Source organism: Streptopelia decaocto (genome assembly GCF_964273445.1).
Source record: "Streptopelia decaocto genome assembly, chromosome: 1".
Taxonomy (NCBI): Eukaryota; Metazoa; Chordata; class Aves; order Columbiformes; family Columbidae; genus Streptopelia; species Streptopelia decaocto.
In genome coordinates this window covers 110399076-110466767 of record NC_138663.1, presented here as the reverse complement: position 1 = coordinate 110466767, position 67692 = coordinate 110399076, and the positions used below count along the sequence as shown (strand labels likewise).

Sequence of the window (67692 nt, the reverse complement as noted above, 5' to 3'; positions counted from 1 at the left end):
TGGATCAACTGCTTTTTCTGTTGCTGCTTCCAAAATTTCTTGATCGTCTCCATTGTAAACCAGTGCCTGAATGCAGGCACAATTTTCAATTGAATGCTACTGGCAGAGAATTTGAGACAGCTGAAAATGTTGGTTGCTGGAAAGATGAAAGAATGAGAAGTGAGGGATGTGGAAATCACAGTCAAAGACCGAGCCAGTACTTGAGAAAAAGATACAAGAAATTCAGCCAGTTACCACTGGATGGCTCTGCCTAGAAATTACAGACATGTGCCAATACACCAAATGTAACCAGGTCTCTGTAATACCTCTTAGGTTTCTTCAATTTTTGTGGTATTTTGATACACTATCAAAAAAAATCCCTTCTTAGTAGCTTGATTGCCTTCACTTTTATTATGTTACACTGAAGTAGAGTAAAAAAATATAAAAGAAGAAACCCCTCATCTATTGCTCAATCCTGTTTTCCAATTAAAAGCTCTTTGCCTCATCTTAAAACCTTACCACTAGTGACTAGCTGTCACTGAACCAAGAAGTACATTAGCAGTGTGACGCATGATTTATTTTTAACAAAGGCTCAATGCAAGCATTGGAATTAGAGTATGTATCATATGGCAGGATTCAGGTAGGCAGTGTTCCAGGCAATCTGTATTGCCTTTGAAAATAACATTTGAAACTTTTATATTATAAATTAACTAGTTCCTCCTTTGGAATTACACAGAAAATCCTGGTTTATCCCAGAGAGTCTTGTCTAGCCACAGTGGGAATCTGACACAAAGCCAGGAAGAAAACTGCCGATATTGTACTGAGCTAGTCCTGCAGCAATGAATAGTCTTTCTTGTCCTCAAGGTGCAGACAGGTGAAAGAAGCTCCTCCTCTTATCAGCTGGGATTTGCTGAGGCTTAGAGCTTATCGAATCTGGAGACCTGCTAAGAAGGGAATTCAGAGCTCACCCAGAGGCAAAAAAGCAGAAAAAGGTTCTTGGGGGAAGAAGGAAAAAGGGGAGGAGGGAAAGGTAGGCTACACCCTGCTCTGCCAGCATCGGTAAAACAACTTCAGGCTCTGCTACCCTCTCCCTAGGATGGTGTTGTGGGCTGCTGGAGTCTCTGTTCTAGGCACTGCGTCTGTACAAAGACTCCTTCAATAAAAGGTGGAACTATGTTCCAAGCAGCATAAATAGTTCCTCCCAGACCTACTGGTTAGTCTTATTACTAATCCAATGATGTGTCTTTCTATCTGATACATAGGATGTAATTAGCTGCTACCTAATTAAGTGAGCATATGTGGTTAATCATTCCAGACTTGTGAAGCAAAGAATGCATTATAACATCCCTCTGGTATTCCTGCAGTAGGAAGTGATCTGTCATAGTTAGGGGCTCAAGCACCTTTTTATTCTGCAGGACGTGCTTTGAAATGCAGGGATCTGGGATGGCTGATCTATTTGTTTGCTACCTGAAATACTAATCTTGATCATTCCTATTTGCTAAGCACACTCAGGTTTACGAATAAGATAATAATTTAGACATTTTTTCATTGTTTGCGGAAATTATTTATATGAATTTCAAGCACCTAAAGTTTTCAATGTATGAAAAGCATCAAATAAAACTAAAACCAGGAGAAACCACCAACTCTTCAGATTATATATACATATCTTGGAAGTTTAGACACCCACAAATAAATGATGTGTGTTGGGGAAAAATCCAGGAAAAAAAGGTTACTGCTGATTTTCCTCTTTGAAAACAGACTTTTAAAGAAATGAATGAGGCCTCCCACAACACAAATTCTATGAAAGGTGCAGAACTGATGTCTTTGCATCCTGGAAAGCTTAAAAAATGAAGACTGCCTAAAAAGATCTGGAAGGTGCAAACATAAGCAGGGTTATAGCTGCTGATAAACCCTTTAGCTGAGCTGGCTGGTGAGCTGGGGAAGAATACACTTAATTGCTTAAAGAGTGGTTGAGGTTTGCGCTCTACCCACTGTGCTGCTGGTTCAAGCTGCTCTCTGCTGCTGGATGAAATGCATCATACCCTGAGGTATTTCAGTCAGCAGCAGAGAGCAAGCTCTACACACTGCTCATTGTGTACATCAGTTTTCAGTAAATATTTATCTACAGAACTATACATGGTGGACCATCTTTTATTCTCATTATTATTTGAGGCTAGAGGGGTGTTAAAAAGTAGGTGGCATTTATATTTTTGTTACCATCTATTTCTAAGTTATCATGCTACTAGTTGGGCAGGGAAAAAAAAGGAAAAGAGAGGGAAAAAAATGAAAAAAAAAAAAACTCTTTGGTTTTCAGCCAGACATTAACAATGGAAAGAGGGCAGCCTGCCCAGCACACTGCCTTCTGATGCTTTACAGGCCACTTGTCATTCATGCACTGCAGACTAAATAACAGTGCTTATATGCTTATGTGCCCATATGTGGTTATGCATGGACAGCACAATATACTCTGCCATCAATGGGATCCCTTGTACAGTAAGGGACTTTATTCTGAATACATCGGCACAGCATTATTTATGACCTTCCTTAAAAAAATATGAGCAGAACAGTTTGATGGCTAAAGGTAAAGAAAAGATTATGGATCCAGAGAGGTTAAGATCGGAAGGAAAGATTTCTAAACTGTGACAAGACCAGTCTCCTAGTTCACGTAAATTAGTGAGAGGAGCAAAGAACACAAACTGAAAAGACTTCATTAACTGGCTGTTCATTACTAGAAAACACTAATACTGCGAACGTAATGTAGAGCAGCTTCAATATGCTATGTACAATACTGCCGTCTTTTCTCATAGAAAACTCTCTCTGGCCTTGGGGATTTTATTGAATCTTGCTTATAATTTTCTCATATCAAAGGCCTTACTTTTTTTTCTTGATTTTCACATAGATTGAACCTGTAGAAATGACTGGATATAACTAAAATATGTATGTGAGCCACAAAAGAGAAATGAAATTTAACATGAGAATAAATTGTATATTTTATCGACTAGGGGGAGCTTATAAGGCAGCAAATATTCCTTATTACATTGTCACTTGAAGCACAAAAAACATATTATAATGCAACAAGAAATCAGGAAATTCATGGCCCTTGCCTCCTTAGATAACTAAAAGATTTAATGGTCACTTGTATGACAAAATGACAATTTAATTTTAAAGCATCAAACTCTGTGTGTAAAACCTGATTGATTTAGCCACGTGGAAGGTGCTGTGCTCTCTGACTTGGGCTCCTGGAGCTGAGGCTCTGGGCCCCAAGCACAGACAGACTTCTTGGTGCTGCGTGGGCAGTCACTGCCAGTGGGCAGCTGGAAGCAGTAAATGCAGGTGCGCTCCAAATTTCCCCCACCTTTTCCAGAACAGCAAGGCTCTCTGTGCATCCATTCCTTTTTTTCCTTCTTGGAAGCAACTGGCCAAGAGGAGAATGATGCCATAACCACCTTTCTTCTACATAACAGGTGGATGGCTGGAGTAAATGATCCAGGAGACTCTCTTCAGCCTGAGATTTCTCAAAACCAGACTTGCCTGGCACTCATTTGGAAGATGGGAATCTTCACATTTAACCTAGAAAATTATATTGATCCATTTTCTGCTACCAGCAATGAAGAAGGAGAAAACAGAGTACAATGGTGGCTTCTTCCCTGTTTAAAAACTGATTTTTTACTCAAATAATTGATTATACTGGTGTAATTAATGCATTGGAAACTGAGTTTCAGGCTTTAATCAAGTTTGGCACACTGGGAAGCTTGAAATATAACTGATTTTGCTGCTGTAAGGAACACAAATCATTCATGATTGTTCTTTATGATGGAGTGCTACATAATGTGCTTGTCTCTTTCCCATAACCTCTTCACTTGGAAAGACCAAAAGGATTTAAATTATCCCCTTTGTCATATTGAACAAAGAAATTATAAATTAGGTGATAATCTTAAGATGTTATCTTTAAACTTTTGAATTTTAATGGTATAGACGTAGCTAATGCAGAGAGAGCTTACTGTGTACATACCTGCTTGAGTATATGTACAGGAACATGGATTTATTTCTGCTCTTATTCCTACTATTAATTTTAACAAAAACTATGGAATATTGGTCCTCTTAAAGGCTCCCAATTTATAATTTCTAGAATACAAACATTTCACCTACAAGTGACAGGCAGCTGCCTTAGCAATGTTTGACAAAACAGGCCCAGGCTAAGCAGAGATTTATTTATCCTAAACCTCTGTGGAGGAGCCTGTGGCTATAAAGAAGGAACTTCAGCCTTATTATGTGTTTCTGGCAGTACAGCATTATCAGTTACAACATACTGAGACACACCCGTGGAATGACATTGGTGGGCAATGTTACCCTGTGAAGAAATAATAAACTGTCTGGTACTGGCATATAGATGGGTCCTTTGAAAGCGTTTTTCTGACCTGCTTGCATCAGCCAATAGTGCATCACATTCAGAGCAGATGTGGACAGCAAAACAGTGGGTGCTGAAACCCTCCCTCCATGATGTGCGTGCTCAGGGGAGGTTGGTTTGGACTGGCTTCACCCTGGTCCCGTGAAACCCCAGGAGGAAACTTGCCCATGGCAAATTTCAAGTATGGTCCTGGGGTGTCCTTTGTATGGTCCTTTGTCCAAAAGGAATCTGCTTCCCACGCTTCAAGACGTAAACCAAAGCACAATGAAAGGATACAACTGGCAGATGTGTTTTGAAAAGAAACTCTTGAACTGAAATAAAAAGTTAAGACAGGGTCAAAATTAAAGCAGATTCCTAGAGGAAACTCCCTGGAAATAGGAGAAACTTACTTGAAATGTGCTTTGTTTGCAGGAGGGGATGGGAGGAGATGGGGATAACAGATTCTTGATGCATGAGACTTATAGCAAAGTGCACTAAGAAGAACAAGTTGTTGTGGCCTCGGACAATCTGAGCTACATGTACAGATGAAGAGACTGACTGAGCAAATGACCCCCTGAGCTGCTGAAGCTTTCCCTCTCCTCTCACACCTATTCCACTGGGTGCTGGAGGCACAGCACATGCGGGGATCTTTGCAAAAGGGGGCCGGTGCTGCTACATCAAGCAGTGTCCCGACTCCTTCAACTCTGAATCTAGCCCACAGAGTGCTACACTCAGCAGTTGATAGGCTACAACATAAAAATTCATATATGACAATGCTTCTTAGATGCGGATAACCCTCCCAAAGTCATGAGTGAACAGGGAGAAGGTCACTTGAATAAATGAGTGTCCCCAAAGCCTAGATTGCCATGATGTTAATGTGCAATTTATATGATAAAAAATGAAAGTTTTACATCTCCCTTCCACAGGCACAGATAGCTACTGTGCAGAAATATGGACAGTGTTTTATTTCCTCTAGAGCGCTAAAAACATCATATGCGCATAACTGGGGGAAAAAAAAGGCCACTTATTTTTGCCAAATGTAGGTGCCTGAAGGTAAGTCTGAAATCCATATTTAGGTATCCATATGAAAGTAGATCAATTTTTCAGTGTTTTTGGGTAGCTGTGCTTTTATGGCTGTGGAAGCACTTTTTACTTTCAAAAATCTGTCAAATTTTATATTTCTGTTTTTACATGGATTTAGGTGATTTGAAATATATTTTGAAAAGTCGCTGACAACCTTTATAGAACTGATTTTTTTATACTACCAAAGTTATTTCCCAGCAGTCTAACAAGAAATATTGAGCTCCTAGGTACATATTGCTCTGTGGATCTACAGAAGAGGTAAAACTTGCTAGTGATGTATTTCCTGCTCCCCTCAATACTATTTCAACCAGATAATGGAAACACCAAAAAAGTGTTGGACCAGCATAAATTTGAAAAGGCTTGAGGTTGGTCCATAGGACTGGTGAAGGATTGGAGAAAAAAATACAATAATATTAATGTTAATGTTAAGCATGGAGGAGTTGTTGGTTACTACAGTAGTTTCGTTTCTACAGGGAACGCTTTTTGCAGTAAAGATATCTATTCAGATTTGCATTAAACTGCCAATTTTGTCCAGTTCTTGTGCTTTTTAGATGTTAATCCTAGCATAGCATTTGATCAGGTATAATATTATATGATTAAATTGTTCTATGAATTAGCTAGGGATGTCTAGGTAGGGCCAGACTGACATATGTATTTTTTCCATGCCTGTGGCTAAGACTTTGGATACTAGTCCTGGTTGTGTATCATATCACAGAAATATTTAGCAGAATTATGTTAATAGAAGCATTATACTACAACATATTTTCTGTCTGACAGAGTTGGAGGCTTCTGAGAAAAAAAAAAAAAATTAAAAAATAGGTCCTCAATAAGGAAGTTAAAATACAGTGAGAGTGAATATAATTTTTTCTTTTTCTTGCAATGTATGGATGCCTGGTAATACCTTTTTAAGCAAATTCTGTACATCCTGTTGGGATCAATTCAAACCTTTCAGCTATGTGCTTCAGACAGTACATGTCCTCTGTCCTTTAAGGAATGCCGCAACACTGAACTCAAAGCCATATGTACTGTCAATACACCTCAGGCTTGGAGGCTGAACTCACACTTGCCCAAGGTGTTATATTTTCATGTCCTGTCCCTGCTAAGAGAAGCTGCCTATCCGGGTACGTCAGGGGCTGAGGTACCAAATGCATCTCCATCTTAATTAATGTTCTTTGTGACAAGTTTTATGGATACCAAGCAAAACCTGATAAACCAGCCGAGCTGTGCTGTTGGGGGCAATCTGAGGGGTACAAGGGTCTGCAGCCAACAAAGCAGGCATGCTGTGACATGCATTTCTGCTTTGGCATCTCGCTTTTCCTACCTGTTTGGCACGACAGTCTCGACATATCCAGGTGTCTTGCTGTGTCAGTTAAAAGGAGAGTGATAGATAATGGTTGAAATGGGGTACGCTGTAAGTTGTCAACAACTGAACAGTTTCACTAAGATTGTTCTAGCTGTCCAGTTCACCAAGTTATTTTTTTGTATAACAGTTAATAGGGAGAGGTCCATCTGCCTGGACTGAGTGTGTTGCAATCAGCTATTTTAACAGTACGCAGTTTCACAATGAAGTTTCATTTAAACATAAAAGAGGAAGCAAGTTCAGTCAGTTATAAAACCCCCTCATCTCCTAAGGGACTTCCTTTCTATACTTCTGTGCTATAGAGGACTAGAAATAAAGCACATGTCATCTTAGAAGTGTATTTAAAAAAGAAATAAAAACAGAACGTTGCATTTTGGGGTAGGACAGAGTCACAGGAAGCTTTAAACTGGTTAGAAGACAACTGATTTTCTGTACCTGGTCAGCTGCTGGATCTTTGGAGGTAAGAACTAGTTATAGCCTATGCATTATATAAATGTATGAAAAGGTTGCTCTTGCTTATCAAAGTGGCTCAGTTCTGTTCGTGTGGGACCACAGTTGGTAGCTGATAAAAAGAAGAATGTACTTTTCTTATTTGGAAAGCATGTGCGTGTTTGCAGAGTCTCAACTCCGCATGCAGTTTCTGCTGCCCCAAGAAGTGATGAGAACACTTCAAAAGTGCCATCTTTACAGCTGTGGCTGCCTGTGATTGTTCTGCAATGCAACTTCAAAATATATATATATAAAAAATGATCCTCTGATATTTCTAAAGTCTATCGTAAAATAATACTAAAAATGTTTTACATAATAGTTTTAAAGGGAACCTTGTCAGGTGTGTTGCTTTTAGCATAATTATGGTATTTTTACTAATCTTTCTGCAAATGTTAGTGTACTGTCCAAGTGATGTCTTGTCAGCGGAGAACTCTATTTGTAGATTAGAAGTAAAAATGGGCACCATAATAGATAAACATGAGCATCATATTAAAAAAAATGTTCATAGAATAAAAGCTGAGACTTTTTTGAAAACAAGATGATTCTAAAAAGTATAGAGGAATAAACTTTATCATTGTATTTTCCTGATTCACAGCGAATTTCCTGGTTCACTGCAAATTCACAGCTTCACATGGGTATACACACAGAATATGCACCCTCCCCCCTCTTTTTTATACTCTACAGCAGATGTGACTAATGTTTCAATGCTCATTAGTGCACCATTTCCCTTGCTTCTCCTGGGAAACCCCTTCAGCCTTTTCTGTCTCTCTTGCTTTACTATTTATTCTCTTCACTTCTAGAAAGTATTTTCTCTTCTGTGAGTGCACATGAATTTATTTCCTTTTTACTTCAGCTGCTTAGATACCAAATATTTCAGTCCAAGTAGTTCAGTCATGACAGCAACGAACAACTCATTAAAATAAACACAGAAATTCAGAAACATGAAATTATTTCCACCCCAGAAAGACATGAAATAAATGTAGAAATATAATGTAGTCAAGTAATTCTTCTGAATGTGGAGCTCGATGCTTTCCTGACACATATTTCATGTTGCTGCTTACAGCCGTGGGGTATGAGATGTAAAACGCTATCAAACCAGATTGACCATGTCCTAAACCAACTTTGTATGGGTATAGGTGATTAAGAAAACTGTGGAAAATGATAAACCAGTCTTGCTCTGTAAGAAGTTTCAGGGAAGTTGAACTGATAAAACAGACTTGGATGGGAAATTGTTTGAGAGCTCAAGAAGCTATATTTACCCACATACGGTTTTCATTGTGTTTTTATGGAAGCCTGTCCCCTCAGGCTCCACTTAAAGATACAACAGCACTCAAACATACAGTAAGAATTTATGTTTTCCCAGATGAAAGAAATCAGCTGCTCCTGAAGCTTACTGCCATCCATTTAGCATGATTGAAAATGGCTTGACACTTGTATAACAAGAACAACTGTACACCAGACATAATGTGTTCTTGGGGAAGATGTCTCCTCATTTGCTTCCTTCAACCTGTCCTTCAAGGAGATTCCCTCATACTCTTGAAATACAGGATTAATATCCTCTCAAACCTACTCATTTCCCCCAAGACAGCCCATATTCCCCCATGGGAGGGGTGGTCCCAGCTTTCCTGCATCTCTTGAACTGTTGACGTGTGAATAAAGAAGGTGATGTTTTCTTCTGCAGAAAGACCAAAAGATCAGAGTGAAGGGAGCTGTGGGGAGGGGCTCGTGATGAAAGAGCTGGAAAGAAACACTGCTGAAAGAGCCTCAGGGCACAGTCTCATAGGTCCCAGATCTTCCAGAGCAGCAGCAGCAGCAGCAGCACAGAGAGTAAGTTACACAGGGTGCAGGTAGTGTGCAGGTGCACATGCAAAAGCACCTGTTAGCTCTTCTGCCATGGGTAAAGTGGGCCATCTCCTACCTGAAATACCAGCCAATGTTGTAGAATCCTAGAGCCACAGAACAGCCCGGGTTGGAAGTGACCTTGAAAGATCATCTGGTCCAATCTTTAGTGAGAAAGGAAGCCTAGATGAGATTATCTAGTACCCTGTGCAACTGTATCTTGAAAACCTCCAGCAATGGGGACTCCACCACGTCCCTGGGGAGGTTGTTCCAGTCACTGATTGTTCTCACTGTAAAAAATTTATTTTTTACATTGAGATGAAACCTCTCCCAATGCAACTTGTACCCACTGCCCCTTGTCTTCTTCATGTGGCTCATTGTGAAGGGAAAGCCTCTGTCCTCTTTGTAGCTGCCCTATAGGTACTGGAATACTGTGATGAGATACTTCCTCACCCGGCCTTCTTTTTTTCCAGAGAGGAGAGTCCTAACTCCTTCAATCTTTCCTCATAGGGCGGGTCCTCCAGCCCTTTGATTGTCTTTGTGTCCCTCCATTGGACCCTCTCCAGTCTGTCCACATATTTCTTGAATTGTGAGGGCCAGAATCGGACACTCCAGGTGTGGCCTGACATATGCTGAGTAGAGTGAGATGTTCACATCTCTATCTCTACTAGTGGTGTCCCTGCAGATCCAGCCCAGTGATCAATTTACCTTCATTGCTGCAGTGGTGCACTGTTGAGCCATGTTCAACTTGTTGTCCACCAGAACCCCCAGGTCCTTTTCAGCAAGGCTGCTCCCCAGCCACATCAGATCCCAGCTTGTACTGGGCTTGTTTGGCCCAGGTACAGGGCCTTGCACTTGTCTTTGTTAAACTTCCTACTGTTATTGCTGGCCCACTCTTCCAGCCTGTCCAGGTCTCCCTGGAAGATGAATTTCCCTTCTGACATGTTCACCTCATCATGCAGTTTAGTGTCATCAGCACTACCTTTACCCAAGCCAGCCCTGGGCACTGGAGAAAACCCTTGTCAACTGAGGTTCAGATACAAAAGATCTGTGGCTTTCAGGCATTAAGGAAAGGCTAAACTCATCCCTAACCACAGCTCACTGTACTGCCTTCTTCACTCTCCTGATTTCCCTGTGCTGGCAGCACTGAAGCTTCCTGGGCCCTGTTTCACACTAGCCCCACACTGGAAGGTGAGGTAAGGGTCCTACAACATATGCAGGCTTGCTCTCCAGCCTATCCCACTTGCCAGGTGAACTCTTGCATGCATGTCCTGCAGCCTGAGGTAGATCCCAAACCTCACTGAAGGGATCTGTCTGTATCTCCACAGCCTGGAAAAGTGTCTCTTAAAATGGTGAAAAAATGCTACAGATGGATCTGCAGTGTTTGAGTTCCCTCAAGACAGGGAGACTGTCATCTGCGGTCCCATCTAGTAAGTCAGCTAGAACTTAAGGTATACCCTGTGATAAAACTTGAACTCCAGCTACCAGCTGCACAACTTTAGTTCCACCGAGGGCCTTACTTGGGGATCTGAAAGCCAGACATACTCAAAACAAGCTTGTCTCTTCAATGAGTTTCCATCCCATCCTTTTGCAATGCAAAAGAATGTCCCTGTCCCCACTGAGCTGTGATCCCAGTTGGCACCACGTTCTTTCCATTGCCCCTAACAACTTTTCATCTTGCTCAGGTTTTTATGTAGGACACGATTTATCATATCTCTTTGTGTTTTGTTTATCCTGAGCCAAAAACTCCCATTCCATTTGCCTGCTCCCAGACTATAATGTGAGGTCTTTATGCAAACATTGGCACCATCTCCAAGCTTTATAACCCAGCACATTTGCTGCCACTCAGAAAATACTGGCAATACCACTGGATTCTCCACATGGCTTTAAACATTCATCCTGCCTTTAGGCTTTTCTTCTGCTGAAGAACTGAATAAAAACCCCAGGCAGGGCATGTGAGTTTTTAAGATAATCTGACAGTGATAAAGACTATATCAGACAGAAACGACATTGAAACCAGACAGTCTTCTCTCTTTGTCTCCACTAGGCTTAGGTAGAATGGAGTCAGTTCCCATTCCCAGGAGAGTAGCCACACAAGGAAAAATCTCTTTGTCCGCCTTGTGTGCAAAATGCACCAGATCAGAATTGTAAAAAGGACGTTTTTTTCCTTGTGCAACAAAGTCATGCATTTATTTTCAGGAAGAGAGAACTGAAATTTGAATTTAAGGAGCATGAGACCCAAAAAAAGACATTAGATATAATCTCTGTGCACTTGGAATCCTGGTGTGTATGTGCCTCTGTGGCATGGAAGGGGGATTAAGAGAAGAGACATGAGGAAGTAGAATTAATGAAAACTGTCATCTTTATCAGATGTAATATGCAAGAATTACAGGTGACCTGATTGTGTGACCAGCCATTGGTAGTGATGTAATAACAACTTGTCAGCGGTATATAATACATAATAGTACTAGGACCAGAAATATATGCATGTGTCTTTTGCATTCAGGCTCTCGACACTGCCTATCAAAACTTCAATCATATTTCCTTGCAGAGCTGGGAATAGTCAGATTAGTGCAACAGCCCTTGCCCAGTTTGGAGGGTAAGCCTGGAACTCATTCCACAAACTCCCAAGCATGACGGGAGCCTGGTCTTTTTGGATTTGTCAGTTCTTTTCTTTTCTTTCCACTCCTGCCTTGGACAGTGTGCTCTAAAACTCCTAAAATAAGTATTGCAGAATGCAGTGCAAAGAAATGAAACCAGTGGTTTCATTTCCCTAATGTATCACCTTATGACAGAAACAACATAACATCTGGGTAGTAGGAAAGACAGAAGTGTCACATGCTACCTGAAGACAACTGGCTTTGCGTACATTGGTCAAGCAGTGAAAGGACCATACGTTATATTTACACTCATTTCTCAGAATCCACACTAAAAACAAGCATAGGAATAAGTGTGTAACAATCCCAGATTCAAGCTAGCCAAAGTTAGTGGTGGCTTTGCAATAAAGCCACCAGGGCCATGGATGACTGGGGGAAGGGAACAGCCTTTGCACTGCAAAAGGGGTGGAACAGAAACAAGAGAAAGGAGCATGAGTTGATAACCCGAGTCACTCTAGCATTTGGCTAAGATTTCTGTGGTGGCACCTTAATCACAGCTAAAACCTGAAGCAAAACAACAAGAGCATACTGCAAGGAAAGCCAAGCCCCAAACATGTTTGTTTGTAGTTTGTTTGTTGTGTGTTTTTGTGTTGTTGTTGTTTGTTTTGTTTGGTCTGCTTTTTTTTCCCTTTTGTGTCAATGTTTTCATTAAATATTACCTGCCTGTGGGAAATCTCACACAACTAGCAGCAGCAGAGAGGATCCAGGGCAACCAACGCACGTGTATAGACACACTGAATTTCCATGAATATTTCCTTCTGAAGGAAGTTTATTTTCTCACCAGTGTGAAAATTTTATCACTAGTGTGAAAATTATTTTATTCTGCCCCACCAAGGAAAGTCTTTTATCATGCTGTCTACTTCTTAACATCTGCGTAAAGTCTATATCAATGCTTAGACAAGATTTAGCCAACATTTATTATTAGTGCAGCATTTTTCACTAGCAACTGTGACACCTGAAATACTTTACTAAGAAATAAGAGTTCTTTCACTCTTGGAAAAGATAAATCGAGCAGGGAACAGCAGCATGGGGTTGTGCAGTGTGTGCCAGAGAGATGCCACCTCCCCATTCACAGTTTATGGGAAGATGTTCCCATTCTGCTGCTCTGTCACAGTGGGTGTTTGGAAATAGACAGGCAAACTGTCAAGTGACTGAGACATATGTTCTTATCTGCAGAGACAGTATCTGTTAAGGATTAAAATTATATAATTGGATTAAATAGTAAATGAAGAAACGTGTGCTATTAAAACAAAGACAAGTTGTTTGTTCCTCTGTCACACAAGATGTTTTGTATTATAGAGAGATAAAAACAAAATTTATTTTAATTCAGTTTTACTTAAGGTTTACTTTCTCTTTGCTGGACCACACAATTTCTTTCAGACATCTTTCCCATTGATTATCTCCTTGACATCTGTTAAATATAAAGACACAGGAGTGGATTTAAGAACAATTATGTGGTAGCAGAGCTGTAAAACATTGGACAGATGCATGTGTGTCCTTGCTAACAAGTCCTGTCTTTCATTGCTAACGTGTCTACGCAGATTTGAGACTGAGGTGCCTGCTCAGAGAGCGGAGAGAGTGACTGCTGGAACCTGATTGTGCCTTTGTAGAAATGCAATGGAAACTGATGTCAGAGCTGGTAGTACTCATGACTAATCCAACAGTGAAGGAGCTGGAGTACTTCTGAAATGTGCACTTTCCTATGTGTTGCACTGGAATATGTCTCTTAAAAAGTACACTGCAGATTTCTACATCTAGGGTAGTCAGTTTAAGATCCTTTTATAGTAACTGAACAGTGATAAGCGGTTCTAGGGCACAATTCATCTTGTTTCAATTTAGGCGTGTAAAACAAGCCAGATGAATCATGCCTCCAGAAAGCCTTGCTGGTGTCACTGACATTTTCATGTCTAAAATTTAGAGACAATTAATTCTATCCTGTTCAGCACGCAGAAGTGCAAAATGCTATTTTATGATCTGAGTTTTTTTAATAAAAAAGGAACAAGACCTACAGTCATTCATTAGTCTGGAACAGAAGGAGTGATACTCTCAATATGAATCTCAAATCAACATAGTTCTGAAGCAGCTGACAAACCACACACAAAAAAAGTTGCTTCAAAACCTACGAGAAAAAGGGGGAAACCCCTCAGGTTCTTACTGAAGTCAAGGGCCAAACCATACATATCTAAGTGTAAGCTATTACAGCAACTATTACCGCAAGAAACCACTTCTTGTTCCTCTCTTCCCAATTCACTTGCTGGATGTATTGGACATGCCACACATTACTGTATTATGCAGGATATTTTTTGATGTGATTGAGTTCGCAGCACAACAGAGAAACTAGCTGATCGCTTTGCTCATTGACTCAAGTCCTTTAGAAAGACAGAGACACTCCTGTTCATGTCCACATTGGAAACATCTCTCTGCAGCTAGCAACAAGCCTTGTGAGCTTAATCAGCACTCAGTGAGTTTGCAATGAAGTAACAGTTTGTTCTTGTCGTTTTTTCTGTCTGCCAGTGGTTCCTTTCCTTCAGTGAAGGATGCTGTCAGAAGGTTACCTTTATGGAATCGCCTACCTTTGTGAAGACCTGAACCCTGAGCTCTACAGCAAGAGTTCAACTGAGGAAGTAGTGTATGAAATGAGGTCCATTAGTTTTTCTTCCGTGGACGACGCACAAGGAAAAAGCCTCCTTCAGAGGTGCAGATCTGCGGGCAAGTGCCTCTCCTCAGTCTGCTCTAGAGGCAGCAAGCACAGCAGAAAGCAGAAGGATAATCCCTTGCAGCCCACACAGCACCCTGTGCCTGCGGACCAGCCATCTCCAGCTCTGAATGCCTGCGAAGGAATGACAAGAAAAGACACATACCTGGTTCCATCTTCCTGCAAAAGCATTTGCAAGAACTACAATGATTTGCACATAGCCGGAGACTGCGTGGTGCCAATTAGCTCAGTCACGACAGGCTTTACCTGCGACAGCGGCATAGGCCCCTTCTTGGAGTCCTCAGAGATTCCTCCCCCCATGGAGTCCGTGAGGGTCCCCCCCTCCAGCGACACCATCCGCAAGCCCGCCCAGGGCTACTCCTCATGCTGGCGGCTGGCAAGCTTGGTGCCCCACCAGCAGCCCCTCTCTGACTCAGCCCTGAATGACTACCTTGAACAGAAGCTGGTGGAACTGTATAAGCAGTACATCATGGATAGCGTCGCCAACAGGGCATCCCCCACTCAGATCCTGGCCTCGGAGCTCATCATGACTAACGTAGATCAAATCAGCATGAAGATATCACGGGAGAGGAATATGGAGACCACCAAGGCCAAAGACATTGTCATCAGCCGCTTCTTACAAATAGCCAGTGGAAAAATATCTTCAGAAATGAGCACGCCTAGTCTGCATATTTCCCAGTATAGCCACACTAATGCATAATATTTGAATGCCTGGTTTTATGTTCTGCAAAGTCAACTTCTAGTTTCTTAAGACATTTTTCTGCTTCATAAAAACGCATTTACTATCTACCACTTAAATCTTCCAGTACATATTAAATAAGTAAAAATATCTGTTCTGTGCAGCCCTCATTGTGAAACAGATGATCTATTTTTTTATTTAAAAAAAAAAAAAGTTTTTCCCTAAAGGTTTATTTTAGCCAGCCTCAGACATTTAAAAAGTTTAGTAGAAAAATTGCCAAGAGCATATGACAGTGTTCGAGGTGCTCTGGTGTTCACTTTGTTCCTCATATGCTTGACATATCATTTCAACTTTCCTCTGTCTGGAGTCAGGGTGAAGAAGACTTGTGCCCATGAAAGCACAAGCACAGTGATCACAGAGCCACAGAAATCCAGAATTTAGGATGTCATCTAGTTCATCTCCCTGCCCCACACAGCTTTACTTACGATATCCCTCACAGAAGTTTTTCACAATTTGTTCTTAAAGATACCAAGTGATAGACATTTATGGTTTCTTCTGTGCTAACCCTAATTATTTAGTTGGTGTCTTCCTGTTCAAAAGTTACCATCCCTTTTTGTGAAGCAAAAGCTATTTCCAAACAGAATTCATCAGTAGAAGAGTGCATGTATACAGTGTGTTTTGCACTGAACCAGACTATTATGGTGGATGCTGGTGGCCTGTGATCGCAGACACCACCTTTGCCAGCTACTAGCAGACCTGCAGCCGTGGAGTGGTTGTGTAGGGACAGCAATGAAAATAAAGGGGGAGAAGGATGAAGAATTCACCTTTGTTAAGAGAATTGCACATTGAGAAGTACAGGCTAATCTGAAATCCATTGGATTAATGTCAACAGTTCCCTTGAATGCAGAAGAAAAGCTGACCCGAACTGCTCAGCAGTATGGCTAACCCCTTCTTTTGATAGAATCATTGCTCTGTATCACAGGTCAAGGTCATTTGAACCTGAAGTATTTCTAGTAGAAGGTCCTCTTTTGTAAAGTTTCACTAAGTCTTAAAAAAAAATTTGGAAAAAAGGTAGAAAAAAATAGCTGCCTTGTAGGCAAGGATGGTTACCGAGTCTGTATAATGTATAACACATTGTCAATGCCAACCCATCATTGGTTGAGTTTCTAAGTATCAATATAATATAAATACTAATTTATAATAAATATTTATAAAATGTTTGCATGTTTTTTTATTCCACAGTGTTGTTTTGGTCTTTGTTCTCCTCTCCTCTCCTCTCCTCTCCTCTCCTCTCCTCTCCTCTCCTCTCCTCTCCTCTCCTCTCCTCTCCTCTCCTCTCCTCTCCTCTCCTCTCCCTCTCTCCTCTTTATGTATATTTCAAAAACAAATGTAAAGCAGTAAACATGTCAGTTTATTCTACCGCTGCTGTCTTTCCAGACATTACTGGGATAGCTCAGTCTATTTTCCTGCTTGTGCAATGAAGGGATATCCAAAAAACAGTTGTCACAAGAACCTTTGATGTGTGAATCCAGAGACTGTACATCTGTTGCCATAGCAGCTGACCCAAATACTATTATTCAGCACTTCAGGGTAGATAATTTCTGGTTTATAATATTTCTAGACTGTGGTCAAATGCAATTTACAAATAGGAAAAAAAATGGTATTTTTCAGAGACAATAACATTCATGGTAATACATAGGCACAAACTTGTGTTCTGCGTGCAAAATCCATTACCAGTACATGTCTCAAATCAACTCTGCCAGAATAAAGGGAATGTATGAAAATGGCTTACAGAGGACAGCAAAACTGAGCAAATATAGTAATTTTTGTGTCCTACATATACAGATTCAGGCTTTTCAAAACACAGGTTGTTTCGTGTTTGTTTTGTTTTGTTTTGTTTTCCATGCCTACTGACATTCACATCACTGGATTTTAGTAGCAAAAGCTGTAGCAGAAAGCAACTTCAGAGTTGAATGCATAAATCAATACCCTCCCTGAAGGATCTGGCACCTTCATCAGAGAACATGACCGATTCTTACACTCAACTCTGCCCACTCCACAGACCGCGTACTGCGTGAACAAAACAGCATTTGATCTCCCGTTACTCAGAAATTGAGACTGTGATTTTCCTGCCAGCTGGTGGGGCTGTGACTGTGGCCCGTGGGCAGCACCTGCTTGCCATGGCCTCCCTTCTCAGAAGACACGCGGGAAATGGCACAGGCAGCTGGAGAACAGGGGCTGAGAGGTCTACCCAGACCCACCTGAAAACCTCTCCTTTCCTGGGCTCACCTGTGGGTGCTGTGTCAGGGGCTGCAATGAGAACCAGGGGTTGGATACCCAGAGGATGGTGATCTTATAGCAATGCACCATGGGGCAGTGGAGGAAAAAGACACATCTTAAATATACAAAAGCACGGCTGGTGCATTTAGAGGGCATGTTTGATACATTTGATTAATTGTAGAATCATAGAACCGTTTAGGTTGGAAAAGACCTTTAAGATCATTGAGTCCAACTGTAAACATAACACTGCCAAATCCTACTCTAAACCATGTCCCTAAGCACCACATCTAGATGTCTTTTAAACACCTCAATCAACTACAAATTATTCCATTTCCATGCAGCTTTCTTCTAAGCAAATTACTTAATATAATCATACCTACTTTCAAGTAGAGTTCTTATAATACGTTGTATTGTCAGACTGGCTTTTCGAATTTGAACCACAGAAGGGTCATAATCTTTGCAGAAGCTGATTTATTCTGGAAAGAAAGCATCAACCACTTCCTCCCCACATGTGGTTATTTGCTTTTCCCTGCCCAAGTATAAATCCCCATTTCATTCTGAGCCCTGTAGTGTACCTGCTTCTCATGCAACTTACATACCAGCCACATTCCATTATCTGAAGCAGTACCGTGTAACTTTTGGATTTAAAGGCAGTTTCTACATAAACAAACAGCTATTTCTTACTTTCCACTGGGCTCAGCTGAAGGTTAATTTATATCTCTGTCCTTCCTCCATTTTAAACTAATCTTCCTCTGCACAGGTACCTCTCTAGGTGTGGCTATTTCATGCTAAATGCACTTGGATAGCAATTAGGCTGCTATTAGCATGAGTCAGGTTATTATCTAAAGCGATTATCATCTTCTCTCTCCTTCTCCCTCCCCTCCTCTTCTGCCTCAGGGTCAAACGTTTAAAGAGAGAGATACTGATTTTTTTTAGTAGCACTGTTAAATAACTAATTTTTAGCCAGGGGCGTATTGTTTCTTGACAGGAGCTTTTCAAAACGCTGATGGAATTCCGCTGGCTGGGTAATGTGTGCTGGAAATTCTGCCCTTACAATACTTCCTATTAACATGGCTATTTTAATATGACTAAGAACACGTAAGAAGGCAAAGATAATTGTAATGAAGATTTCAGAGCTGTTTGCCTGACGTTTTGACCAACTGTCAAGAAACTAATCTCAGAAGGATAGTTTATAACCACCTTCAGCATGCTGTAGCAGATTCCTTGGGCATTTTTTTTACAGAACATATTACTGCTTACTGATAACATGACTATAGCACCTAGGAGTTTTGTTGTTTATACGTAGTGTAACTGTGCCCCCGAGAGTCCGAGCCTATCACCGTGGCAGATGAACACTGCCTGCGTGCCTCCAGAAAGGCTGTGTGTGTGGTGTGATGAGAACAACCCTTGTCAGAACTGGGGGGAAAATAGAGGGAAAAAGAAGTTGTCAGATTTGTTTCAAACTGTAGCTCCTGCATTTGGGTTTAACCCCTTTGCTGGTTCTGATTTCTTGTCTGTACCAAGAAGCGGTGAGGGGAAAAAAAAGGGGATATAAAGTGCAGGCTGGGCTTTGTGCTGAATGTTAAAGTGAGCATTTCATGCTCTGTTTGCTGTGTTCAGATGAAGGCAAAAAGCTAAGCACCTAAAGCTGAAATAAGTTCTGCAGCGCTGACTTGAGCTGGTCATATTGCTGGGGTTTCACCTGGGGAGAGCTGCTGCAGGGCAGGAGCAGGCTGGGACCTCTCAGCACCAGTGGGTTTGATGGAACAACCTGAGGTTCAGCTCATTCCCCTTCTACTGTCCTTTCAAGAGCTGAAGGAGTGAGGAGCTATTTAGGACTATCCCTTCACTGAGCTTCTTTCTACCACGGCTTTCTCTCAGAGATAGGACCTGCTGAGGAAGTAACCAGCTGTAGGTATAAGTGGCTTGAGCAGGAGGGGAATAAAGGGACTACAGATTTTATTACCATGTTTATCAGTCAGAATTGTTGTAAAATACCTTTGTTACTAGTGTGGATGGGCAGATATCACTTGTTCTCACAGATTCAGGAGGGATGATAACTGATTTAGGGACATCACCGTGTTACGGCAATGACTTTAAACCAATATCAAGATATGAAAGGCCTGCTGCACTTTTGCTAATTGATGAAATTAGTAACTTGCCACAAATCTAGTAGAATGCAGCCTATTGGACTCAGAAAGGCTCCTGTGTGTCTACGACAGCTGGTGGGTGTTCACTTGGTGCCTCTATGATGTTCGCAGAAGCAAACCGTCTCTGACAGACTGATATGAGGACTACAGACAGTGTAGTCCTCATATCAGTCTGTCAGAGACGGTTTGCTTCTGCGAACATCATAGAAGGGGTGGGATTTTCTTGAGCTGCATTAATTACACAGAACATGGACACATCAGGTGGCTTAAATCAGTGTATTGACATCTGCTGGTGTAAATGGGCAGGACTCTCCTCTGGTCATTGGAGCCATGGCAACTAACATGGAATGAGACCCAGTTTCCAAGACATAGTGTGCCAGGTAAAATCATCACTGTCTTAGAAAACCATTTAAAGTTTAGGTATGTATAGCAAAAAATGACTAATGTGTAAAGGAACAGAATTTTAGGTGAAAACAGAATTATTCTGTGCATTGCAGCATTACTTCTGCTTTTACTGTACTGGGAAGATTTGGCTTGCTTTCTCCACAGCATTAATGCCGACAGGATTAGGGTGACTTTTCAGAATACTAAGCAGGCTTTCTACGCGCTGAAGGGAACAAAGTTCCCGAGGCTCATTCCCAGACCGTCTTGTATCTCTTTTGAAGCAAAAGTTGGATGAACTACCTTGCCTGAAGTGAAAATTCCCTCAAGGAATATTAGCAGTACCTCATTTCAAATTAACATCTGATTATTACTGAACTCTATGCTGCCAGTGTTTCCCCCAGTGTTATCCTCCCACTTTATCTTTCCACAAGGCTGGTCCTGCCATGCCAAAACCTCCAGGACTCCCCTGAGGTTTCCCTCCCTCCTCCTGCCATACTACCCCCGCTTGGTGGTTTTACTTGCCACACTTGGCCTGCTCCTGTGTTCTCTAACCTCCTCTTGCCCCCCTCACAGAAGGTGATCCTGGCTCCCCTGAGAACCAGGAGAAGGATCAGTGAGATGGCACAGCTGGATACTGAGCATCTGGAGACAAGCACTGGCAAAAGATGAGGATGGTGGAGAGAGATCAGAAGGGCTGGAGGTGGCCGCAGAGTCCCTGTGGCAGAGGTGAGGGACCCCGGCAGAGGCAGAGGAGCCCTCACAGAGTGGGGTTTGTGAAATGTTCTTGGGGATGGCGGGGAGCTGAGGAAAGAGTTTTCACAATTTTCCTCATGAAGACAAGTCTGAGGGACGGCTGTGTTTACAGCCACTCCCTGGCTGGAAGGAGCACCTCTGTATTTAAAAATCAACGATCTTGCCAGCTCCACCTGTGGCATTTTTCAGCCTTAACGAGTGGTAGCATCCAATACGGTGTTTCATTCACTTCCTCTGCAGCCATGGCTGAGCAGGAGAGATCACAGAATACCAGGTTGAAAGGGACCTCAAGGATCATCTGGCCCAATCTTTCTTGGCAAGAGCACAGTTTAGATAAGATGGCCCAGCACCCTGTCCAGCTGAATCTTAAAAGTGTAAGTGTCCAATGTTGAGGAATCCACCACTTCCCTGGGGACATTATTCCAATGGCTGATCTCATAGTGAAAATTTTCCCTCTTTTGTCCAATTGGAATCTCCCCAGGAGTAACTTGGTGAGGGACCTGTGGCCAGGCTGGTGCCTTAGCATCTGCACCAGACAGCCGTACACCAGCACGGACCCTGGTGCCATCTGGCTCATCTCTGACTGACAAACAATTTTGTCCTTTGATAACCTTTTCTTGCTATACATGAAGTGGAATAGGAGAGCTCTCTTAAGAGCAGACAATGGGAAGGGAAAAGGTGTGAGGCACAGAGCCAGGCTGTGCAGTGGCTTTTTTCCAGATTCATTTTGTGTAACCACAGCTAGACCTATGAGAATAAAATAGTAGATGGCAGAGCTGACTCTGGTATTTTCATTGATACAGTTCTCCAGTTTTCATCTTTGCACACAAACTGCCTTGCCTAAAAGTGGATCCTGCATGGAGTGTAGTGGTAGGACAGAAAAAAAGCCAGTAATGATTTGAACAGCACCATTCTAACACAGTTGACAAATTCCAATACTTTCCTAAATGAAAACTTTTTGTCAAAACAAATATATATGTTAAACATGTTAGAGATAGACTCAGCAGCAGTAAGATCACCAGTTTTAAGAAAGAGAGGTTAGAGATTTTCAGTTCTGGCACTTTAAACCAAGTAATCTCAAGGTGTTATTGACCTATTTAGCTGGCTGAAGTGTCACTTTGGAAGCACAATGCTTGACTAAAGAGATACAGCTGAGAAGTTAAAAAAAATCTACTGAGCAGTCAGTTTTTCCATTAATAAGGTCATATTAAAAATGCACAGCCATGTTCTTTGAAGCCAGGATAATTCAAGCAGAAATTTGATTATTTGATTATGTGCACCTACAGTTTCTTATTTTAAAAGAGCATAATCTAACAGGTAGGGAAATGTTAGTCTATCAAAAGACATTTTCCAAAAATCAGCCCAGAAAGGACCAACAACTGATCCTAAGAGGGCCTAGGCAATCACAAATCAGTGTGAATTAAGTGGTGAGAATCAGAAAGTATGCAACATAATTTCAAAAGTGCCTCCTGCTTGTGCATCCATCGTTGTGAGAGAAAAATGAATCAGGAGCCGGTGGAGGGGATAACAGCTCTTACTGTGCCTTAAAGATTATTTTTTGCTGCTTCACAGATGAGAAACATCTAAATTGTACATCTAGAAGCATTCATCCCTAACTTCTCATTACTTTAAGAAATGAATCAAAGATTCCTTATTTTGGCAGCATGTGGCAGCTGACATCCCTTTGGTGTTCACAGACCACAGCCAGTTTTTCGTACCGAGCCCCTGTGCTGCTGTCTCTCTCAAGCACATAGAGCAGACAGTCCCTCAGGGTGCTGTGTCCTCCCTTGTCTGTGTGCATCACTGGAAGTCCTCATGGAGAACCCCCCTGCTTCATGCATGCTCGTCTTGTGCACTCTCCTTTGCCCTGGCTGCCCTGCCCCTTTCTCACAGCCCCTTTCCCTCAAAGTGCTTTGCCACCTCAGCAGTCCCAGTTGTTGGGTGACACTGACGGATGTGGTTTTTAGTCCCAGCAATCCTGAACCTTTTTAAAAAAAACCTCTGTCACCATAAGATTCATGGTATATTCCCAAGAAGCTCCATCATGCTTATTGTCTCTGGCCCTCAAGCTGAGAGATGGGTGTAATGGCAAATAGGGAAGGAACAGGCAGGAACAGATGAGAGGCAGGATGAGCTGGCAAATGCAAACAGCTGGTGAGGACACCAGCATTACTTCTGCATTTTCTCAAGCCCATACTGACTCTTTTACTGTCCTGCTTTTTGGGTAGACATTCACTTTCTTCAAATACTCTTCTTTATAACTAGGTACGTGAAATTCCAGGGTCCTGCTTCCAGTGCCTCTTTCCAGATGACACTTACCCGTCTTTTAGGCATCTTCTGAAATCAAGGACAAATTTCCATACTCAACATATCTGTTGCTTAGAACAACTTCTGTCTAATATGCATTGCTCACATTTACCAGACACCGCACGTCACTGCTTCCTCCTCTTACCCTTGCTACTCTATGCATGTATCAGAAATGCTTCATCTTCCTTCTGCAGAGAATTTAGACCTGGCCAGCTTCAGCCTCACAGTAGCCAAATTTCTTCTAAGACTATTCCAGCCCATATCATAAAAGCTGTACACTCAAGGCCGTATGAAAATTATTTGGAAGCATGCAACTCAGATTGCTATAAAGACATTCAATTTCGTATGAAGCTGCACAGTTCAAAAGAGACAGCTATGAGACTAAGAGTGAGTGGAATGGTAGAGAGCTATTTATTAGAAAAGAGAACCGGGGGAGGTTGTTCTTTAATTCACACAACTACTTTTGTTTTGCTTCAAACTAGGTTCCAAAACCCACAGTGACAAGTTTATAGTTTAAAATCCAATGAAGCCATCAGCTCTTAGTAAACAGTTGCTTCATCAACTTCTCTTAGCAGCCTTGACCTGTGAGCACTTATTTAATTTTATTTCCTCTGGCCTTACCATTTTCTTCTTTTACTTTGTACTTTGGATACATCCCTTTGGCCTTGGCAACTTTTAATATGTGCTCTTCTTTGAGATAAGGCTATTGCAAGTACATTAGACAATTGAACCAATGGTGATATACTGAGCAGGCCTAAGGTAGTTTTTTTTTAAAAAAAAAATTCTTCCTTCCTTCTTTCAATTCAGGCCTTGACCAGCTAAACTCAGAAAATAAGCTAGACATGTAGTCATGGGAAAACCAATTAAAGCAAATAGATTAGAACAACATGCAGTTCTGAGACTACACGGGGTAGAGTTTATTTCTGTTAGCTCATGGTCTATTGCAAAAAAGAAAATTCCAGGCTGGATACATAGTCCAGAGGACCCCTATAGACAGCAGAAAGTCTGGTTATAAATATACATCTGAAGAGTGGAGCAAAGGAGAATGGTACCTGCTAGAAGCATGTTTAGTAAATCCACTTGAAATGATTAAAATAATTGATTAATTATTTTGTAAAATATTACATTACTATTCAGTCAGGAACATGATTATTTCCTAAAGATTTAATCATATATATCTGAGGTACTTGTGTAAAAGTCGATTAATTTTATGTCAGCTGTCATTACATATGCTATAAGGGTTATTGAACAAATTATGTATACAAAATACTCTATTGTGTTTAAAGATCAAAGGCATTTGTAAAATGATAAACCACTTTTAGATTACATTCAGTTTTCAGGTCAATTCTTGTATACTGTGCAATTAAGTTCATTAGTGACCTATTTCTTTATTCTTCTCACAACATGATCAGCAGCATATTGGAAAAATCCATGAGACATATTCTTGTATCTAATGAAGTCATACAGTCCCTGTTCCTTGTCTACCAGATGTGACCCTCACATTTTAAGCTGCAGTAAAGCAAAAGAATGTGTCATCTTTCAAATACAAATTAAGAAAATATTTTAAAGACAAGTTTTATTATAGGCAAGTTGTACCCTCTTTACTCCCATTAAATAGCACTTTTCTTTGCAATTCATTAGCTCAATGGGCTGAGTCATGAAACAAAGTAGTATTCAGTTTAAGTAAGGGCATCAGATGCAAGCCTTTAATAAACAAAGAAAGAAAATTTCTGCAAAATGTAAGAACATTAATTCATTTGACGTGATCATAACTTGGAGGGAAGTTCAAGTGCTCCTACTTAGATTGAAGTTCCCAACATGAGACATCCAAATCTGATTAGTTTGGAGGTAGTCCAATTCTATGCATATGTTGTTGTTATTATCTATCTATCTATCTATCTATCTATCTATCTATCTATCTATCTATCTATCTATCTATCCATCTAATCTAGCTAGCTCGATAGACGGGGAAGGGTTAGGTTATGAGGAAATGTAACCCTATTTTTTTTGTTGTTGTTTTCTTTTAATGTTTGATGACATGGAGATGGGATAGCAAATGAGGAATGAAGATAGAAGAATGATGTCATCAAAATGAGGAATTAGTAAAATAATCTTCGTAGAAGGGTGAGGAAGGCAGGAGTGAAATTGTCAAGGATGTTGTAGTGCTTGAGAATGCAGAATCTGAGAACTTGGACAGGAGCCATCTGTATCTGCTGATGGCCAGCAATTGCAAATGACATGCAGAATAAACTTATGATAAAAGGAGAAGCGAAAGATGAAGTTGTTAGGAAAACAGAATTGAAGGATTTTTATTGTTGTTTGGATAGAAGAGAATAAAACAGCTTTGTACTGTGAAGGTAAAGATGCAGTGGAATTCAGGAGAAATGCAGAATAAATGATACTGGGGACATGAAGCCATGGAGACAAGCAGAGGAGATCAAAATAAAAAAAAAAGAAAAAAAAGAGGAAAAATTGTAGGAGAACAACGAAAGTGAGAAAAGGTATAGTGTCCTTGAATTGAAAGGCTGAAATGTAATTTTGATTAGGCATGGTCGACAGTTCTTTTATGATGAAAAAAATGGAGGGCAAATAGGAAAAAGTGTGATAGCAAGTAAAATATGTGAAAGGGTCTGAAGCTATGGTCAACTGAGTTGCAAAAGTAGAGTCATTTAGCTAGGAAGACTGAAGAGTCATGACTGAAGCACAGGGAAAATCAACAATTATAGTCACAGCAGAAAGGAAAGAGAGGCTAGGGAGGAGATACTTAGGATGAAAAAATGTCATTGAACTGGAAGAACCAGCTGGCTGTAGAAAAGGCTGTGGTGCTGATGGCCAGGGCAAAGTGAGAAACAAACCCAGGGAAAGACTGGGTTGGAAAAACACAAATGGTGCGACAGCAGAGGAGGATCATTTTTTTGTGAAAGTAGCCCTAGACAGCTGACCAGGAATGCCGAGCTGTGTGGTGAAATGTAGAGCAGAGGGGCTGTGTGAATAATTACCATGGGAGATGTAGGCACAGATGGGGCTGTGGAGGGAAAAAAAAAGTGAAATTAGAATGAAATTAAAGAAAAAGACTGCTATGTTCACATCACAGGGACTGGGAGATATGAGGAGAGAAGAACTTCTCAGATGAGAAGAAAGAGTGCAAAAAAGAGAGACTGGAAGTGTTCAGTAAAAGAGACAGATGCCCAAGAAGCTCAAGAACTGCATTGATCCAGGATGCACAATGTCGATCTGCAAGGAAAGGCAGCCACATGAGTAGCAGCAGTTGAAAAGACAGAATTCCTTCAGACAGTGAAGAGCTGAAGGAAATGTGTAGAGGCTCCAGATTTCAGTTGACTGTGGGAGTGGGCCATAGAGAAACAAAAAAAATCCAAGCAAAAATGCTTCAGAGCAGCTTGTCCTGATTAAAGGCACGCCACCACAGAGGCCTTGGTATCCAATTTCATGGAACCCAATCCAGCACTCACATGGTCCTTACAACCTGCTGTGACTGCATGCTGTTTTGCAGCCTTTGACGGAACAGATTCATTCAAAGTATAGATTTTGTATTTGTCTTCATGTCTGCATTATAGAAAGCTGTGGTAATGCAGTCTGGAGGCAACAAAATGAAAGGCACTATGTCCAAATCCATTTGCAAAAGGAAGAATTGAATTTACTTCTAGGGTAGAGAGAACTGAAGGCTCTTTGACAATACATTCTTTCATTATTCAGACTGAGTGAAAAGTTAACCTAATTTTGAGATTTCACAGCACTTGATAAATAAAGATCAGTATCTTTGGCAGAAAGAAAGGTCATAATTTTGGTGTTCATTGTATGGCAAACCCTGTAAGAGGAACAGATATTCGGCTGAGTACTTCTGAATTTTAATAAAAGTAGAAGCCATGGTTGCCCCTTACCTTGAATAATACTTTATATACACACTGAAGAAGTAAAACAAGATAGTTCGTTGCCTTTGACCTGTGAGCTCTAAGGGAAAAGGATAAGTATGCAGCACTGTAAGCAGAAAGCATGTAGAAGTTACTGAATCTTGCCTTTTTTTCTTACTGATCTGAATTTGTAGCAGGATGCATTTTTTATATAAGCTTCAGATAAGCTATATAATATGAACAATATTTTGAAGCCATATTTAGTACTGTTCCTTCTCGGCGCCTTGACGTAAGGCTTAATTTTGGAGTCTTCCTGATGCACATCATCAGAACTAATTTGAATCAATTTTATATTCTCATTCAGTTTGCTTGTAAATTAACAGAAGAAACACCTGCTACATCTACCATGACGTATTTTGATGACTGTGAAATGTCAGCTGTAAAGCCTTTCATTTCATCAAAGTAGAGCTAACCGTTTGAAAATACTCTCTAGAAACAGAAGACCTATTAAAGTGTCTATACAAATAAGTAGGAAATTGGACTGATTCACAGCACCTTTGGGAAGAAAAAGACTTCAGATCACTGAACTGTCATCTCTTAATTGTATATTATTGTTCCAGATATCCCTATGAAAAAAGAACAGATAACTCCTGATTAAAAAATAATGATTTTAGAAATATCAGTTGATTTGTTCATACAAATGAAATATAAGATGGTAGGGAATGGAAGAGTGCTTTGACAGCCTTCCATTCCATTAAACAGTTCTTCACAAGTGCATTGCAGTATGGAAAAGTAAATAATTTAAATTGACTGACCTCCATATATTTTCCTGCCTCTCATTAAATTTAGTGAGTGCAGTTTTGGTTTATGAGAAATAAGGAGGGAAAACAATCTAAAAAATGATTATAAGGTGAAGATTGTGGGTGGGCACTAATCACATAAATGAAAACAGGCTCAGATGAAGCTAAAAGCGAGTGATATTTAAGTCATGCGAAGGAAACACAGTTATTAAAAAAAAAGGGGCTAGCAAGTTGCTATCAGAACCCCTACAAACGCAGATTAAGCAAAAAATCTTTTATTGAATTTTTCAATCTAGCATGTTGAATTTATCTTCCATTCTTAAGAGGGAGCATATAGACTCTACTATTACTTACAAACAGCTAGACAGATTGTTAAGCTGATATGCAAAGGATGCTTGAAGATACATAAATGTTTTATTTGTTTATTATTATTTATTCACAGATGAGCCTGTACAATGAAGTGTGTTTATACCTTTCGTAGCTTTTTATTCAGTCTCAGGTGATTTTTGAAACAAATATTGCAAGTGAAATGAGAGACAGAAGCTGAATATTGTATCTACTGCAAGTGTACAGGCAAGGAGTAAAATAACCTGTGAAGATTAGAGCTCTAAATTGTATTATTTTAATAAAGGGTTTCTAGAGAAGCAGACACACATTTTATTTGACAGCATTCAGTATCTGAACCAATAAAACTGTATTCCGTAGTTGCCATAAATAATTACCTTGATGATTCCTGTTTCTGTTTATACTTGCAGAAAATCCAAGGAGGATAATGTTATTTACTTGCATTTATTCCTTCGAATATGTATCTTAATGAATTCCTGCTGGCCTTTATTCCTTATCAACTCCGATCAGCTCTCTGTGAATATCCAGCTGAAATTCAAGCTGTGCATGCTGCTTGACCATATGAATGGAAACAGATAGCCTTGACTTCTTGCCCTGATTGGAGGCTTCCCATAAGCTACCAGGACATCAAATTGCTTAGAAAGAGGTAGCAGCTAGATTGGATTGGAGAAGTTTAGAAATTTTCAAACCTCTCCTGGCTACTCAAGCCTTGCATGAAGCATCTTTCCTAGAAAGAAACAAATTAAGAGCCAAGATTTACTAGTTGGATGCAAGAGTTTAGGTTTAATTTTGCCCTGCCCCTTCCACTCAAAGGAAAGGAATTCCCATAGCAGTGGCTGGGCTGCTCTGGGAGCAGATGCTTCCCCCCTCTAGGCTCTCCAGCTTCAACACCACCTTAAATGCATGACCCTACTTAACATCTTCAGTGATACAGGCATGCAAGTCTGGGATAAGTGGAGTGAGATTTAAGTACCCAGGGCTTTGGGGGTTTCGAAACTGTCCTGAACAGTGTCCCACAAAACACCAGTTGTGTTCTTATGGGAATGGTTGTACATAGGAACATACAACTTTTCTTCAACAAATATTGGTGTGAAAAAATATTGATGTTTGCAGAAAACTAAAATAAAAAGGATCAGGTGCTGCCAGTGTAAAACAATTTTAAAGCTGAGCAAATAAGAGCTTTTGGAGTTAGTTTTTCATCTTCTAGTAGCTAGATATGAGGCCTGAAATAAAAAAACCCAAAAACCAAAAAACTCAACAAAAGCTTTATTTTCTTGAAGATTTTCCTTACTAGTGAACAACTGTATGTTAAAGAAAGCAATGAATGGAAAATATTGTGCTAAAAATGAAGCCATGGCGCTAAACAGCATGAGTGAACTTTGAAAGACTAGTAGGACCAATGGACAGATCACATTTGTTCAATCTCTTCTGCTTCCATTTCATTGCATTTGGTGTCTATAAACTGTAAAGTGAGTCTTCGCCTGCTATACACCTGCTTCACCTGCAAGTGAAACACACCAAAATTTGCATCAAAAAATCTAGTTTTGGATCAAGTTTTAATTCAGTAAACACACTGTTGCAATGGTGGAAGTATCATTGTGCATAAGACATTAAATGCCTGAGTTCTGTGCAAAAATCTAAGTAACAATTATTAAAAGAAATGCACAAGCAAAACAGCTGAAGTTATTTATCGTTTCAATTTTATGAGTGACTGGAGAACTAGTGAGCATTTAATCTGTGAAAGATTGAAGGCTGAGCAAAGCAAAAAGAAAAGTCTTTTCATCAGAGTATTTAAAACAGTTTGGTTTTTATTCAGGTTTGGGGGGTTTCTATATTTGATCTTTTGACTTTGTGCCTAGTGAGCATGTTGAACAAAGGGCATTAATGTTAATCAGAGGGTACTTCTCAGAAATGGAAAAAATATATTTAAGGGATTTTAGCATTAATATATGCAACAGCCACAACCAAATTTGAGAGCCAGACGACTAATTCTGGGGAAATATGTAAATAGTCTTCACGTTGACAGTCTGATTTAATATTATGGTTATATTTAGGGGTGAAAATGTATCTCAATGCATAGCTAAAAATGTATTTGTTTTAATGGTTCAAGCAATTTGGTTTCAAATTCTTTCTGTAAGGTTTAAGCCATAATGCATTTAGGAACATGTTAGCTAAATTGACCTGTGCAGTGGTAATGTTAGTCCATAGCTCCTGTAATTGAAACACATCACATAATACAGTTTTCAAGATGGAATATTCCTTGGCTTATACGTGTCCTGATTGTAAGATCTGATTCAAAGCAATTTCCTTTGGGAGCTTTAGTCTCAGGTGGATCACAGTTTTAAAACACACCTCTCACCTTTCCAAAGAGCTGTGCGAATTTCACATATCTTTTAATTATGCACAAGTGCATAAAGTACAAGAATGGGCATGCTGCTATGATTTATTTTTCAATTAATGTGCAACTTTGACCGAGGTAAAAATAAATGTTTGAAAATGAGCAGTGAATGGTTGAAGTGAGCATAGAGCTAGAGTCACAGGAATACATCTTATCCTCTGATGTGATTGTGCAAGAATTACAGGTAGCTCATTGAAAAAGTAATTCTTCACACAAAATGGTTGTGAAGGAAAGTTTGAAACTGAATGTGATATTTTCTTATCTCGCTGTGTCTAGAGAGTCTGAAACAACAGCTCCGAGCAGAGAAGCCAGTGTTGCGCTTGCCAGGCATTAAGACATTTTCAAAACTTGTTTTTGATGTGTAGAACAGAAAAAGAGAGAAAGCAAGAGGCCAGCAAACCCACATCTCCTCTGCTGCCATTTCACACCCGGAGCAGCCGGCCCAGCCCTGGTGCTGCAGCCGCTGCATGGGCGTGCAGGCCGCACCTCCACCACCCGCCCTGCTCCCCATTTCCCAGTCTCTGCAGCAGCGCATGCACCTTCCTTTCTTATTGTTTTCACCTCAACAAAGGCTGAGCGCCTCTCAGTATAACTTATTTCACCACCAGCAGAAGTGTGTTGATCCAGCCCGTGCTCTGTCGTCAGCTTGGTGTGGCAGGCAGAGCGAGTGTGGAAACAGGAACAACTGGTTGAATGTAAAGGTGTGGAAATGGAGGAGAAGAAAAAGTGCGTGTTACATTTTGAACAATTTATCTGTCCCACTTCAAGATGGCAAATCTGAGCCCCTGCCATCTGTTTACCTGCCAGGTGCTAATTCCACCCAGGATAATTTTCGGGAGCTTTTCCTGTGGCTGTATTCCAATGGGAGGATTTCTGAGCTCTAGCAGCTCTTAATTCTAGTTCAAATATTAGTGCCAGGCAGCCCATGGAGAGGAAAGATCTCATTATTTTTGTTAGGATTCCACATTTGGCAGGAGCTGTAGCAAATGAATTATAGAAGACTGGTAAAAGGGCGCATCACCATCCTGACATGCAGTTCGCACATAGCTTGTGTTAAAATGCCATTATTTCTCAAAGGGGTTTTGCCGGGCATGGAGGTTTTGGAAGCTTTCTGAGCAGATGACACACCGGTTCACTGATGCCTCAAGCTTTCAGCTTCGAGATATTTCCAGAACCAGACCTCCCTGAACCCCCGGTTTGTGTGGTGGAGTGCTACCTTCAGAATGGAAATGTCTGCAAATGACAAGATAGGTAACCCAAGGAAACAAAAGGTCAGAAGAAACAGAGGGATTTTGGTACTTCTCACATATAGAAAAAAATGTATATTTAAGGGATTTTAGAAGGTTCAGTATTTCTTTATCTACTCTTGTTTTTAAGTTGGTAAAACATTAAAAATGCCACAGATGTAATTCACAGCAGGGCCAAAGGGAGGTTAAATTAATCTCCAAACTCACAACAGGGATGGTTAATTCTCATTTGTGAGCTGTGAAAGTGCCAGTTTATTCATTCCCAGGACCTGACAAACAAAAGGTGGGAACAAAGGAAGAAACGAGACTGATTTGTTCTTTTTTCTGATGTAGAAATTAATGTTCATCAACTCACTTTCTCTAATGATTCACTAAGACAGCAAGAAAGTAAAAGCATCTCATTTGCTCTGCAGATCAGGACATAAATATTCCATCTCCATGCCACTGTAAGTAAGAGGCATTGCACGTATCTTTTTTGGAGTTGTCTGACTGTTTTACAGTGCATAAGCATAGTAACTGTTATTTTCTGTCATTTTCCAGCAATTTTGTGTTTTCTTAAACACAGGCGTGCAGACAGCTGAGCTCCATTGTTCCTACTGCAAGTGCAAACCCAGAAATCTTCACTGAACTCAGTGACCTGCTGTAGACCAAGATGAATACAGAATATACACAACTTAGAGACCGAAGACACAGGCTACGAAACGGCAATAAAGCACATGTACAATGATTGTGGAAAAGCTCTCCTGCCTGTGAGCTCTGTAGCACTGCTGGATGCAAGAAATATTCTAGCACCTGGCCAAGCTGGGATGCAGGAGGGGTGAGAGTGGGCATGAATTAGTGAGAGGTGAGAAGAGGCTTGGCTGTGATGAACTTGTCCTTGGCTCTTCTGCACCTACACGAGATCTAGCAACGCAGAGATATAACTGAGGACTGGTTTAGTCTCCATCTGTAGAGGAAGTTTAAAGGCACTGAAAATGGGAGGTGTAAACTGTCCTATCTTTGCTCCACTGACCAGCAGTTCTGCTCACATCAGACAAGAAATCTCCCAGAAGCACCCAGCCTGCTGGCCCCATGTTGATGATTAGGTGTAGGATGCCCATTGCAGGCTATGAAGTTTGAAAGGCGGCAGACATGGCTGAGCACAAGCCAAGGCCTGTACTGTGGTCCTGAGCACTACACCAGGGTGGTATGTTTGGTTTAATGCGTGTTAGACAAGCTCTGTAATTTTTTGGATATGCACTGCCCACAGCAGCAATCACTTAATGCATAATTAGATTTTGCAATAATTGGCTAGTACGGGCTCCTTTACAAGAGGGGAAGTGATTTTGCTGGCATCACATTTTACGTAAGTGTGCTATTAGTCATATGCCATTGCTGGTATATTTGACTTGTTTGTTGTCTAATGTTCAAAATGAACACTATTTAAGATTTATTTTGTAATTTTCACTATGCCAATGTAAAACACATAGTTTGTTGCCACCAGGTTGGAAAAAAAATTACCTCTTAATGCAAAAAGGGTGTCAAGATTTGGAATTTCCCAGTAACAAATGACAGAAGCACCAAATATACCTTCTTCCTATATTTCACTTATTTGACTATGATGTGCTTTTTATATAACATTGTGGGTTTCATTATTGTCCCTAGAAAGCCCTTGGAACTGAGGAGTGCTGTCCCAGCAATGTTATTATGCTGACAAAAAGATTTTAATGTTTAGACAGTTATAAAATATATGAATACAAGAATAATGTTTCAGTTGCATAATGTAATACCAGAAATAGCTCACCAGTCATCTTAATCAGATCATCATTCACTCAAAATCTCAATAATTTACAGAATACCTTGTCTAAATGGAGGTCAGAGAAGACACTGGTAAGGTCAGCAATTAGTGCTGGTAGTGAAAGCTGGCACTCAGTAGATGGGACAGTAATTATAAACTGTATAAAACTTGAAATATTTTACATGAGAGGCTGCTACAATCTTGGGGTCGTTTTTGGTTCCTATGCATTCTCATCCACTTACAGCCATTAATGTTCCTGATTTGAACAGAGATACAAATTAAAGGAAGAGCTGTCTTCAAATCATTAGCTCTCCAGTCCTTTTAAGTTAATACTGTTGGTATAAAGGAATGTTTTCAAATCTTCTAAAATCTGATTTGCGCTCTAAAATGACATTTCCACCACATCTGTTCTATTCACCTATTCCCATTTAAAATAATTATAACAGGAATTCCTCCTTGCTGAGAAAAGTCCAGACAGCTGGCATGTTCCCTTTAACCTTGATAAAACTAACAGGTGTCACGTCTTTCTTGTTAGCAATTCTGCATAACATTTCTCCTGCCAGTGCAATTTAAAGCACCTGGTTGCCTGAAGTAAGGTCAGGAAGGTTGAAAAGATGAGCAATTATGTTCTGTGTTTTTTTAATCATATGAATATACTAGATTAGCAAAAAGGTTTGTGGTTTTTGTTTTTGTTTTTCTTTTCATTCCATTGCTAGCATAGTTACAGAACTGACTTGGAGATTTGCTGTATTCCTGAATAATGATTGTCTAAATCGTTCCTGTCATTGGAGAGATGCTTACAAAATTTATAAACATCAAGAACAATTTAGGTTAAAGATCTAAAAAACACCTGGTAGCTGAAAACTCAGCTCATCAATAATTCAAAATAGTTCTGGGGAATGTAATGTGTTTATTTGCAATGCTTTACCTAAAACTGTCTGTATGGGTTTGATTGCTCTGCTGTGCCACAAGGTGTCATTGTTTTACCAATATCAGCTTTTAAAATCCACACTGTAGGAAAATAGGCAAAAAATTCCTTTGCCTGGCATTTTAAGAACTTGGAACTATACACAGATAATTATCTAGTTTTTAGCTGCTTGAGGAATGTAGAAAATGGCAACCTGTCAAAGACTAAATCAGAAAGATCTCCTTGACACCTATTAATGTACCAGCAAGCTTTCAAGGTCTTTAGGCTGGTTTGCTTTTTCCTTCCTGTGTACAGGCACTCCATGTGGCCATTCGATCCCCTTCCCCCGATATGTAGCAAGGAATTTTATTTTAATTCTATTTCAATGGCTTGGGGGATGACACGCGGCATTTTGACAAACCCAGGTTTCTGTCCACCCCCCAGGCGAAGGCCTAGTTCACAGCTGCTGCCTCCCCCTGCCTGGCTGCTTGCCCTGGAGGGCTGCCTGCCCCACACCAGGACCTGCCTGGCTGTACTGGTGTTATTAACACAGCTCTTTGTATGACACTGAGCCTGGTACACAGACAGCAGGCTGTATACTGTAAAGAAGAAATTATGCTATGAAACATACATGGAAAACAACTGGGCCCGAGCATTAGTACTACAATATTTTTTTGCAGCGGCATCAGCCAAATAAAACCCCAAGAATATTTATCCAGATGGACACCTAGCCAGCAAAACATGGCTAAATTTCTCAGAGAAAGCCTGGGTGGGGTACTCATCACTTCCACGGGGCTTGTCTGGTGCAGTGCTGGGAGCTGGCTGCCCCCTCTGCTCTGAAGGGGAACCACTACTGGAGGTGCTCAGCCATCATTCTGTTAGCTCTGTCCTTGGGGCACCCAGAAACACTGTTTCAAAATGAGTTCATTATACAAAAAACCTTCAGAAAACCTAGAGGGTGAAAGAGAAAAGGCGCGAGCAAGATGAGTCATCTCACAAGATGGAGCGGGAGAGACCTGGCATTGACTTGCAAGGTTGGAAGAAGTGCTGGGAAAGGGGATGCAGCAAAGGAGTTGTCAGGGAATCTTGTTCAGTGGATGGGGAGGTATTGCTTGGGGTTTTCTGCCCAGGGACTTATGACCATGGAAAGGACCTTTGAGTTTCCTAACATGAGATGGCAGAATAGGAAACTTCGATGTGTTAATAGGAGCTTGTTGGTATATTACACAAGCATGTGCTGCTGAGACCAAAGATGGTGGGCTGTAGGTTGAGAAGGCCAGATAAAACCACCCTATGTCTATCCATAGACTATAAAGCTAGCAACCTATTGCTGTAATAAAATGAAGTAAAATAAAATAGCAGATATCCTAGGTATTCTATCATATCACTGTCAGCTGAAAATGGATGTTAAAGACAGGGAGTAGATCCTTCATTTTGCAATCTGTTTTGAAAATCTCAGTGGATCTTCCAAAACTTCAAAACCACTGGAAAAGTTTCTTCATCCTGGGATGAAGATTACTGATTACTGATAGACATGTAAAAAGCTTGCTGGAAATTGCTGTCTAAATCATTATCTTTTCTGTCCATAAATAGCAACACTCTCAGAAGATCGTTCAAGTATAGAAAAGAGGGAATTTATCTACTGGAGTTTGCTAGATTATAGAAAGACTTTAGGCTATGTACTCGGTATCAGTCAGATTGGCATAGGGAGAGGAAAATATGGCTTTGTTGCCCCAACTTGTCTTGTGAATTTTAGCACTGGTTAGTTAGAGAGATGTTTTTCTGAGCATCCAGAGAAACAGGCTCTTACTGAAGATCCTTTCTATAAATTAGTATTGATATATAAAAAGTCTAGTAAAAAAGCACACAGATTCTTCTCTCTGGGACTCCTGCTTTTCTTTTCTTACCAGTGAATGTACCAAACATATTTTCTGTCTTTGATTTAATACACATGCCAAACCACATTTCTTTATGCACTGTCTCTTACCAGGAGCTTCTGCAGGTGCATCACACGGGGTTTGCTGGCAGCAGCAGTGAGCACTGTGGCATCCATTGCACTACCTGCTGGTGTCTCACCCGATCCTACCTCCAGCTCATTCCACTGCACATCTCCTCTGGCAGGTTTCTGTGTGTTTAGATATGTCACCCTGATTTTGTTTTTGCCTTCATTAGGTTTCACTAGCCAAGGTATGTATACTTTTAAATGCTTAAACTGCAAATTAGTCCTCACAAAACCAGTGTTTACAGTAACGATAGTTAATCTCATCCTGGCAGACAGAGCATGACTCATGTCTCTGGGATGGAAGGTATTGCAGGGTCTTTATGAGCTGTGTAACATCTTTTCCTCAGGCTGTCAAAGGTGCATCTAACCTCTGCTAATGATTCCCCAAATGTCACCGTGTTAATGATCTCTTTTCAGCTCAAACCATAAGCTGTGGCCATCTCTTTCACATGAGACAGATAGTTTGCTTTGTGTACAAACTGCACCTCAAACCAAATGTAACATTTCTGCCTGAAACTGCATTCCACAGCAGGCCTCGAAATGTCCTGTAATAGTGACAAAGATAATATCTCATCCATTATAAAAAACAAAACAAAACCAACAAACAAAACCAAAACCCAAGAACAACAAACTGGGAGCTTTTACCGTGCACTTTATTTGTTCAGCCTAGGAAGAGGTGAAACTTCAGGCTTCTCTTTTGTCTCCTCGTGTGCCAGTGTGGATGTGGCAGCGGTGGCTCTGGCCACCACTTGCAGCTGTGGCTGTGACGGCGTGATGGGGATTTGCGGAGTGGGACCTCCGAGACCCTCACAGTCGCACCCTTCCCAGTGTCACTGTCTGCTGGTGGCTGAAGTCCCAGCATGACCCTTCTTCCTCTGCAGCCCTGGAGAGGGAGAACAGCCCGAGTGCCTGAGTGCTGCTTCAGCCTCCCTGGAAACATTTCTCTGGTGGTCAAAGCAGCAAGGCAAAGAAGCGGTCATCTTCCTTTCAGGGCTTGACAAGCCTCATTTCATAAAGGCTTTTTGCATTTGCCAGATTTCAGTAGCTGATCAGGAGCTGTTTATGCAGGCGCAGCTTGGTCCCTGAACACCTTCCAGGCAGTGTGTTATCATGTACTCGGTTTGTACAGCCTGCTTTTTACACAGTGGGTATTCAGTAAATTCACTGAGTACAGCCAAGCTGTCATGCATCAAAGAAAGGGGGAAAAAAATCAAACTATTATTTGTCTTCTCAGAGTCCTTCAAGGCTAAACAGGCTGCCCCCAGCAGCACACAACGACAACACTCAATACTCAGATCTTGCTCTTGAAATACGTTTCCATGTACAATTACCACTGAACAGAGTGAGGGCTGGCATGAGTCATGGTAACATGACGGCAGAAATATTGGGGCAGTCAGTCTGCCCAGTTTCAGTACTCTTTTCATCACATTGTGCAAAACATTAGAAAAGAGCTGCGTGGACACTGAATACAGAAATAGGAGGAATACAAGTTAAGTTTAACATGGGGAACAGAAAGCCAATAAGATTAGAGGGGACTGCCCTAGTAGTCAAGTTTTGCATTCACTAGCTTTAACCTGCTCTTTCAGCTCCAACCAGACTGTATTGATTAGCTGGACAGGTGAGTTAGGTGGATTATATTAGTCTGTGGAAAAGATAAAGAAAACATGAGGTGACCCCTTAGAATAACTCCTTTCAGTATAAAGAGGCTGCTACTGAAGACCACTTAAAAAACAGCTGTCTAGTGACCAAATTATTTTTCATTCTTTCCCATTGTCATTATGTTAATCAAAAGAGATGCAGATGCTCAGCTACCAGCTTCTCACTAATGTTCAAAGGCACTTAACTCCTATTTTTGTCTTTGAAAATATCCCCTTATAATACCTAATACATTTCCAGCGGTCCTTCATGCTCAGCATTTATCACTTATCCAGTAATCCCTATCTTCTCCAGCCCCTGTGCTGACAAATTTTAGCCCTATATTTCAAAACATTAATAACTACAGGGACACAATTCAACTCAGCAGAAGCTCAGGATTGTCTTGATTTCTCACAGCAACCATCAGGAATCCTGGAAGAAAATGAGCCAAATGAAAATATTATATGGCAAAATAGTAGGCAGAATATTATAGACTTATTTTTGGAAGATGGCTACACAATTGTTAAAATGAAATGTGCTTTACACACCAATTCTGTAAATTATTCTAATTAAAAAAAACCCAAAACATACTGTAGGAACATTCGACTCATTTTTGATAGAGAGCAAAATTTATGGTTCAAAGGAAAGCAGCACATACTGTAACTTCTGCATGGCATTTTAGTGATGCATTTTCTAGAAACTTAAACACAAAATTAATTCTGGTTTTCCTGATTGGGACATTGTCATAAAGATTAGAAATTTGACAGTCAAAACAATCTATGGTGCAGATAACTGCAAAATATTGATCTAGGAACAACAGGAGTTTAGTTTTAGGTGAGCTTTCTTTAACATTGTCCTTGGTAACATGTGAATACCTTATAGCTTTCTATTGCTTTTCTTGCTGCTATTTGTTATTTCACCACAGAAGCATTTGGGAGAATCTGTGATGTTCTAAAGAACTACTTTATAGAATACAGAGAGCAGAGAAGATTTTTTTAAGATCCTTATGATCCTTCCCCAAAGGTAATCTGTTCTTTGCAAAGGTTAAGGTAAGTATGTTAGTGAATAGTGCTAACTTTTGAGAAAGCACGAAACAAAACAAACAGGGTTTAAATAGATTGGGTAATTGGACAGAAAATAGAGTAGGACTGAATTTAGAAATACTTTAGTTAATAAATCCAGAGAAAATCCCAAATTTTCAAGTAGATCCAGCTTGAGAACATATACTGGTGTAACATTGCCACCTTATTTTAAGTAGGAGTAGATTACAATCTATCAAATTCAATAAGGAGAGTAAATGTTCCTTTTGGAAAATTGAATTCCAGAACATAAGTGCTATCTTTCTAAGCTCAGAACAACAAAACTCTTCTCTCTGCATAGTATATCGTTTTGTTTTTCCTCAAAAACATTCCCCATAGGAGAAACTCTGTAGAGTTTCTAATTTCTGGTGTGTTACCTGCTTCTGTATTCACTGGACTGAACAGTGTGAAGCATTATTGAAGAATGGTTTGGTTTTGTTATGCGTTATGAATCAAAGCCAAAGATGACCTCTTTCTTCTGCTGGTTCTGTTCAAAACTGTTGCAGGAGAAACATGGGATTGAAATTTTATGTTTGTTTCTTTGTTTTTGCTTCCTCTAGCCTTTCTACAGTTTTCCGTCCTCTGATGGCAAACACCAATTACTGTCTACAGAGTTCTTTCTGCTCCCCTTTGGCCAGATCCTGGCTTAAAACCCATTTCCCACCAGGGAGCAGTCTGGACTAAGTGGTCCTGTCTTATGGCACTGAGTAACTGGTGCCACAAGGCATGTCCCTCTCTGTCACACAGACCTGCCCAGCCACCATCCCAGCTCCATAGAAATACTGCCAGAGGTCTGAGTGGTGGTGGGTGAAACCTCTTTTTTTCTCACAGACTCTCATCCAGACTCTGACATCCTGTATCAATAAAGAGGAATCTTTGTTCTGATCCATGTCTTACAGGCATGTGAACTTGAGATTATTTTCTATGCATAATTTAATAAAAAGAGCATGGTATTCTGCTTACACAAATAAACAGAAAATAAATTAAGCACTGGATACCAGGTGTTGAGCTTACTGTCAGCTACTTTTGGAATAAAATGTGACTAAAACTATGTAACAAGGAGACTTGCATAATAGAATTCACTTTATTCTGCATTATAATGTAAATCTCTATGTCCCGTGACTCCAACTACGGTATTTTATATGAAAATAGCTGATGACGCAAATCAGATTTTGCTGTTGCTGAGGCCTTGCTCTCTGATCTTTCTTCCATACATTTGGGTTAAAAAAATACAATTTCCTTCCAAATGCCTCCCCTAAAAGCTTTTAAGAGATAAACATTTTTCCCCTCCCTTATTCTAATGTAAACTTGGACCCATAAAGTTTCATTAAAAGAGTGTACATCTTTCCCCTTCAGAAGTTATCTACCACATTTCTTCTTATCCTTTGGATGACTGCAGTAATTTTTATACTGTGCTGTCAGGAGTATAATGTTAAGTGCTTCATTAATGATGATTTGTTCCATTGAAAAGTTTAAAATAGGCAGATCCTGGCAAGGGCCTGACATTATTTATTTTCATTCTTTGTATTAAACTCTGCGAAGAACATTTTTAAGAGCAGTTTTGTTTCTGCTTGGGGATGCTATAAGGGATATTTCACATGCCATCGCTTCAGAGACAGCATTAATCAGGAGAACAATAATGATGGCTGCACACATTGCTAATAAATATTTGCATTTATTTGTACTAAAAGGGACACATTTCACTGTGTGAAAGGAAGGAGAAAAGTAGAGAGATTCTTGTCTGCATTTGGAAACAATGATGGTTCCAGAGATTTGCTGCTAGAAGGGCTAAGAAATAATAATTGGTCCTCAAGGACCTATGGCCTGCAGAGTGTGGTACAGTAGTGCAGCAGAAAGAAAATAAAACTGGAAGCTGTGGCTTGCCTTAGGGGACAGGCTGGGGATCCCTGGGGTATCTGACTTCAGAAGAAAACCAGGGGATCACACTGAACTTTGGAGGTGGGGATGGATGGGGAGGAGCAGGGGGTGGGAGTGGATGCCTCAGCGCTCTGACATGGATTTAGCTCCTCACCTGGCTCCTGGCTTGGGACCTGCTCCTACATTTTGAGAAGTCCAGCTTGTTACTTGCCTGGAGAGTGAATCGGGGGGCAGAACTCATGCTAAAATATAGGCAAGCACATAGTCACTGCACAGCTTCATATATAAAAACTCAAAGACTTTTTAAAAATTTCGCTATCTTTTTGAATACTAACTTCCCCCTGCCCCGCAAGGGAATAAGACCAATGCAAAATGGTACAACATATGTATGTTTTTGTTACTTAACTAACATTTTTGCAAGATATTTTAAAAGCATGAAATTAATTGCAAACAAATCTGGAGGAAATGTAATTTTTTGCCCATTTGATGTATAAACAGACATTTTACTACAGCTTAAATTTCACATGACCTCATGTAAATAGCAGGCATAAGGAGTTTCCAATGATAGGTAATTTCATTTGTGTGTTTTAGTTCACTCTGTCTATACTTCGCTAGGCAGACTGGGGCTTAAGTATGCTCATTAGTAAACTGGAGAGAATTACATCTAAAGATTTGAGGCTTTTGTCTGTGAACTCCAAGATGGCTTCTGGAAACGAAGAATAAGCTGCCTGTGACAGTCAGGAAACAAAAAAGGTTAAAAGTGCAGTCTCCCAAAAATCAGTTTTATAAGTAGTATTAAATAACTTTGCAGGAAAAGAAAGGAAAGGTCAAACACAGTATTAAAAGTCTCTGAATCAAATAACCTAGAGAAATTGTTAATAAAGACACTTACAGCCCCTTTACAATTAGTCTTTCCTGGGCCTTTGAGGAAACCAGATTGCCTGTGCAATATAAAATGTCACTGGAAAAATGTTTATTTAATCAGCATGGATTAAAATACATGAATCTTTGCCTGGCTTGACTCAGCTGCAATAATTTTCCAGCACATATCTGCAGCAGTCAGATACCAGCCTAACTGTGTCTGTGGTTCATAGTCCAGTCATTTGTCAGTTCCCCTGTGCTAGAAAAATCCAGCAATCTGTTTTAGAGCGTGAAATTCTACAGAAATTACAGTTCCCACAATAGAAATAATAACACAAAGCTAGATGTAAGGGGCCTTCACCCATTTCAGTGGCCAGACTGCTATTTATTTTAGTACGGCTGTGAAAAAAAAAACCCACAAACAGGCTAACAGCAGAGGAATTCTTTACTGCAAATTGTTTTTAACTTTACACTTAATCAACACACATAATTTAATTTAGTGTTAGGGACACCGAGCTAATGAGGAGGTACTGGCCACAGGGGGTGTAAGTGACCCTGGGAGGAGGGAAGGGGAGGAAGGGAAGGGGAAGGAGGAAGGGGAAGGAGGGCAGGACAGCTGGACATGCGCACCAGGGCTGGAGCCCGTGAAAGGGATGGAAGCTGGGATCCCTCACAGCGACCACACTTCTGACAATAGACAGATTAACTTCTCGCTCTCTTCGCAGGGCTCAGCAGCCTCGACATGTTGATGGTCTGCGTGATGATATGAAAGACAATAAAAGAGAGGGATGCGTTCCCTCTAATTGTCAGGGGAAAAAAAATAGCAAAGAAGAAGCAAAGAAATTTTTATAAACTAAAACTTGTCATGGGACAGGCCCACATTAAGAGCTGTCCAGGCAGTGCCATTCCCAACAAATCCAATTAATCTGGAGTATTGACATTTACGTTCAGGATTATGATGACCTCACACCAGCAACAATTTGCTGGCTGTGTTAACAATGGCAGAACTGATACTCAGAAACTCCCAAAACATTTAAAGCAACACAGATGTTGTATGTCTACTCCCAGTTAGCAGTGCAAGACATTAACAAGCTGAATGATCAGTTTAAAAAAGTTTTATAAAGTCTATATACATCCATTTGCTTTTTGACTAATGAAACTGTCTTGCAGGTTCGTTTTTGCCTCCTATTTTCTCCATCTAAAGGCAGCAGTTTAGGAGTCTGATTTCCATTACAGATGCTGTTGGTGCATAAAAGGAGAGTGCCTGTGGAGAAAGCTCCAGATTAGGCGTGCTCCCTGTGGAGTGCTCAAAACCCATTTCTGATAAAACATGCTATTTGATTTATTTCTCCTTTGTAAAGAATCTTATGCAAAACCATGCTGCAGTCTGGTCACGGTGTACGAAGCCTGCCGTGCCCAGCACTTGGCATATTAAGGGAAGCTACAGCAGCATTAGGTAAAGGCCCAAGTAAGGGGTCTGCTCAGGAAACTGTACAATCACAAATAGAGCTATGTGGAATTTTTCAAAATAATAACTTACTCTCTTGAAACGTTTCTACAAATAAATCAAAATTATTTGTCCATATGTGTTGAATTTCACAAGTAGTTTAGCCTTCACACCTTCTGTCCTCCCCAACTATATAGTATGCCAAATTGGAGGGGTTTTAAACCTATTTTACCTGATTCTTCTCTCACCATAAACCTGGATCTGTTTTTCCACATTTCAGACTGACCATGCTGTGGAAATCTCAATAGTTCTATTTTAACATATTAGGGATCTGGGTAGATAAAGAAAATCCTGCACAGGCCCACTTCAAAAAGGGTTGAAGTAAATATTCAGTTGATGTAAAGTGTCTGAGGGTTCATATACAGAGAAAAGAGGATGCATATCCCGAAGGAGGGAAACATTTCAGGGGGAGTTAAAGCCTCATCACCTTAGCCATCAGAGACTCAACTATAAGAAATCCTTTGGAAATCAAATTTCATTAGTTCCAGTCCTCACAGCACTAGCATCTAAATAAAAATTCCTGACTTTTATGTGTCAAATGATGTTTTGAGATTAAACGTATCTCTCCCCTCTCTCTTTTCCCCCCAGCACCTGCCCCCATGCACCACAGGATAAATCCCCTGAAAATTAAAAAATGTTTAATCTCAAGTGCAATCTTCTTTACTTCAGGAAGAACACTGAAAAATATTTCTTTAGGGTCACCCAATACTATTTTTTTTCCCCATTCTTTATTCCTTTACCACAATTTTAAGTATTTTATTTTTAGAGTTTCAACCAGAAACGGGAGTGTCAGCTGCTTTGCTGTGGTTAGTGCAGAACAGCATGAGTGGTAAAGCTTGTCTTTTGTGTAGTGACTGTAAAGAAATACCCATTTCTCCCCGTGACACCAGACCACAGCTGTTCCTTCTTTCTGATTTTCATGATGCAGAAGATGTGGGGAGCACAGCATCACTTCATGTGCGGTCTTCAAATTTGGGCAGAATGGGGACTGATTATAGCTGTTCTGCCAGATCTGCCTCCTGTCATCTGGCAGAGAAGGTGATGCACTTCAAAACTGCTTTGTGACTAGAGAAATAAAGGCTAAAGGAAGACCGAAAATGCTGCCTTTAACTCTGATATAAAAAAGAGACAGGTTAAGAATATGTAGTATTGGTGATGTGCTGTTTTAACCCCCTTCAAAGTCTGGTGATACAAATAATGAGGCTTTTTGATTCCTATATTTTTTGCAGATAACACATTGTGGTCTTCTACAGGCGGACATAAGGGTTGTCTGAAAATGCTCTCTGTAGTGTGGAAACTGTGTGGCTACAGTAGGTTCACCAGTGTCTTTGAACTAACAAGCCAGCCTGCTGGGAGGGTCACTGCCACACTGATGGCTGCATGAAGGTGACAGATGATACAGCTTTTGACTCGTGACAAAAACCAGTCAAAGTAACATCATGCCTGTCAGCAAAACCTGTGTCCTTTGTCACCTTCATGCAGGCATCATGTACCAATATTAAAAATAATGAGTGGGTTTTGTCCTTATCAACAATGGGAAGGTTACTCCATGATCTCATCACTCTGGAAAAGTGGGAGGAAAGCAAGAAACAAGCAGGTAAAGAAGAAAAAAATTGGAAGAAATAATGAAAACAAAAGGAGATGGAGGGGAGGAAACATCATACTTATCTGAGAGGAAGAACTTGGAGAAACTGAGAGAGGGACTGAAGCATGACACAACACTAATGGTGAACAAATGTAGATGTCAGTGTTTCTCCTATACAAGGAGAAACTTTGGGAGGTGACCATTATCTTACAAAGTTGTTTAGATGGGACAAGGCAACAAAGAAACAAAAAACAGTGTGCAGTAATGTGGCCTAAATAATTGGGTATCCTTTTTTTTTTTTTTTTTTTTTGGTAAGAAAAGGTATTTCTGAATTTTAATTTCCTAAGCAGAGAATGTCATGGTTCTCTGGCAAATCCATGAAATATGAGTTTGCCAAGATCAGTGATGATTTTGACAGATGGACTGAAAGCTTTTCAGTCATACATTAAAGAAAGGCAGGAGGTTTATTAAAATAATTTTTCTTCCAACTTTTTTACTTAGTCAACATAAATTCAATGTTTTTTGGCACTTCGCATAAAAAAATCCACATATACTGGACAAATCAAACTAATGTTCTCTTCCAAACACTGTCTTTTTTATGAAAAGTATCTGTATCTGTGAAGCCTGAATATGTTTCCATACTTAGACTACAGAAAATGCAGAAAGCCATACAGATCCAGTATATCGGCATGTCATTCTCATGAAATGACCGTGTGTCTACTATAGTATTTTAGTTTGAACCAGGATTGAATTTTTGTCCCACTTATTGTGCCATGTATCAGAGAATTTTCTAGGAGGACATGAACTAGGCTCTTTGATCTCAAAATCATAGAATGGTTGAGGTTGGAGTCGACCTCTGGAGATCATGTAGTCCAACCCACCTGCTAAAACAGGTTCACCTGGAGCAGGTGTCCAAGTGGGTTTTGAATGTCACCAGAGAAGGAGACTCTACAACCTCTCTGGGCAGCCTGTTCCAGTGCTCTGGTACCATCAAAGTAAAGAAGTTCCTTTTCATATTCAAATGGAACTGCTAGTGTTTCAGTTTGTGTCTGTTGCCCCTCATCCTGTCATTGGGCACCACTGAAAGGAGTCTGGTCCCATCCTCTTGACACCCACCCTTGAGATATTTATAAACATTGATGAGATCCCCTCTCAGCCTTCTCTTCTGCAGGCTGAACAGACCCAGCTCTCAGTCTCTCCTCAAAAGAAAGATGCTTGAGACCCCTCATCATCTTTTTAGCCCACTGCTGGACTCCCTTTGGTAATTCCTTATCCTTCTTAAATTGGGGAGCCCAGAACTGGGCACAGTACTCAAGATGCGGCCTCACCAGGGCAGTGTAGAGGTGGAGGAGAACCTTCCTCAACCTGGTGCTCACACTTTCTCTAGTGCACCCCGGGACACCATTGGTCTTCTTGACCACGAGGGCACAAGATTATTTGATCCCCTAAGCATCTTTGTAGCCCTCCACTGGCCTCTCTCTAGCAGTTCCTTGTCTTTCTTTAGCTTCCTTGATTGAACTGAACTTGCAGATACTGCCCCGATGTGTACATAAGGCAACTGAAGTCAGTTGCCAATGAGCAATTAATCCATAAAGCCAGAGTAAAGCTAATCTGGCATAACACCCTCTGAAATGCTTATGTTATCTATGACAGGTGCTCCCATTGGTTTGCGTTACTTGCTAATGTAGACACAGCTTGAAAGTGCCAGCACCTAGTGCTTGAGGGAACATGTAACCCATGGGGCCAAAGCGCAGTTCCTGGTTCCTGGCTCTGTACATCCACCCTGGCCCTATTTAGTCTGTGTGCCATGGTGAGACCTCAGTGTGCAATGTAGCAGAGAGATCTGGACCCACAGCCACCAGTACCTGGGCTGGAGAACCCAGAAGCCAAGATGGTTTGGTATACAACCTAATAGAGACCACCTGTCCAGAAGCATAGCCACAGCTGATGAAATATAACAGCTCGTGTGCTGAGTTGGAGGCACAGAGGATAAGTTATCTGGGGCCAGAAGGTTTGTCTTTATGTGAAAACATTTCTCCTGAGAGTCCCACATGTCATTCTGCCTGGCTTCTGTTTGACAAATGTGAGCTCTGTGCCTGCTGCTTTTCAGAAGTCACAGCTGCCTTAGATGAATAGGATATCTGTTCTGAATGTACATTAACCATTCCTATAAACTCTGCTTTAAATTCAATTTAAACAGATTATGTATAAGTAGCTGTAAGTTACTGGTAGTGTGTACAAGAATATTGTACCTTCTCCAAGACAATCACAAAATTAAGGAAAAACACAACACGTTATACAGGGAAGTCCCCAATTTACTGAAATAATATTTGGGTTTTTTTTCACTCAAAAAAAAAACCAACCCAACTCTGCCTTCTCAGGTTTAAGGCCTCATTCCAGGGGCTTTATTTTTAATGAAAAGAAACCACCTCAAGGTTAGCCTTGAAAAGAACACCTAGTAGTATATTATCATATTAGACAGACAGCTTTGTTAAATGCTTTTTTCCTTCATAGATTTCTCAGGCTTCTTAGACAGTATATGTGAGCAGTACAGAACATACAAAAAGCAATTTCAGTCTGGACACAGAAAAAGAGGTAGAAACATTTTTTGCCATATGGACATTTTTACTCACTCATAAACATACCTGTATACTCACATGCACTGCCAAATAATCTTAAGCATCTGTCTTTTGCCATTCTGGTGTGCATACAGCTACAGAACTATCAGTATCTATATCATTTTGACCACCTATATTTCTTCCTGTGAATGATAAATAATTAGTGGTGTAGGTATAAAGCTTATGTATTTCTAGCCAATGACACCTTCAAGGTCCCTCTGCTGCCTACTGCATGACCTTGGTTTCAAAGCACACGGAATGGAAACCTTGAAACTGAGATCAGCAGGAATCATTCTGACAGAAAACAGATGCAGCACAATAGAGGAAAATACACATTTAATTTTAATCTTTTTTTTTCAAACAGCCTGGCTATTACCAGTTCTTAAAAAAATCCTAAGGTACAGACTGTCCTTCACACAAGTAGTATACATTCTAATACTCCAATTACATTTGGATTGGATAACATTGTCACTACAATAACTATAGCAATATCTGCATTTATTCCTCCCTTTAGACACAGCAGCAGGAGAACACCTGCAGAAGTAACATAACAAAGGGCTATGGCCTTACAATGAGCCTTCTTAATGAAAGATTCCTGACTTCATAAAAGTACAATAAGAAGCATTTTGTTTCATAATATTTGGACAGGGAGGTTACAAGGCTGTAATACAGACAGATGATACGCAGTGATGTGACCTTAAAGATACTGCTTTTATCTTATGCTACTTTTCAATTTTATGTTCCGTTTCAAGCCACCTAATCTTAGGTAGGGCTTAATAGGCTTCTTACTTGTTTTATGAAAGGGAATGAAAACAATATCTTTACAAAGTGAGAAACACAATTTGAGATCATGTCAATAACACCAGTGCGGGTCCATATGAAATGGAGAAAACCATACCTGGCTCTCCAGCTGCACTTGACCCTGGGAAATAATGTCTGAATAGAAGTCTGTCTCAAGTCTTCCCACTAGGATGACTGCTTGCCCCTGCGTTATTTAGTGCTTTTATTGGGAAGAAAATACAAACCTTTGCTGATATTGGTTGTTAATGTCACAAAGATGAAAGTGGTGCTTAAATAATAAAAAGAGGCAGATCACTTGTAGAAAGCTGCCTGGATTGCTTAAGCTGCTCGTGACCAGAGAAGTAACGTCTTAATACTCCTAGAGCACAGGAACAAAGAATGTGTGACAATGTTTATGAGGCTACCTTGGAAAACAGCAATAGTTAAAAGAATTAACTTACAATAATGGTAAAAAGGACTAGCATTGTACTTAGACAAAAAAAGAGGGACATATTAAAAGAGTAGAAAAAGATACTTATAATGGTATCTGTAGGAACAATACTGGAAGATAGTGTACATATCCGAAATCTGTTCTCCATAATAGCATGTGGAAATGGCTTGTAAAGACACAAAGGTCTCGAAGAACTTTCTAATGATTTGGGTAATTTAAAGAATCGTAATGTAAACATCTGATTTTTGGAGGCACATGAAAATTAACTCCATTCCACAAATGGATGAAGGTTCAATATAACAATAATTGTTGATCCTACTTTGACAAAGTAAAGGATGGCTAACAAATTGAAAAAGTGGGTGGAATGGATCACTGTGGCAGAGGAATCTTTGTTTCTGTCATGCCACAAGACATTTCTGCAACAAAAAGGACTATTCCTTCCTTGTAGAATCTGGTAATCCATAAACTCAAACTTTCTCAATTTGTGGGCATATAACCATTTTGTCAGTGCAAATGCACAGCCTTTTTGAAATTTCACATATGCAGATAAATAATTTCTGAATTTGCTCCCTTCTATGAATTACACAGAAGCAGTACACAGGGTTCCAGAAGTTTCTTCATCACACATTAAATATCACACCATTCTCTTTTCCGTAATGGACCATTTGCACCCATACCTGGATATTTCTGAAGCTAGGTAAAAGTGCTAAATTTATTAGAATATGGTTATGTATAGTTGAATAGGAGGCTTGTCTACCATGTCACTATACACAGACTTTTTTTCTCCCTTTCCTTTCTATTTTCTTCATAAATTGAACTTTTCTGTGAGAAAAAGTGCAGACAATAATGAGAGCTTTAAGCACAAAATGTCTGATAACAAGAACAATGAGAAGAGAAACAAAATGGATAAGAGAATGCAGACACTGGAAGAAAGGCAGAAAACATCCTGGAAATCTGCACACAGGCCTGAGAGCATATTGTTGATTCTGAACCATAAACTGTATTCAATGTAATTTTGTCCTTTGCACCTAACCACAAGGGTGAATGCAGGCAGAGATAGGAAATATTTCTGTGAATTGTTATGCTTACCGCTTCTCTCTTCTCCTTCTTTTTATTGTTAACCACTTTAAATTCACTTTTACCTAAGACCATTTTGAGTATAAAACTATAATTGCCCTATAGCATAGTTTTGAAGGCAAAATAAGCTCCTAACCTGAGAGATGAGTAAGAGGAGCCTGAGGTCTTTTCATCAAAGCAGCCTAAAAAATGGTGCATTGCGGACTTCAGCTAAGATAGCGCAGTTAAAGGAAAAGTCAATTGATCACAAGAAAGGAAGAACAATGATCAACGTTTTTCATAAGTTAGAATTCTAAATTATTGTGTGGGATTCACAGTTTTGGGAAAAGGTTAAAGCAAGAGATTTTGTTGTGCAAGAAAATTAATTGCTGTTTTAAAGATCTTCTGCCATTATGTTGCTGGAAAAAACCTGGCGACCAGTTTCCTCACCAGTGGTTATTGTCATGTTGGTTAGGATATGTCATATTACTTCTGCCCATACTGAAGCATTAAAAGTAAGCTAACACATGATATATTTCATCCTTTAAAACAATGAAATCAGGTAGAGATTTTTTTTTTTCCCCATGAACTGGCCTTCACATGCTTATGCACTTGGCAAAACCTTCGTTTTATATTTTAGTTTTAGAGTGTTTCTTTAAGCTGCTTAATCATAAGTAGAAATTTCCCCTTGGAAGCTGCTTATGTTGTTTTTGGAGAACTATTCATGAATGGGGCAGGTGTCAGCTCCTTATCTTCTGAAGTGGTTCATCTCAGGGAGTCTATTTCAACTCTGGATTAACCTACAAGTCTCAAAGGCAAACACAAAACACTGACAACTCTATAAATAAAGAAATACCAACTATTCATACACCTCAAAATGTATACTGATCACTGAGAAATAAGAAATGGGCTACAGAATACTTAAATACATAGTATACACTGGCTTAATTAGGTTCCTGTATCAATTTTGAACTTCGAAGAACATTCTCAAAAGGCTTGATTCAAAAGGTAAAAAGTCAATATCTCTGATTTTCTAAGTAACAACTGACAGTTTCATTTTGCTGACATCTTCTAGATTAACATTTGGTAGCAGGTTGTTTTTCCTTTTTTAAGTGAGGGTCTATAATTAATGTAACTACTCCTACATTTCTACAGTCCTAAAATTACATTCGGCCCTTTGAAGGCAACTGCGGGGCTGATGTGGCCCCTGGTGAAACTGAGTTGGACATCCCTGGTCTGTAATAAGTCCTACATGACAGTTAAATAAAATAAGACTTTAGCTTTGGTTTCGTTCCAGAAGTTTATTTTATTACTAATATTTATTATTTATATTGAAGTTAATATATCCAAACTACTTTTTAAACACTAGTTTATATTAACTATGGTTCCAAAATAATACGATTTATGTAATACCTGAAAATATGGAGCAGAGTGTGAGGCTCCTGCTTATCAGCTGAGTTAAGCTGTTCAGTGAGTTAGATTTCAAGCATTTAGAACTTTTTAAGAAATTAACAACCGGAATCTATACTTCCCAGTCAATGTGTATTTATGGACCTTGCAATCTCTTTAATGATAGCGCAGCTGTATTGAAACTCTCAACAGCACATGAGTTAGGAGCTGCAGGGAGGCTGGCTGCAAGCTACCAAGTGGGCTTGTTGCAGGGAGTGGAGTCCCCTTGCCTCCTCCTCTCTGCCTGGCTCCTGGTGCCATGTCTGCTGGTCCCTGCCAGGCAGCTCCCAGGACTCCAGTGTGTGAATTGTACTGTGGAGCCCTTGCACTGCTTGAGACCTTTATTGGTTGCATCTCCAGTAAGCTTTATGACAATGTAAGATGTGCCTCTGTACATCCGTAGCCGTGAGATGCTACTGATTCAGTTTCCAAAGCTGCTGGGAATGACAGTGGCCTGAGAGAGACCCGCATCACAGAGCTTCAGCAACCTCAGGTAGCTGCCTTCCTTGTCGGTGTGTACCTATAACTGGGTAACAAAGTGACTTGAGATCCGATATCCATAGCTAACTGTAGCGTTGCATTTGTTCTATATTTGTACAACAATCATAAGTCACTTTGGGCAGTCTGTTTTCAGGAGATGACTGCCTTGCTCTCCAGACTGAAATCTCTATTCCTTCAGCCTTGTGACTCATAATGCACCTTTAGTCATATTTTAACCTTCAGCACTGTACTCTCTGTCACATCTTATTGCTTAGTACATGCTGTTGAGCACAGCAACATCACACCACTAGATAAACCTCAGTGACTTCTGAATGAAAAGCAAGTTCACTTTTTAATAAAAGTTCTCCTTTAATATGAATGCTTAATATGAATGTTGCATGCGTGCCCTTGACATACTTGCTAGATAATAATAGCAATAATGTCTGTACACACAAGGGTAAAACAGATTTTTTTTTGCCATATTATAAAACCATGCTGGTTTACTGGGTTTCATCTCATTATATTTAATAAGTCTTTTTTAAAAGTCAATTGATCTATAAAATGCAACAGATTTGGGGATGTTTCAGGAATGGCTTTAGTCTCTTTACATTCAGAGACACCTGACCTACCTTCTACTTATTTTAATGCAGCTGGTATTTCAGATGTCTCAGTATTTTATTCTATTGCATTACAAATCATATGGCTTTACAAAACCATATTCTATGGCAAACAAAATGTCCTATGTTATTTTAAAAAAGAGAAGCTATTGAAGATTATGCTATAGGGTTGCTAATTGTCACTAGTCAAACATCGTATTAATAAAATATAAAGCGAATTTATCTTATATAATACTTGAAGAATTATTATTTTTTTTTTCCCCCAATTTTCTTTTGGTTGTTTTCATGCTTTGGAAGGAACCTTTTTATTTTCAGAAGGGCATAAAAATTCTAGGATCACTATTCAGACTCTACCATGCACAGGAAATACGAACCTATTTATTGCTCAGCAAGACCTCCCTTTTCTTCCCTGTTCCCTTGTATGTGAGGAGCTGTGATTTTCATTACCTGCTTTCCCTCTGGCCAGGATGCAGAGATGACCCATTCACAGCTTTTTTCTTGGAGATCTTGTTTTCCCATATATTTTGCTGCTACATTCTCTTGTGACCATCCCAACGCTGTCAGGGACCTTCCAGCTCACACTGCCTTCTTCATACCAGTGGCTGCTGCTCACTCCCCATGGCAAGTCCTGCCCATCATCGCTCCTTTCCCTTCCTGCACAACCATGCTATGGACACCATCAAATTCCTCTGACCCCGCATTTGACTCTTATGGGGTCACCAAGAGGGTTTTTGAACAAGCTGACTCCAGGCATCCATCGTGGCGTGATCTCCTTGAGTTCCTCTGAGAGCGACTGCCACCTCACCTACAGAGATTAGAGAGCTGTGCCTCCAGTCCAGCGGGATACAGCAGGTGCCTAAAACTCGTTAGAAGGAACAGTTGTCTTTATTTTTTTCTGAGATCTTAGACAACATTATTTTCACTTCTCCAAGACATGAACCTTGTTCTTATGGCTATCATAGCTGCATTTATATTGATTATGATAACTGTAAAATTGTAATTATTGTAATCATAAGATAGTATATAGCAATGACAACAATATTAGTTATTTTATCCATTTAAGTGAAAGACTCAATATTCCAAATATGCTTACATTCACTTTTATACCTCAGAAGAATGGATTGTTTTCAATATAGGCCAAGACTTTTTCCTAAAGGCCCCTCTAGTTAAATCCATTTTTAGGAAGCAAATTACAGGTTCTTGCTACTCTTGACATTTGAAAATTGGTTCACTCACGCACTTAAAAGGAGAAAAATTTTCTAAATCTTAGTTTTCATTTTTTAATTATGTCATAAATATCTCAGATTCATCATATACATTTAAAACATATTTTTTTTGTTTAGAAAGTGTAAGCCATGTGTTTTCCTCAAATGAACATTGACTGTATCTCAGTTTTTACTGAAACATAACAGAATGCAACTCTGCAGTAAAATTTATTGTCAAATAAACACGAAAGAGCACTGGATAGGAGGAAATCAGCAACACAATCCAAGTGGTTCGTTCCAGGGACACTGCTTTTGTTTCTGGATGTGGATTACTTATATACTTGCTGATAATCTTTATGCAGTATTTCACTATTGCAAAGATAAACTGTCTCTCAACCTTGCTTAATAACTTTTCACTACATGAGAAAACTGCAAATCCTATTCAGAAAAGCAGCTGCAGAGACTATTGGCCAAAGACCTATTCAGATCTTCAGATTACTAGTAAAGGAGAGATACAGATTCAGTATCAAGTTAAAATTTAATGGAATGTGCCTTGCCTCTTTTTAAATACTTCATTTTAGGCATTCCTAATAGAGAATAAAAATATCTGTTGTATTTGTTTTGTCTGTTGCATGCTGGAGAGGGTATGGCAAGACTGGTAATTTGGGAGGAATATTCAGTGACAAACACAGTCCTAGCAGGTGGCAATTGTAGTCCAGCTTTCAGCCTATTGGAAGATAATGGTAGGGACATATTCTTTATATTTCTCCATATTCTTTCAGAGCAGATAATGCTTTGTTCAGTGTCCACATCATGTGCAGTGAAGACCTTGCTGAGGTGATATGCTTTACCCATATCCTAGTGAAAGACAATGAGAGACTGAGTGGGATACTATCAAGCACAGACTTATCTCTCCAACTGCAGCCAAGGAAAAGCATCATTAAACTCTCTAGCCTTTGCTTCATTAGTACGTAGTACTTGTTATGGCCTTATTTTCTCACCACAATAACCAGGAATGGGAGCTTGGCCAAACCTCTGTAGAAGTGGTCTGCAGTGTGGGAGGCATGAATCTCACTGCTGCTCCTTGGGTTACCAGGCAGACACAGCTCCCTCAGCTGCATTTTATATCAGTGGTGTCTCCTGCAAGTCCAAATGAGGGGATCCTAAGGAAAACGAAGATGGAGACAACAAATTGATTTCCTGCTAACTCAGGCAAGTTGTATCTTGGCTTGAACCATGGTCCTCAGCCATTAAAGTGAAAACCAAGCAGCTGGCAGACATGGCTCCTTCCCTTTGAGCCCTATTACATATGTCTAAACTGAGTTACTATAACCTTCTTAGTAGCCCTTTAATTAATCAGAAGATTTGTAAATAGCTTTCTTGGGCTTAATCTCCTTGCTTTTATCCTTGTCCTGCTGCTTTGATGGATTGGCCAGGCAGGATAAGCAAGTGACAAGACAAATACTTTCAGAGGTGGGAAAGCAACAAATTTGCAGTGCAGAAAACACACATCCTCTAGAGCTGCAGTCTAAATATTAATTTAGGAACTCTTATTTCTGGAAAAGAGTAAAAGGATGTCACCTTTCATCCATCCTCCCAAATGTGTTTAAATTAGTGTTTTAATTTGGATCTGGAGTAAAATTTTTGAAGTGATTCTCTCAACCCTTGTCGCTTGTACTGTTTCAGTGTGCACCACGGGACAGTCTCACTCGTGTGTGTGTACTGGATTCTTTTCAGCTGAAACCAAACTCAAAAGAGTGATCCAGGAGCACACCTGCTGTGCTCCAACCAGTAATGGGCATTAATGAGCTAGACTAGAGTTTATGTGAAGAAAGCATGCTCTGCACTCAGAGCGTGAACGCCAAGTCTCCAGCTGTAATGCTTCACTCTATGGATTGGTTCCTGTTGCCCTATTTGACTTGCTATGTGGCTGTAAGCAGACATAACAATTGTGAACCATTCAAAGCTCAGACAGAGTGAGCAGTTATTTATGCTGCAATAGAGCTGTCATGCTGTTTAGGTGTATATAAAGAGAGTGAATATATAGAGGCACCTCAGGCTGAAGCTGCTTCTCTCAAAGACAGATTTCTGTAAAACAAAAAAAATGCTGTAACAAAGAAGAAAGACAAGATTCCTGCATGGGGAGAGCAAATCTGCTTTGCTTCCCATGTTTGGAAGCCAGCAGCCTTATATAGCAGTTAGACAGACCTATGCTATTTTCTAGGTGTGTCCAAAGACTGCATATGGGCACCAACAAAAAGATGACATTATTATGTGAAATCTGCAGCAGCAGATGGGATCACTTCTTAGCAAACAGAAAGTCAGAGTGGAGATCTGGAACTGAGAACTATATCAAATGTGGAGGAACTGAGAATGCAATTGGAAGTGAAAATTCAATGGCTTATGATGGTGAGACATCTAAATGGTGAAACAAAACACTGAGACTGAGGAACGTAGGAGCTACAGGGCCTTGAAAAGTTTTCAGGCACGGACTGACAGATACTGACAGATTAAGAGATGATCAGGGCTGCTGCAATTGTCTTAAGCAGAAGCATCTATAACATTGTTCAGGCTAGGAGAAGGAATAGTGTCAAAAGATGACACTTGTTTCTCTGGAGGGTAATGACAAGAATAGCATCTATCTGCTTATCAATCTTGGGAGAGTCCTGTGTGAAATCTGAGCTAATTCTGGGCTGCCTGTTTTTTTATCTTGGGCCAAAATAATGGAAAGGAATGTAGAGGAGACACTACAAAATATCAGCTCCCTGTGAATATGGTTAATTGGGCAAATGGCTTCTGTATGCAAAAATCTGCAGTAGACTTCTGGAGATTAGATACAAATAAGTGCAGTAACTCTAAAATGCTTTCCAAAATCTGCTTTTACAGCCTTAATAATTCTATTCAAGGCTGAAAATAACTTCAGTTCTTTCATCTGAAATTCATTAAGATGCTAATTAACAAATCAAACATAGCTCATTAAACAAGGACATAGCAAATGTTATTTTATTCACCTTGGAAAAAAGCAACCATCTCCTCAAATCACAGAGGACTTGCAAGTGCCACAGTATACAATAAGAGAGAACTCATGAAAATCACACAGGTATACTGTTTCACCATATGCATTCCCTAATTGGAAAGCAGAGGGTAGACATGAAAAGTCCTGTTTTTTCTGCTAGTATGAAACTAAGACTGATGACAAATCTTATTGAACTGGATAATAAATAGTGCTCTCTGTAACTTTAAAAGTACCTACTACAATGTCATAGAACATTGTAGCTCTATTGAAGAATTATTTGAATAAAAGCACTTATTTTAATTCCATGGGTTTTTTCTAAAAGGCAAAACTATTTTGCTACTAATTAGTACACTTCAGTGAAAAGTTATTCTTTCTCATTGGAAGTTTCAGGGGATTAAAAGCTATCCGAACTTTGATCTTTCATATCATGCATCATTAGCAGCACTAAAAGCTCTCACACTCTTCAAGATTTTGGAGCACAGCTGTAGAATACCACGAGCACACCTTCCAGCAGTAGAAATTAAGTAAGCGTTTGCATGGTTTCAGACATATTTCAGCTCTATCATTCAAAAGGTTGCCTACTAGAGCAGAAATTTAATTCTTTCTGTTCCGGACAGCAGCAAATCAGGAAAACTGATAACACTCACTTTAAACTCGTGTTTACATTGTTTGCTCGGTGAGGACCATAGTTGGGGTTCTTGATCTTCAGCAGAGGATTATTGCTCAGAGGCACACGGAGATTCAGACGGGAAGACCAGTGCTGTGAAAACCTGTCCCAGTCAGAAGAGATTTCAGAGGAAATGGCTTCAGAAACATGGTGGTGAGAGAATCAATGGAGGACTTTATGCCGCCTCCAGCTCAGCAAAATGTGGTTTGGAAAAGAGAAAGAGGAAAGCTGTGCCATGGTTGCAATCCCAGGTTACTGTGGATTGAGAAAAAGCAAGAAAAATGAAGCAGAAATGTGCACAACATGGAAATTCTCTTCACTGAGCTTAAAAGTTTAACAAAATTCCACAAATGATTAAAAAATCCCGCTTTTTGCACTACCTAACGAAAGAGAACATTATCCTTGCCTAATGAAGAGTTATTTCTGAAATTATCTTAGCTGGAAAGATGATAAACTTCCCAAATAAAAAAATAGTTTAGTAAATGATATAATTCTTGGAATCAGCAAAGACATGAAGATAACAACTATGAATTTTAATTGATAGTTTGACAAAACATGCTAAGGTACAGCTCATTATTGTAAAGATAGAAGCTCTGTTTTCAGTATGATGTGGGATCTTATTCATAGAAATCCCCTTTTTTGTAAGTAATGATTTTTCTGAAGTTATTGTGCATTCGGTAAGAAGAGTAGTGTACCTAAAGCTTTACACAAAGGGCATGACATTGTCAGAACAGTGCTGTTGCTAAGAAGACAGCTTGAAACAAGAGCCTGGTGCTATGCATTTCAAATATAAAGCAGTAAGCTGTTTTTTAACTGTTTTATAAAATTGTTTACTACAGCACAAGGGGCTCTGAGGATTTCAGCCTTCAGGGAAGGTGCTGTTCCAAGATGCCTGCAATGAAATGCTGTGACAGCAGTAGGAGTCCCTACAATCCTATTAGACTACACCGTATCACTTACAAAGTAAGTCATGCTTCCACATTTCTGTGGAAAACCACAGCAAATAGGAATTAGTGCTAATTCCTGTTTATGCTGTGCTACCTGTAATATCTCACCCACTGCAGCACAATTGGATGTCTCTCAAGGTCACAGCCATACTGTTACACAGAAGAAAAGTAATGTAAATTAAAAAAGAAAACTTTTTGATGTTGTGAATAGCAGCAAGCTACCTGCAGTTATGAGCTGGGTGCCAGTGAAGTAGTATCAAATTTGTAGCAGCTGTATTTTCAAACAAACAAACAGACAAACCAACAACAACAAAAGCTGTTAAAGTCTTTTGTGATATTTGAAAAAAAAATGCAAGAAATTCTCCCCAAGAGCCTTTTTCTTGGTAGCGCTGAGTGCTGTGATTTGAAATAAGGCTTCAGTAACGCACTCAGCATAGAAAATTCTGAGTATTTCACTGGACATAAATAAAAAAGAGGAAAAGGTTACTGTTAAACAATGAGATTTTTAAAGATGTGAAGACCATTCAGTCCTTGTTTATGAGGGTGAGGAAGAAATATGTTAAGGGAAATGCTTACTATGTAACTGCTTTTTTATAGGTCAGAATACTCTCCTGAGCCTTCACTAATTACTTGCACATTGGTGTAGCCTGCTTACAATGGAGGAGAGGGGAAGAAGAAGGACCTGGCTGATTCCCTCCTTTCTTTCTCTAGAGCTGGCTCACTACACAGTCCTGAAAGAAACTAAGCTGCGAGGGACCTCTGGAGGCCACCTGGTCCAAACTCCTGCTGAAAGCAGCCTGATTTTGATGTTAGATCAGGTTACTCACGGCTTGTCTGGTCCAGTTGTGAGTACCCATCTCACCATGTTCCTGTGCACCAGCCTTCCAGCAGCATCAGAGAAGAGGGCAACCACTGGGCCTCTCTTAATCATAGCTCCAAGCTGCCTCTGAAGGAGCTTCTCGGGAAATTTATATTTCCCCTTTCCTTGGAGAATCAGATAACTTCAAGTCTCAATTCTCCATCCCTAACAGCTCTGTATAGGATGTTTCCTCTGTCTCTGCTGGCCATGTGAAACAGAGAGATTGGAGCTTCTCCTCCTCTCCCTGTCTGATACAGGGGAAGACCCTGTCTTGCCCCTCGCACAACAGACACTTTCTTGCTGGCACGGACAGTGCAGTTTGAATTGGTGAAAAATGTCATCTCCAATGCAGTCATGCCAGCAGAACTTCCTAGTCAGTTATGCTTATACTGCCAAAATTGCAGTTTAAAAATACAGCTTCTTTTACTCAAAATTCATGTATTTACTGTGCTGTATGTTCTAATAGAAACAATCCACAGACCTACCAGTATAACTGAAACCATTTTCTTCCAGGGAAAACAGCTCCTCAGGTAGCTTCCCTAAGATAAACAAGGCAATTTATTGTAGGAAAAGAGTGCCTACACCAAAAATTACACTGATGTAACCATATGGATGAAGCAGTAAGTTTCCTCAAGATGATTGATTTTTTACTCTACTTTCAAGACTGTTCGCCTGAAGCTAGATCCCTAAATCTATTTTCTGGTACATAGGCAAGTGACCTGTTTTTCAGGAGTGCCCCATGCTCAGCAGATTCCCCTGGAAACAGTTTACTTTTTAGTCACTATGACCACTTTCAGAAATACTCCAAGACAGACAAATCTGCGTTGTAGGGTTTCATGCGACAATTTAAATATGGTAATTTTTTTCTGCTCATCTTGCCTAAAAATAGAAAAAATGCTACCAATTTCTTTAATTTTAATTCTCTTAATCAAAGAAAAAAATGCACACTTCAGTAAACAGCATCTCACATTAGGACTCTTCTCTAACATCTGGGAAATGGTAGAATTAAAATGATGTTCTTATCTCATGTGATATATTATTCCTCCAGGGAAAGCTGAGACCAATAAATGTCTTCAATGTACTTTAACCCAGAATGTTTTAAAATGAAAGATACAATCATTATGGCTAGGTAACAGAGAGAAAATTAATAGTCACAGATGAAGAAAAACACGATTTATGATTTGTTGGTTGTTAACTAACCAGTACACACATGGACACACACACTCGAGTGGGAAGTGTGGCCCAGGAGTGGTGGCAGTGTGAGAAGTGCTGCTTTCTGGTTTCTTTCCTCCTATGAGGCACCAGTTGGATCAGGGAAACTGCTGTGGGAAGGGAGGTATTTGGGAAGTTCAGATTATTTCCCCAGGGGAGCAGTGGGTGATGCCACAGCTGCTTTGACATGGTTGGGGTCACTGATTTGCTCTTCAGCTGCTAACATGACGGTGCTAATACATGTCGCTCTTTGTTTAGGATTTTTGGCACTGTCACAGGCTACTTCTAATAAAATATGAAACAGTGCATTGTAGATTGTTTCTGTGCTGAGATTTTTTTGGAATGGTACATTCATATCTTTTTATGTAGTTTTACTTGCTGCTATTTGAACACAATGAAGAAGTCTGTCTGCCTGCTCTAGTTAGCATTTGTTGTGGGTTTTTTTTATGTCTGACCTTGTTCTTGTTGTTTTGTTTAGTGTCCTTGAGCTTAGCTTTAATCTTAAATAAAAGCACAAGAAATGCTACATTTTCAAAGACAGCTGAAAAGCCATTGACAACAAATATTGTAATATTTTTATTCTACTTTACTAAACTCTTCTACTTGTTAGAAGCTCTGATTCAACCAAGCTAACAAGGTTATCAGATTATATGTCTATTGTCTTGTTATGACTTCCTTGGCCGAGTTCCTGCAGTAAACAATGTTGATGTGATGCTTTGCTCAAGTAGCAGAACGGGAAGGAGCTGGAGGGAGGGAACGGTGTGGGGACGAGGGTCACGGAGCTGTCAAGGCCTCCACAGTGGTGGTGAAGCAGGGAGTGCTACCTGCAGTCAATCAATCTCTTGCTACATGTGCTCCAGGTTGTCAGTGCCGGTCTGTGACAGCCGAGGAGCCAGGTCTGAGAACCTGCAAAATATCCTCTCAGGATAACAGACACACAAGCAAGCAGGATGTTGCAGACGTTATCTATCCAAGCTGACAGATGCCAAAAACATTTAAAGGGAGGTAATTAAAACCACTTAAAGGCATTAAACCAGTGCATTAACTTAAAAATACATTTCAAATCACCTCATCATATGCCAGAGTGCCCAAGTTACAAGAGTAACTGAAACACCATTGCACACTACCTTTTCTGCTTTTCTGTGTAAATGCTATGTGAATTCAGATTTACTCTAAACACTGTCATAAACTTGCTGTCTCCCTGCTGGCATAATTAATATATGCAGCTATTGCTATCTAAATAACAGAGGATGCCAGGGCAGCAGCTGCACAGTTGGAGAACTCACATTAGCATCCTGCCAGTTGGCTGGTAATTCTGGTTACTTTTTAGACTGTCATGATACTTTGAGAAGCAGAAAAAATATTAACTCTTTCTACAGTATTGTTTGGTAATATGGAAATAAAAGGAGTACTTCATGGGACTATGACAGGATTTAGAGCGCTCAGTATTTTTTTTTTCTGGAACAGTTTACGTGGAAATACAAGAAACATCATGAAATCCCTCGATCTTCTTTCTTCTTCTCCTTCCTGCTCCCAGCAACCTTCAAGCAGCTAATGTTATTGTTCATATTCTTGCCAATAATTAGTAATTAGTTTAAAACTTCAGTGGTTGTCTTTGCAGTTACCAGATAGAGATAGGAGACCTTGAAAAATTTTAGAGGTTTTATTCAACACTGAAAAATACTAAAATTTGGGGTGTTTCTTTGAACATTTTATGACTGAATAAGAAATCTCACAGCGTTCAGCGCTATACTGATGATTAAGTTGTGGCCATCGTCCTGCTTCTGGCCAGGGTTATTCAAAAATTGTGTTCAGATATGATCACAGCTTTAAGACACCCAAATTACTGGTGCCTGTGGGAAAAACAGATTCTGACTAGGACCAACGGCACTGTCACTTGAACTGCATGTGAAGCAATTACCTTCAGCAGGATTTTAGCAGGTAAGAGGACAGTGCCTGGCCCAGCGCCTTGTCCCATAAAAGTGTGTGTCACTGGCTGTGTCCCCAGCACCGTCCCCTTCACCTGTCTCCCTCATCCCTTTTTCTTCTCCCCACTCTGTGGTTGACACTCACCCCCAGGCATGCCTGCTTGGTCCCATGTGCTCCTTGTCAGCTCTCAGAGCTATCTTGAACCATCTGGAACCAGCCTAGGGTGTCTCACAATCACCTCCTGCCCAGGCACCCCACAGCCCCCATGGCGAACTGCACCATGTGCCTTAGCATTTTAGCTCTTATTTCCACTTTCTTCTTATATATGTGCTTATTTCCCATAGGTTACCATCATGTTTCTTCACTGGCCTCATTTTATAAATGACCTCTGTCCCTTTTGTAAATGTTTTTTCAAGGGGGTGCTGCCTCAGTTTCAGCTTGTGAGTTCTTAGGTCTTTTTCCCACTGTGTACACCGCTACTCACCTTTTTAATTAGATAGTGGCTCAGATCCCACTCAGTCTCTCATATCACTGTAGCTCTGGGCTTCATTAAAAAAAAAACAACAAAACACCCAACAAACAGGAAGGTTGCGTGCCTTCATGGGGAGCATAACCTAGGAGAGGCAGGGAGCATGGGACAGCCCTGCTGCGTGCTGCCTCCAGGCCTCCACCTGTGTCAGCACTCCTCAGAGCTGCTGTCAGAGATCCCAAACTCAAAACCACCAGAGATCTACCAAAATAAATTATGTGAGTGGCTTCAAAACCTGGGGTGGACAAAGGTACTCCACTATACATGCTGAAATGGTCTATGTCCACAGCCAGCCATGCCCCATGTCCACAACCAGGCATGCTGCTTGCTGGGACAAGAGCTTCTCCAGTTCATATTTAAAGAAAGCCTGCTGTAAAATGCTAATGAGGGCACTTCCAGACTGTTTTTTTGAGTAGCAAGGTTCTCACACTGTGTGCGTATTGTGCACAGGATAGCTTTCTAATTTCAGAAAAATCCTCTGGCTCCCCACAAAGCCTTTCTGGGTAACATTCATTTCAGGCCATGGCAGTAAGGTATTTAACTCTCAGGCTGTTTGATGTTGCTTGCTTCCTAACACTTCAAAATCTATTTTACTTTCAGGTCAAATACAAACAGGGCACTTACTGCTCATTACAACTAGGCATGTGTTACTAGCATTCATAATGAGTCAAATGTAATGCTTTCAAAGGAAATATCAGAGGATTCAGAAGATTTTGTGTATGTATTTTTCTTTTAAATGCTGGTTTTCATCTGACCTTCGCCTTTGGTAATTCTCTTTGTGCCAGTAAAGTTTCAGTGAACGGAGCTGAATACAATTCACATGGGGACTTCACCAAAATGTCTTATCCCTATAGGAGCAGATAACTGAGTACAGTCTTTGTGATTCAGGAAATGGTGATCTACACAAAGGGCACGGAATGCTTCAGAAGAGCCTTTGAGTCTCCAGATCATGCAAAGGTTTTATTCTTAAAACACAGGAAAATTGTGGTGTGAGAGAGCCTTTACAATAACAGAGGCCTGAGTGAGTAATTCATGACTGTAGAGTACAGAGGTGTCTTAGTCATTTGTGTTCCACAGCCTGAAATCCCTCTTGAAGATCTGCACCTCTAACCTTTCAAATCAAACATTGAGGCATCCCCTATGACCAACCACAAGACAGCCCCACACCCCTCAGAAAAAAAGAAAAAAAAATGGAGGGAGAAAGAGAGAAAATATCATGTTTCACGTGGGGAACACCTGGCTAGTAGCAGTCCTTCAAAAAGGATCTGGGGCTACAGTGGGTGACAAATTGAATATGACTCAGCAATGTCCTATTGTTGTGAAAAAGGTATTAGATGCATAAACAAGGCTACTGTTTTTAAGGCATGTCAAAGACTCTTTCTGCTTTGCTCTGCATAGTGGGTACTTGGTTGTATCCAGCTCTGGATGCTGTGCTAAAAGTATAGATAGCATGTGCCAAAGAGTAACAGGATGATGAAAGTGGTTCTTACATTGCTGGTGAAGAAAAACACAGCAATTGGGTGCATTATTCTCCATTCTGGAAATGACAGGAAGTCAAAATCTTAAATTGTCACAAAAAATGTGAAAATGTGACAGAGAACTGTGCGGCAGTAAAGCAAATTGCCTTGGGAAGTCAAGGAAATTCTGTCCATGTAAGTTTTTAAGAATGGGATAGACACACCTCTGTCAGAGTGACATGCACCGCTTTTGTTTCCCTAGGCAGAAAACTATTTTGTGTCATTCCCATTTTGCATGAGAGTTTTAATCACTGAACTTTCAGGTGAAAGGGAATGAGCCATGTTCTGTGAAGTCTGCTTTGCATGCTCAGTTGGGTCTGGAAGGGGAGATAGTCAGACTTTATTTGTTTGTTGAAGTGAGTTTTCAGTTTTCTACTTGCCATTGTCCCACCTAGTTTTTTTATTCAGGACACCCTGAAGTGTCTTCTATGATCCTGTGAATAAGTATTCATGAAAGCTGCTAGTTTTAGATGTCCTCAGAGGTAAGTTGAAAGCAAACAGGAATTTTAGAGATCTGAACTTTGGACACAGATACTTAGCACCTTTTGGTCTCCCCTCATCCTTTATGGCAAAAGCCATCTTGGAAAGATGGTAAAGACAGAAGATCAAGGGGAACTACAGACCTCTCAGCCTGATCTTGGAAACCAATTGTCCTGGAAGTCATTTCCAGCCACAGGAAGCACAAGAAGATAGTTCGGAGCAACCAGTATGGATTTACAAAGGGCAGATTGTGCCTGACCAGCTTAATTGCCTTCCCTGGGGAGATAAGTGACAGTACGAATGATGAGTGTTGTTTAACTTGCCTTTAGCAAGGACTTTGACACGATCTTCTATAGTATCCTTATAGTTAAATTGGTGAGGTGGTAAGGTGATTTGAAAACTGTCTGGACTGTTGGGTTTAAAAGATTGTGATAACCAATGCGAAGTCCAATTGATAGCAGATTAATAGGTGCAACCTTAAAGGTTCACAATGGAGTCAATGATGTTCAACATCTTTATTAATGACGTGGAGGTCTGACTGGGGGAGCAGTTAGTATGGAGTAGGAGGGCAGGTTGATTAAGAAGAACCCAGACAGACTGAGGAATTCTATGGGAACAGGTTTTCAATAGGTCTCTGACATGATCTGATCCTCACAGGAAACACTATGGTATTGTGCTTTTGTGTAGTCGCAGAATCTAGATCCTAGAGGTATCATCTCATATAACAGAAAAATCTTTCTGTCTTCTGAATAGCAAAGGTTGTTCTAGACAGTGTGTTTTCTAATGTTTTTACTGACTTTAGTTTTCAAATTTCTCTCCATGTAAAAGCACAGGTGGATCTTAGCAGCAGTAAATTCAAATGGTGCTCAGATTTTGTTTTTCCGGTTTAATTGTAATGTTTTTACACAGCAGTGTATTGCCCTGGCTTGTTGCTCCCCATCTCCAATTGCTGTGGCTACTGTTTAAATGTTTGAAATGGCAGTTTCTTCCATGACTTGCATGCATGCCGAGGAGGGCAGCAGAGCTGGGGAAGGGGCTGGAAGGCATGTCCTCTGGGGAGCCGCTGAGGACCCTGGGTCTGTCTGCTTTGGAGAGAAGGAGGCGGAGGGGCAACATCACTGCTGCCTCCAGGTTCCTGAGGAGGAGAAGTGGAGAGGGTGGTGCTGAGCTCTTCTGCCTGGTACCCAGTGCCAGGAAACATGGGAATGGCTCTCAGCTGTGTCCATCAGGGGCGGTTCGGCCTTGACATGAGGAAACATTTCTTTACTGAGAGGTGGTCAAACCCTGGAAGAGTCTTCCTGGAGAGGTGGTCGATGCCCCACGTCTGTCAGTGCTGAAGAGGCATTTGGGCAACATCCTTAGTACCGTGCTTTAACTTCTGGTGAGCGCTGAAGCAGTCAGGCAGTTGCGCTAGGTGATGGTTACAGGGCCCTTCCATCTGACTTGTTCTATCCTGTTCTATTGTACGCCATTCTTCTTCCTATCTCCTGCTTTCCCAGAAGCAGATGCTGAGGAAATCTGTGATGACATTTCAGTGCAGAAGGCACTGAATACCCATAACCATACCCCAGCATAGGCATTGCCTCTGTGGCGGTGTGGGAAGGAGGCACGTACCTTCTGATGGGGTGAGAGCTGGGGATGGTCTCAAGGTAGTTGGACCATCTGGACAAACTGGCAAAAAGCGAGTATGAAGTAGAGTTTTTGCAACTCTTCTCTGTTCATCCAGTTGAGTTGGGTTTCCACAGGGTGGCAAAACCTCATACCTCTGACACTAGTGAGGCTCAAAGATCAAGCCCTCAGTCTGAAGCAGGCCATGCTCCTCACCCAAGGGCTTGCAAATCTTTCTGAGGTGAACAATACCTGCTCATTTCCTGTGGATTCTTTTTTTCCTTCTTGTACTCATTTTTAGAATTACCCTCTCCATTTTTCATGACTAAAACAAAAGAGCCTGAGAACAACAGTACTCTCACAGAGAGAAGGTCCATAGGGCTGCTCCTAGGGCTCAGTGTCTGGGACTGGCCTCCCCTGGGACCCCCGCCCACCGCCACTGTCTCCTGCCAAGGGCCTGGGACCTTGGGTCCCTGCCTGAGCCCTGTTGTAGGTGTGTGTGCCCGTCTCATCTCGGCCTCTGTCCCTGGCTGGGCCTGGGCCCTGCCCTGCAGAGAGAGGCTCTCCTGGATGATGGAGCCCTCAGGGCTCTGTAAGAACTCGTCATGCAGAACTCAAGGCATAACACAGCATAGCTATTAAATTCTTTTCTATTCTGTCCTATGTATTGTATTCTATTCCGTGTGCTCACCATGAGTCCAATAAGGATGGGAATATTATTTACATGAAATGCCAGGGGGTTTTCAGCTCCAGAAACACTTTCAAGGACACAGAACACAAAGGATACGAGTGGAAACAGGATTTGATTGTATTTTATTTTATTTTAGGTTATTCTATGTCATTTACTGACTCTGTTTACAGAGCCGATGCTCATGAGCATGAACACAATGCCCACGTGCAGCCAGGAGCAGGCTGATGCATTCTTCAGTTTACCTTGAAGAAACATCCCTTGCAGGCTGGCAAAGGCAAGTTACAGAACTGCAAGAACAGCAGCAGCAATCTAGGCCAAGCTGTCCCTGTGTCCTGAAGAGGGAGAATGTGAGGAATGAGGATCAGGACAGACCACACACAAAAGAAGAAGATGAGGAAGGAGAAGAAGATGAGGAGAAAGAAGAAGAGGAAGATGAGGAAGAAGAAGAAGAAAAACAAGAAGAAGAAGGTAAGGAAGAAGAAGAAAAGCTGTGTGATACTGTGAGGTATTTTCCAAAGTATGGCAGATAGTGATGACAAGCAGAGATTTTCCCCTTTGAAAACTTTCTTGGTTCCTATGCTACTTGGAAAAGCACTCTTGTTCCTGCCTGGTGCTTGAGTTGCATGCA

The 67692-nt window shown here is 40.5% G+C and overlaps 1 protein-coding gene across 1 annotated transcript; it reads left to right on the top strand.

Annotated features, from left to right (window-relative positions):
- The first annotated feature begins 7104 nt into the window (after positions 1-7104).
- TASL (TLR adaptor interacting with endolysosomal SLC15A4) lies at positions 7105-15384 on the top strand. The gene is made up of 2 exons (XM_082061445.1): positions 7105-7269; positions 14309-15384. Exon 2 carries the CDS (start codon positions 14332-14334, stop codon positions 15208-15210), a length of 879 nt encoding a protein of 292 aa, XP_081917571.1. The 5' UTR covers positions 7105-7269; positions 14309-14331; the 3' UTR covers positions 15211-15384.
- The last annotated feature ends 52308 nt before the right edge of the window (positions 15385-67692 follow it).

Bases quoted from the DNA above. Each gene is read 5' to 3' on its own strand.
- TASL (XM_082061445.1), top strand. From the start codon at position 14,332: ATGCTGTCAGAAGGTTACCTTTATGGAATCGCCTACCTTTGTGAAGAC.